Source organism: Miniopterus schreibersii (assembly GCF_964146895.1).
Source record: "Miniopterus schreibersii genome assembly, chromosome: 19".
Taxonomy (NCBI): Eukaryota; Metazoa; Chordata; class Mammalia; order Chiroptera; family Miniopteridae; genus Miniopterus; species Miniopterus schreibersii.
In genome coordinates this window covers 37,183,246-37,244,193 of record NC_138119.1, presented here as the reverse complement: position 1 = coordinate 37,244,193, position 60,948 = coordinate 37,183,246, and the positions used below count along the sequence as shown (strand labels likewise).

Here is a 60,948-nt window from a genome sequence, read left to right as displayed (position 1 = left end):
AGTTCCCTGGGGTACTTATCACTTCTTTTGCTAACGGCGGTTTTAAGATGCATTCTCTTAATTAGGATGCTGTGGAATTTTTCAGATCTCTTCAGATCTGTAAAAACTTACGTTACGCTCAGCGCCACAGCGGTTACTGATTCCCCCGTCGCAGGGCTGAAAGCAGTCCAGGCAGCGTGGGGCGTGTGATGATTTTTCTGCTGGGGTCACTGAATGTCCGATCATGATTAGACATAGTGTTAAATATGAGTTCTTGACAACAAATGGAGGTGCAAATGCTTTATTTAAGTTTAAAACATTACAACCCAGTTCACTTTGTATGTTTGACACTGAGAAAACAACCCTGGGCAAGAGAGAGACATTTCGGTTTCGATGCCACAGACAAGGCGCAAAAACGAACGGGCAGGTGACTCGTGGGAAGCACTTTCCTCAGCCCTCTGTCTGTTTCTCTTTCCTCCCGCAGGCAGTTCTTGGGGGGGGGGGGGGTGTCAGTACCTTCACCCATACGCGGCCTTTCCTCAGAGCACTGTGAGAGAGGCTCGTCTCTGTCCTTCCCAGAGCAGTAGGTCGAGCCCACCAACACACTCGAACCATAGAGAAGTAACCGCTTCACTGCCCCCTCTGTAGCTGGCCCTCTTCATTCCAGCGAAGCTCCCCAAATGCAGGGAGATGGCAGGCAGTTCACTCCGAAGCAGGCCACCCCAAGCCCACAATTCTATCTGTATTTGTACTTTGGCTCAGAAACTGCTCCTCAAGAAGTCTAGAATCTGAGGCATTTTATCAAGGCCTTTCCCCCCACAGCCCTGGGCGAGGCTGATCCTGTCACATCAGCAGTCACAGCGCTCGGTAGGATGCCTGGGTCCACAGCTTCACTCCACCTGCAACATGTCATGGGCCTCGAGTTCAGGACTCCTCTCTCCATGTTCCACTGTGCAGAGGGTCAGCCAGACCCAGTCCCTCTGGAACTGCAGGAACTGGACAGAACCCTAGACAGACAGTCGTTAGGCCTGGCTCTAGGTTTTTAAGTCATTTGATTACAGGCAAATTGCTTAGCCTCTTGGAACCTCCGTTTTATGTTCTTGGAACCTGCCTCTCACAGATCCAGCAAACAGGGCACGTGGAAGTGGTCTGTACTCAGTAACACACCACTGAAAATCATATGAATATCAGAATTAACCTTCATATCACCCCCCGGGCAGCGTGAAAACTCAGGCTGCTGCTGATAGCTGCTCAGGAGTGTCCTTGCTCCATTCGGAGGTTCAAAGGCCCTGACTTGGAGCTTCAGTGATCAGCTTCCAGGAGGTAGGAGGTAGGATCCTGGCAGGAAAAACTAGGCACTTGAAGTCGCTGGACCCCATGTTGGTGAAATTGGATCCCCACATCCTATAAATCACTTTCAAACTCCTGTAAGATGCTGGCAGCGTTGAAACCGGAGTTGGAAGGATGTGCAGGCATGCTCTGTTCGCGCCCACCCTGCGTGGGATCTGCGGGTGGAAGTGGGTGTTGACCAGGCAGGCTTATCATCTGAATACTTCAGAACGTCACTTATTTCTGCCATTTCCCCAATGGTCTCTTTTCTTCCTGTTCACGATCTTCAAGTTTTACTCAGAATGACATCGAGGGAATGAGCAAATTACCTGTAATTCTTGTTGTGAGATCTGAGATTGTCACAACAGATCACTGTTCTGGGGTTGGAAATGCGTAGAAGGAGGCCTGGGGAGTGCTCCGAGCTTTCCTTTCTCTCTGCTCAGTTCTGCCCCAGACCCTGTGTTACAGCCAGACTCTTAGCCCCAAGGGAGTAAGAGACCCCTCACCAGGACATTTGAGGAAAAAGTCTCCAAGCCCAAGGAAGCTTCAGGACCAATGGTTTGGGACACACCAGGGCCACCATCTAGCATAGCATTTCCCAAATGTATCTGATCACAGGAGTCTCCTGAAATGCATGTTCAAGTGCAAATTCTAGCTCTGGACCCCCCTTCCCCCATCGATCTCCAAGGCACGGCCCACAATGCATCAGTCATTTGTATAGTCAGGCAATTTTGGGAAACACGGATCCAGCAGAAAAGACCTATAGGCTCGGAGTCTAGAGACCTAAGTACATGTGACTTCACTAAGGGTAGCAACGGTTACTCCTCTGCAGGTAAAGAAAAGGCCGGATTGCAACAATATCTGTGACTCTAGCCTCTAGCAAAGGCTGCCTGCGGTCTGATCAGACGACCTGTACAAAGCCTTTGAGGCTGTTTAGTGGTATTGACAGCGAGGCAAGTTTTTCAGCATGGAGTGCCTCAGGCTTGAGTGGCAGCCCTCCCTCCCCATCCCCCTGTGCCAGGTGCAGAGGGAGGCTCTGGAGAAGGGAGACGAGGGCCCGTCATCTCTGTGAGACCTTCTCAGTGTCTGAGGGTGGCCAGCAACGCTGGAGGCTGCAGATCAGAGCCCCAGAGCAGCAGAGTTCCCTGAGATGGTGCTTGGGTGGGACAGCTGACATGCACAGCCAGCTCCATGACAAACGTCCCCAGCTTCCTAATGAGTCTATGCATGACCCAGAAAATCAGTTCATCGACCAGGGGACACCTCCTGCCACCTGCATCCACAGCCCCTCCTTCAGCACTGTGACTCACTGTGACTCACGCCTCATCCCACGGCCCCCCCCCCCATCCCAGTTCACCTTTCTTAACATTGGCTTTCAGATCACTGAGCGTATCTTTGAGATGGATGGACAAACACACACAACACTAAATATCAAAATATACCCATTTAAATAAAAAAAAACTTTAATTCTCTGGGTCCGTCATTTATCCATAGCAATATTTCACGATATGCATAAAATCTCCCAATTCTTTCTCGGGCATGTCCTATTCCCTCAGGTCCCAGAAGACAAAGACCACGTCTCACACCAGACTTACGTTGGCCCCAGTGCAACCTGGGGAGGAAGCCAGCATGGGAGGCCCTCCCTATGAGGACACAACTCAGGAGAGAAGAAACGAGGGGCGTGTCCCGAGAAGTGGGGTGCTGATGGCCGCCTCTGCCTTCCCTCGTCCAGCCAGCCTCATCTCCTGTCAACATGCCCAGAAACAGCTGTTTTCTCTCTCGACTGAGGGGTTGAAATCTCAGTGACCTAGGTCACTCCACAAAGGACAGCCTGGTTCCACCCCCAGGTTATTTCATGAGCCTGTTACTGTCTTTGTATTTTTTATTGTCTGTACTTTTGTCGTCTTTGGAATTGCAGGTTTCCAATTTTAATCGTTCTTTCCCACTACTTTCCTCCACCTCCACCCAAATCAGACATGCCCGGCTCAGAAGCAGTGCTGAGGTCTCTGTGGCTGGTGTAGGGGCTCTTTTGTGGCACAAAGCCTGGTACAGGGCACAGGATGAAGGGAGAACTCCTGCAGCCACCCAGTGTTCTCCAAAATTGCCTGAGTTGAAGCCCAAAGCTGTTGACTAAGAAAGGACGTATTTATCATCTTTTCCATCTCAACCGGGGCCTAAATGGACAGGCTAGACCTAGGTTTTCAGAGGCCAAGGACACCAGCACGTCTGAGACTCAGCACCAGTTATGGCTCGTGTCTTTCAGCCCTTGGAAGTGCCAGCACTGAGCTGAACTGTCCTCCTGGTTCCTCTCAGACAGGCCAGAGCCACCACGGAGTCCTTGGTAGGCCAGTTCTCCTCCACCGGCCCTCATCCACTGACCCTCACCCAGCCACTTCACCTCATTGCACATGTACGACTATTTTGGAAATACTGTGAAACAAATGGGTACCAGTGGAATGGTACTCTGAGAATAAGGTCTAGCTCCAGTCACGTGGCCCTGGAGAAGCGCAAGGAGATGCTGAAGAAGGAACTGTCTTCGGAGGTTGTCCAGGGATCCACAGATAGAGGATGGACCAGTGTGGGAGGCGGGGACAGTGAGGCCAAGCACCCTCCAGGGATTGGACCCAACCATGAGTCCCGCCGTAACAGCGTGGAGTGAAAAGCTTTGACGAAAGTCTGTCAAAGAAAGTGGAGACTATGAGACACCTAAAGTCAGGGATTCAGGGCTGAACAGTGAAGCAATAAGAAAACGTTTTTCCTGGAAGAGAAATGACAATTTAAAGAGTGCACCAACGCCTCATGCCTTGAGTAAGAATCAGCAATGCAGGCTGAGCTCAGCTGGGTGGTTCTTCTGTTGGTCTTGGCTGGGCTCCCCCATGTGTCTGCTCAGCTGAGAGCTGACATGCTGTCAGAGAGGGTGACCGGGGAACTGGGAACTGGGCCCTTTCCTCCCATCATGCAGCGGGACAGCCCGGCTCGCTCACCTGGTGGTAACTGCAAGGTTCCCAAGAGCAGCAAGAGAGGACAGTCCCATGCACAAGGATTTTTGTCTCTGCTTGTGTCGCATTTGTTATTGGGCCACCAACCAAATCAAATCATCTGGCCAATGCCAGATTCAAGGGGTAGAGAAACAGACTTCACTTCTGGGTGAGAAGGAAAGAGTGGCCATATTTTGCAATTTACACAAATTACAAAATCCAGAAAAAAATCTAACTTTGGGAGGCAAAGCCCATCACTTAGGCAGTGGTGGCGATGGGAAGTTCTCCTCTGGAAAGCAGCATCGCTCATCTCCCACAGCACCCGGAGTGGCCGCCGGTGGGGCCAAGATGCACGGTCATGTCTTCAGGGTCCTGGAATAGCAGTGCTTCTGGGACAGAAACTACGCATGGTGAATGCCGTACAAAACCCGGGAAGATCACGTGGTGCTCATGGGGGAAATGGCCCACGTTCCAAATAGAATGAGAACATTCATTCTTTCCTGTTAACTGCATTCGTGCATCTCTCCTTTCCCTCCCTCTTCTTTCTCTCTTTTTAAAATATATCTTTATTGACTTCAGAGAGAAAGGGAGAGAGAAACGTCAACGATGAGAAAGTTGTCACTGATCGGCTGCCTCCTGCATGCCCCTGACCGGTGATGGAGCCTGCAACCCAGGCATGTGCCCTGACCGGGAATCGAACCGTGATCTCCTGGATCCTAGGTCGATGCGCAACCGCTGAGCCACCCCCGGCGGGGCCCTCTTCTCTTTCATGTGTGTACTCGAAGCATTCATCCAAGGGCACCTGATGACAACCTAATCGGATCGGAACGGGGAGGGAGACGGCTGTGTGTGGCCCCAGCCTGTGGCACGTCAGGGGCGGGAAGACAGAGCCCTCATGGTCCAGACTCAGCTGTGCGCAGCAGAAAGAGAAAAAGCAGCTTATGTTCTCGGAAGGGACAAAGAAATACCACTCGGACAGCTTCTCACACAGGTATATCCTCTCTTCCGCACTGTCCCGGCCACTCAAGAGCTGCCATTCAGATCAGCAAATTGAAGCCATTTCTGTGACTGTCCAGCAGGTCACTGTCACCGAGCTCACTAGAGGCTTCTGACTTTAGTGTAACAACAGTCACTGACTAGTGACTAGGAGGTGATGGGAATAAAGGTCTATTTAGCCTGGAGCTATCTTCCGCTGCCAGCAGAAGGCCTAATAGCAGTAATACATTCTTCCCTCAGCGCAGAAATGCAGGCTGCAGGCAGAGCCTTTCCGGAGATTAGCAGTCCCGAGCTCACTCCGTCAGACTTGGAAGAGAATCCTGCTTCGGCTGAGGAGACGGGGCGAGAAGCTGCAGGTGTGGGGATGTTCTCACACGCAGACATTTCCATGATGTTTCCCACACGAGTCAGATGGGCCCTGAGGTTTGGAATGCGCCTCGCTCAGGCTGCCCCCATCCCTTGCCAAAGCAAAGATCAGCAAACCTTCCAAGGTGGTGGCCGGAGAAGGTCCTGGGCCTACTGGCTCCTGGATTTGTCTTGTCCCCATCGTCCACTTCAGATTTCTCGCCGTCCAGAGAGATGTCCCCAACAAACATCAAACCACCAGGGACATCCTGGTTGGAAAGTCATTCTGGAGAAGGGCAGAGAGAACCCAACGTGAGACCACACACTGGACAGACCCCACCCGCACCCCAGCACAACAGGTGGGTCTGTGGGCAGAGCCCACAGCCTGGCCCTCGCTCCCTGAAGCCGCCCGCCGCCAGCTGCTCTGCACCCCTCCTCCGGCCACCGCCGCCCGGCCGCGGCCCTGCAGCCTCACCGGCTTCTTGGGGGGCTCCTTCTTCCGCCGCTTCTCCGGGGCGCCCGGGGCGGGCAGGTCGCGGCCGCGGTGGGACGGCGCGCGGCTCAGCTCGCGCTCGCTGTAGGGCGGCAGCGCGTCGTCGGGCGCGTCCCCCTCGCCGCCCGGGGCCGCGCGCGCCCGGCAGGCGGCCTGCGGCGACCAGGCGTAGTAGGCGGCCCCGCGGCGCGCGGGCGTCTCCAGGCTGCCCCCGCGGCCCGGGCGCTCGCAGGCGGCCGGCAGGCTCACCAGCCGGGGCAGCGGGCTGTCCTCGGGCGCCCAGGCGCGCTCGGCGTCGGGCGGCTCGCGCCCGCGGCTCCTGGCCGCGAAGAACCGCTCGGGCGAGTAGCCCTCGGGGGGCCCGTCCCCGAAGAGGCCCCCGCGCGCCCGCGGCTCCGCGCGCTCGAAGCGGCCCCCGGCCCGCGCGTCCAGGCTGCCGTCGGGCCGGCGGGAGCGCGCGCCGTAGGAGTCGGCGAAGGCGGCCAGCTCGTCCATGGACACGGCCGGCACCCCGGGGGCGAAGCTCTTCCGCGACAGCATCTCGGACTTGGAGCGCTGCTGGCTGCGGGACGGGGACAGGGTCAGGTGGCCGGGAACGTGAAGGGCCAGGTCGGCTGGGTCTGCAGACCTGGTCCGTGGCCTGCGCCTCGCCTCCCGGCGGGCCTCCCACGGTGAAGGGGAGGCACCCGCGCCGTCTCGGGTCAGCGCGAAGCCTCACAGTGGAGAGGAGTTGATGAAAACGCTGTGGTCCACAGGGCGGGGCCTCCTGGGCATTACGTGACAGCCACCTGTCTCTGCTCACCCCCTCAAGCCCCCTTGGGCGCTGTGGATCCTTGGTGATAACAGACAGGCCCTGTCCTGCCTCAAACTGACCACCAAGTTTCCTCTTGGGCACAGGCCAGAGGGACCCCTGCACTGGTACGTGGGAGAGAAGGGCACCCTCTGCTGTCCTTCAAGGCAGAGGAGGCGGGTGAGGAAGGTGCTCTTCAGCGGGAAGCAGCCACACAACACTGGCCACAATCTCGGCCTCCCACGCGCGCGGCTGTGTGGCCCTGGGTGAGTCCCCCAGCCTCCCTGGAGCTTTCAGTGTCCCCAAGTTAAAATGGGGACATTAACAGTACCTGCCTTGTAGAGTGAGACAATCAAATGCAACCGTGTAGCGTGTCTGGCATTTCACCTTTCACGTAACAAATGATCAAAAAAGATGGGGCTGGTCAGTGGGGTTTTCTAGAGGCCGTAGGGTCAAGTGGAGAAGGGCAGGGAAGTGTGGACAGATGGGGGTCTAGAGTACCACGTGAGGCCCGCAGTGACTTCTACAGTGTCCTCGCTTAGTAAGTGTGGGAAGGGGTGTTCTCACTGAAAGAGAACGTGGCAGGGTAACCTAGGACGGCGCACAGCGGTGCGACCTGGTAAAACAGCCTGGGATCCACCCTGCCTGCCGCGCCTGCCCCGCGAGCCCGGCCCCAGAGCCGCCCTCCCTGCCCGTTCACCTGAGCCTGAAGCTGTCGCGGTCCTCCCTGTTATACTCCACGGCGGAGGGCCCCCGGCTTGCCCCGCTGCCGCCTCCCATGACACCTGACCAGTAGTCGGCATTGCTCTCCAAGTCCCGGGACACAGGGAACTGCTTGCTTCGCATCTGATGGTAAGACTGGCGGAAACTGCCATCGTCCTCGTGTAGGGAGCTGAGTTCTGAGATGGTGTTGTTATCTGCAGGGACAAAACGAGGCACGACAGAGCTTTCTACCTGCTGGACAGGACGGGAACTCTGGTAAGAGCGAGACCAGGAGCCTCTGGGAACTCCCAGCCCAGGGCCTCAGCCCCGTTCTGTCCAGGGTGGGTGGAGACCTGAACTAGCGGTGTCTGTGCTCTCAGCTCAGCAGGCGCTGGCTCCAGCTCGAAGCTCACTTGCCTACAGAGTGGGAGGCTCCCTCCGTGCTCTGTTCTTGGCCTCGGAAAACAATCATTATTGCTCCACCTAAGGCAGGCTTCCCAGAGCTTGGGCTCTCGCAGCTGTCTCCTCCTAGGACGGCATCATCTTGTTCAGATGTTTGTCTTCTTGCATGATTCTGTGATGATCCAGGCACATCAAGCCAAAAGGGGGAAAGTAAAAGCCCCAGATCACAGTATCTTCCCTGCTGTTGGCTGAGTCCCGAGACGGGGCCTTCAGGGCCAGTGCCACCCCAGGCTGCAGAAGCACCCATGCCAGCCACCTGCAGCTGGGCCCATCCACAGAGCTAGGCATCCACAGGGCCAAGGGGACATGCACATCTTGTGTCTGACCATCTACTCCCTGCTGGAAGCTCATCCAGGAACCTGGAGTATCCTCTCCAAATGGCTCCAAGTCCATTTCCAGGGCTGAGGTAGACCTCTTCCCCCTCAACCTTACCCCGCCCCCCCCAAAGAGTGTTCCTGGTGTATGTGGCCATGGTGGCCTGGACGGCTGTTTGGAGGTGTGGGAAGGAAGGGGACTGGCTGCACTATGGCCTGGGGCCTCAACTTGTGTCTAGCCCCAGCCCCACATTGTGAAAAGGGGGAGGGGACTGGTCACAGCTTTCCCATTTCCTAAGGTGCCTAGGGAGCTATTTGCAACAGCACTTGTGAAAAGTACCAGAATTGCAGTCTGGAAAGAAAAAAAACAAAAAACACACCTATTTATTTATAGAACTTTGAAATGGATTGAATTTCATTTTACTTTAAAAAAAAAAAAGTCTAGTGAATCTATTTGTAATGTAATTTAAGCCATTTGTTTTCTAAAATTCTTTGGTTAGAACTTCAAAAATATTATCAAAATCAACATTTACAACATGTAAGATCACTGCTGAGCACAAGGTAAACCAAGACAGGATGTGGAGGCACAAGGTGGGCCTGGGGGTCCCTCTGCGTCTTTTCCTCTGTGTCCCCAACAGTCCTCACAGGAGCTGAGAACTGCTGCTGGCTCCCACTCAGGCAGGGGAAGGAGGTCCTCCCCCAGGGCACGAACATGCCTCTTCTCCATCTCTCCAGGACACAGGGCCATCCAGGAACGCCATGCAGTTTGGTCATCAGTTGGTTCTGGTCATCAGCTGGTTTTGAATCATAACCTAATTTTAAACCTTTCTTCTAAGGAGAGTGGAGTAGTTAATGTGTATTTTCAAGGAAAATAACCCAGATACTCTTGATGAATAAAATCCAGAACCTTTCCTTTCTCGTGAGCCCAGTGAAGTCATCTCCCGGGAAGCATACAGAAGAGAACCTTAAAATGCACCAAGTGTGAGGACTGTCAGTAGTCACGTGTGACTATTAAAAAATCACATTGTTGGCTCAGAGCTGTCCTCAGACTTCAGGGAACAATGGAGGTTTCTTGTATCTCCAGGTAGTGAGGCTATTTCCCCAGTCACCTGGTGGGTTGTCCAGGTTGCATGTTCTAATTTCTGTCCCACTGAACAGTGACCCTCCTCCACTGGGCAGGTACCTAATACTGTAACTCGAGGACAGGACAGGCAAACGCTTTCTGTAAAGGGCCACACAGTAAATACTTTAGGATTTGCAAGCCATACTGTCACAACTATTCAGCTCTGCCATTGCAGCATGAACGGAGTCCTAGACAATATACGTGAATTGGCGTGGCTGTGCTCTAATAAAATTTACTTACCAAAACAGGAGGCGGGACATGGGTGCCCTGGGAGCTGTAGTTTGCTGACCCCTGCACTGGGATTTCAGACTAAAAGCATCCCAAGGGCAACTCCCCATTATAAGGGGCAAGGTCAGCAAGGGTCATATGGCTGGTGGACCCTGAACACCCAATGCTTGTGTAATGGATCCCTCCCTGTTGCAACCTGGAACCATGAGGTCCACTCTGTGAGATCTTCAAGACGGTGCCACTTCCCTGATCCACCCCAGGGTTACTTTGCTCTCAGGAATAGAGCCACTCCAAGCCCGGGGAACTATATTCCTGCCTCATCTCTCTGTGCCTTTATCGTAACGTCAACTGGCAGGTTCCAGGGGATTGGGTTCCGGCCCTGGCATCGGCGCCAAGTCCCAGCACTGGTGACTTCCTTCCACCTCCCTTCCCTCCTCTGTAAAACGAGGGAGGGAGATTCAGCAACCTCAGTCTCTTCCAGCCCCAACACCCTGAAGTCCTATGAGCTAGAAGGCTGTGCTCTCTGAGCAGCACATGCCATGGCAGCCACAGAGCCACCTAGTCTGCTCACAAGTTCTCCTCCCACAGGATGGGAGTCAGGGGTGCTGGGTTCTAGTCTGATTCTGTCACTTCAACCCTCGGGCTTCTGTGTCCGTATCTTTACACTGCAAGGTGGATCCAGGCCATCTCCAGGGTCCCCTTGGGCACTAATATTCCATGACCTTGTGAGCTGCCAGACCCTGAGGACCATTTTCATCCAGGTAGCCAGGAGACACCACCTAAACCAGTTTAACTTTTCTCCGAGCTGTGAGATTCACAGGGCTCTCCCGTAGGCCCCTTCTTGATCACGAACAGTCTCCCTGTCCCCTTCCAGGGATCCATGACAACACGGTTACAACTAGCTCGTCAAGTGCGGTGACATCTGCATCCCTGACATTCCAATCTGGAGCCGGTCTGTTTATAGCCCAGGCGGTGGGAGGACCCGCGACAACTGCAGCTCAGATGGGATGAATTTAGCACCTCGGGCCGGGAGGAACCTGTCGTCCTTCGACTGCACAAAGCTCCCGTGGGCTGCGTTCAGGGTGGCCCCAACAGTCCCATCACGCCCCTCGCTGGTTCCAGGATGAGGGGGGTTCAAGGACAGGAGTGTGGTGCCCTCGCTGGCCCGCCTGCCGGCGCCGCCTCTCCCCACGGCTGCTCGTTTGAAGCCCACCCCAGAGAGTCGGCTGTGTCAGTGGCAAAGTCTCCAAGGGCCAGGGATGAGTGAAGTCGAGGGCCCTGCCCCCTACAGACTCAGTAATTAAAAAGTTCCTTGACAAGCCGGGCAGCCTCCGGGCTTGCCTATCAGTCTCTGCTGCGGGCATCTCAGAGGAACGGAGGCCTCTTTTTTACCAAATGCAGTTGGCACAGTTCCTTTGCACTCACAGGGCCCCCACACAGCCAGTGCCCAGCTGGACCTATCATGTTGGAATAACTGCAACCTAAGCTTCCACATGTGAGTCATCCAGAATATACTTTAAAGGAGGCACTGGGGAAAGGCTGTTTTAGTAAGACATTTCCAACCCCAGGAATGCTGGCCCCAGCAACACTGACTGCCCCACGGACACACCCAACACAAACCCCACAGGACCCGTGCGCTCTGTTCACGCCAGGAGCCCGTGTCCCTCCCTCCTGCATACTTGAAACTGCTTGCTTCAGGGTGGTGTTACCAGCACCCCTGCTAGTGCTGACCCTGAAGGTCAAAAGCTGCCAAGTTCAGTGACCACCCCAGGGCCCCTTTAGCTGTGAATTCCTGCACAAGGCACAGATCACACAAAACACGGGCTCACAGCGGCCTCTCAGCCTTCGGGCTGGATCGAACTGGGCCAGCTCCTTCTCGACGTAGTACAGGACCTTCATGGAGTCCCGCTCCTTGTCCGCTTGGATCCGGTAACCTTTGCGAACTGTTGAGAAAAAGACAAGGTGAGCTGAAAACCAGGAGGCCAGGCCGCCGTGTCTTACCAGCAGCTCTCTCTGAACCTGCTCGGACCAGTCATCTGTATGTAAACGCCTGAGGTCCTTTCTCACAAGGTGCCCCGGGGCGGGGGACCAGCAGGTCAATGACAGAACCCTATTACCGGGCATTTCCAGTCACTGTTACCCTTCCTGTCTCCCCACCTCCGATAGCTCCCCTTGGGGCTCATCTTCTCAAAGCTCAGGACTCTGTTACTTAAATACTCACCCTAGGAACAGACCACTTTCTAGATTGAGGACACAGACCGCTCTAAGTCTGAGGCTCACACCTTCCCTTGGTGGGGGTACCTGTGACTTTAAAACGGACACCTCAACATGAGGGACCTTGACAAGGGGGCCTGGCCGCCTCAGGTTGCCTGGGGGACGGTGCAAATCCCATAGCTGGGTGGTGCGTCGAGCTGATACGAGATTACAGGCTACATGCACATCAGTCCGACAGAGGATGCACAGGACATGGTGACCATTGTCATGTTTCCTTTATGGACAGGGAACACTGTAGACATGAGCAATCCAACCTGCTGCTGGCTGTGTGGTTACAAGCAGGTATTAGTTTCAGGGCTTAATGACAGACAGAATTAAAGCAGCAGCAGACACTCCTGTCCCTCACATTCCTATCACTCGTATTGTCAGGGCCAAAGGCTGCTGGCGGCCCGCCGCATCCCTTCAGCATCAGTCTAGCCCAGGGCCAGCCCCGGGGAGGTCTAATCGTCACAGAGGACAGAGCAAGGGCAAAAGAAAGGAACAAAGGAGGGGGGAACAGCACTCATGGCAACAGACACGACGGGCAGAGCATGCGCCGGGCGCTCGCCAAGCCCCTGGCATGGCCATCGCTCCTCACGGCGGCCGAAGGAGGTGGTTCTCAGCCACAGCGGATGGTGGAGAAAACTGGCTCAGAGGGCTTCCCAGCTCGCTCGGATCCCCGGCAGCGCCAGGGCAGGGACCGTGCCGTGTGACTGGTCCACCCCAACTGGCCATCTTGCCTGTCCTGGCGTCTAGGATCACAGCAGGAAGGAGACGGGACAGGAAAGAGCCCAGAGTAGGCAGTGCCCGCGGGTGGCGAGGGCACTGTGCTCTGGGGCACGGTCCTGTCTTTCAGCCCCTCAGGACTAGACCATGAGACGGAAGCAGGTGGCCCACCTCCAGCATCCCGGTCCCGCAGCGAGGCGGGCGCATAAAGCAGCCACGCCAGCACGTGCCTCCGGCTCTCTGGCCGTGTTCCCTGGCCGTGCGCGTGGGAGACTAAAGTGTACTATTCCGCAGCCCCAGGCACAGCCCTGGCCCTGCGGAGGCCACACGCCCCTGGCAGGGGGGCTGGCGCCATGTGAGAGTGTGCTGGGCAGTCCTCGCTCACCTCCAATGTGGCGTTAAAAAAGCAACGAACCCCAGCACAGGCTACTTAGCGGCTCCTTCTCCTGGAGGTTAGATCCATCATCTTTTCGCAGAAGCAATTATTAGCGGAAAGATTTTACGTATCAGGCTGCACAGGCTCCCGTCTCTGCAGAGGCGTTTGCAGAGTAGTACAGACAGTTCAATTAAAACGCAATTATCCCACCAGGCTGCTCTGTCTGTTCTGAGGCAGTTACATCTGATGGGGAGACACAGGGCCGGGAGGTGGGGAGCTGGGCCCTGTGGACATCCACTGGTTTATCGAGGGACCTCAAATAAACGGTGACCTCTCTGGGACTCAGTTTCCATGTCTGCAGAAGGCAACTAATACTTCCCACCCTTTAAATAATCTCTTAAAGAAGAGAAGATATAGCCTGGCCGGGTGTGGCTCAGCGGTTGAGCGTTGACCTAGGATCCAGGCGATCGGGGTTCGATTCCCGGTCAGGGCACATGCCCAGTTGTGGGCTTGATCAGTGACTCTCTCATCATTGATGTTTCTGTCTCTCTCTTTCCCTCTCCTTTCCTATCTCTGAAATCAATAAAGGTATATTTAAAAAAAAAAAAAAGATATAAAAGACCAAAATCTGAGGAACCGGGCAAGTTCTCTAGTTATTAGGGGCAGCTCAAATGTCATCACTTCTAAAAGACTCTGATTCTCGTTGCTAGAGAAGTTCTAGCTCTTCTCTGTCGCACTCCTAACTTACAAATGATTTAGTTTGAACTTTCATCACAGCCCTTCATATATTCTAGTGTGTTTCAAGTTATTTGTAGAAGTGGGTAATCTTCCCAAAGATTCTGGAGGGACAGGAATCCTTATCACTCTGCGTAAAAAACACACAACCCTAACACATAGTAGGCACTTAATAAGTGTTTGTTGAGCTCAATAGCTGCCAGCTTGGGATGGAGTGGGGTTCATGGTTTCTTTAGAAGTATTTTCAGTAGAATTTCCCTCTCTAGACTGTCAATCTCCTGAGGACAGGACCAGTTCTCTGTTTATCTCTCATCCCCAGCACCTAGCACAGTGCCTGGCACACTGCAGACATTCAGAACATGTGTGTTTGAATGAATGAGTGAATGAATGAATGAATGGGAAGGAAATCAGGAACAGAAGCTATATTACAAGGGATTACAGATTAAGGCAGGAAAGGCCATGCAGGTGGTTTGCTGGAGAATTTTGACCAGGAAGGAGAAGGCTTGAATGGTAGCTTGAGGGAGCAGCAAGGTTTAGGTAAGTTTTTATTATTATTGATGATTTCCTAAGTAAAGAAAATAAGAATGTTTGTAGGCACTAGGGAAGGGAACTACTCTACCTGTGGCTGTGGCTTTATCTGGGTGTTCTTAATTCGCGAAGCACCGTTATGGTCAACCTTCAGTAATAAATCCTGAGATGGGGGTGTTGTTCTGTGGAACAATGTCTATGTGCTGCCCCTGGCACGAGAGACGGCTACCACCCAGAGAAACAGCTGGAAGCCTCTCCCTTAGCTGCAACTTGGGCTGGAGCTCAGATTGTTTTGTGTCATTATGACGCAGATTTGATACGTATGCCAGGTTCTCAGGTCCCTGAAACGTTACACTAGCCATTCCCAGCTCCAACGAAGCCGCAGTTTTGCCTTTCGATCCTGGCTGTGTAAAGACTCCCTGCACTGGATACTTTCAGCTTTGACCTCCCAGTCCCACAGGCCCAGGACTTCAGAAATCTAAATCCCTCTCATTTGTCAAAAAGGACAGAGGCAAAGTATTGATCTTGAGACTTTAGAGGCATCATGCATTTGGTCCCAGTAGCTGAAAAGCTAGGCAATTCTCCCTCGAGAGGTGCTGGGTTTTTTCATCGCATGCTCTCAATTCCATCGCATGGGCACTGTAACCGATTCTCTCATGCCGGTCGGAGCTGGCCGTGTCCCCAACATGCTCAGGAGAATAAAGCACCGCAAGGCCTTTCCTGACCATCTAAGCGGGTGGGACCTTTCTCTGAGGCGGCACGAGAGAACAGCCTATCCAATGCTGCAGTAGTTCCATTTATTAGGCCCCCAGCCACTCTGCTAGACCACATGTACCTTGAGGGGAAATTTATAAGCATGTATGAAAATTTTCTTTTAATCTGAAAAATAAATAGAATGGTATCTGGTTGATTTTTGTCTGTACTTTGTCTGAAGATCAGAGAACTCTGATAGGTGGTGATATTTTAATAAGAAAGGTCCTAGACCAAAGTCCAGCATTTTTTTGGAAAATGACTTTTTTTCTCCATGATGTTTCAGTTTAGGGTGGATGGATGATTTTTCTCTTTTCAAGTTCAGACCGCTCCACGTCCTTTGGTTGGTGTGGCTTCCTACGTCAGCTTCTCTAATTTATTAGCCTTGCCGACTTTGCTTTCACCAGAGAGGAAATATTAGGATGTTCATTTTCATGCCACACTCTAATTTTTAAAAATTCTTATTTGAGCTAATACTTTTGACTCCATTAAGGCTCAACTATTTTTCAGTTAATTTCCCCATTGCAGCCAAATGAAACTTATCGAACTTGCACATGACGTCCCTAAGGCAGGTACCCATGGCTATAGCCTTCTCTGAGTCCTGGCACAGCAAGCTAAGCGAGGCTGTTTGTGGGTGACGGAACAGCTGCCAGGTTCCACCCCCGGGGGACAGCAGCGCAGCTGTGGGGGAAGTGATGCTAGAATTTGCATGCTCCCTGTATGCATACAGTAGGCATATATATAGACACATCCTTATTAGTTTTCAAAATGACATTTCCAAACCCTACCTGCCTACTCAGTTCTTTTGTGAGAAGGCTGAGTGAGGGCCAGGGGGATGTGATGAATGGGTCAGAGCCAGGAAGAGTGGATGCGGAAAGCGCCGGAGATTATTCCATTCATCCAGGCGGGAGGTGGCGGCACTGGAGGCGGGGAGTGAGGGAGGGGCGAGAGGAGGGTGAGGTCCCCGCTTCTGGTTGGGGCTGGTGGGTGGGCAGTGGTGCCAGCCACTGAAATAAGAAGGGGCGAGTTGAAGCTGACAAACAGCAGATTAATTCCGCTTTCGGGGGGGGGGGGCTGAGTTTGAAATGCAGGGTAGAGACTGCGAGGCGGGTGGACGTGGGGGACCGAGGGTCAGAGGAGAGGGCAGAGTCGTCGGCATACACAATGGCCAGAGCCTGGGAGCAGGTACGACTTCCCAGGGAGGGGACACGGTCAAAACAGGGGCACCAACCTCTGGGCGCGCAGAGGAGCAGGTGGCGCAAGAGGCAGGAGATACCAGAGCGCAGCGCAGCGCGGGGAGGCAGGGCAAAGGGCCGCGGCGGGTGGGGGACTCGAGGGGCAGGCTGAGGGTCCGTGGGCGCAGCGAGGAGGCGAGCCCGGCACGCGCCCGTCTGCAGCCACGGCGGGAGCAGACGCGGTCTGGGGAGCTGACGCGAGCCCACGTGAACCGTGCAAGTCTTGCAGGGCGTTTGGCGGTGGAGAGGGAAGGGAGGTGGGGACGTACCCGCAGCGGCCTAGAGGGTTTTGCAGATTATCGTGTTCTGAAGGCTGACAGGAAAGAGTCCCTAAAGGAAGGCTGGAGATGTGGGGTGGGAACGGGGTACAGTGGGGATATCCAAGAAAGAGAGAGCTCAGAGGGTGGATCCGGAGCCTGGGAAGTGGTGGGCGTCTTCCAGTGTGAGAGGTCCCAGCCAGCCTCGACGACGAACGGGAGCGGGAACCGCTGCCTCTCAGCCCCCCACTCGGTAACCCACTGGCTGTACTATGCACAGCTCGTCCAAGATGCCTTTCCAGCCACCCAGGGTTCCAAAGAGAGTTGTGTACAAATGGAATCTGAAAAATTACTGTTGCTAGGTGACTACCCCAAAATTGAGGTAGCATATAAATATAGGCTAAATGTGCAGCATTTCTTCACGTTTCTAACATGCTTTAGAGAATAATCCACATGGAACGTTGGCGCCATCAGTCATTCTGGCCATGGGACCATGAGGACAGAGGTGTGCTCGGCGGGATGAGCACACGGGCTGCCTGGGGTTGACACTGGTTGTGTGACGGCCCCTTTTCCTTGCTAACAGAGCCCTGATTTTGTTCATTTCCAAGGTCAATAGGTGTTTTGGCCTAAAGATGAGTCTCGACTAGTCCACGCCAATCTGGTTTAGGAAGGGACACGGGGCACAATTCTTGAGAATAAGACTGTGAGACGTCTGCGAGAAGGAGGGGGGCTTCTGGCCAAGTCCCCTCACTCCTGAGAAAAGCAGCATATGGAAGAAGCGTATGTTTCCTGCCTCTGGATGCATGCAGTCCCTGCACTGTGGCAGGCGCTGCGGGAGAACCAGGGAGTGCTCGGGAGGAGCGCGCAAGAATGGGGTCCTTTAGTGATCTCCCCCGAACTGCTCCATTAGCCAACCCCAGGGCCACCTCACCCTGGGTTTCTTGCTGTGTGAAATAATACATTTTCCTATTTCCAGGCCTCTTCCAGTTACATTCGTTAGTAAGGCAGGATGGGCCAAAATGACAGAAGTGCAACAAAGAGGAGCTGGGAAAACACTGGAAACAGGAGAGAGGAAGGACCTGCCATTCTAGAAATATGAATAATTTCATCCTGAGGCTCCTGAACTGCAGTGTGGGGGGAGAGGGAGGGTTCTGGTGGGAAGGCGGGAGAGAGACTGGAGAAAAGCTCCATGAATGGCTAACCCTGGTCCTGGCCCTGGCCCTGGCCCTGGCCCTGGCCCATTCCATCCCCAGGACCCAGCTGCACTCTCTCCCCCATTCCCTGTGTGTCCTTGATCGTTGACTTCTACTTCTCAGTCTGTGACTCATTTCCGGTCTCAGCAGGATTCTATGGATAATTCCAGGGAAAGGAAAAGCAGATACGATGACTCACTGGGGACCCGCTCCCTCCACGGTCAGTCAGCACTGATGGCTCACTAAGTGGGCGAGGTCCTCAGCCCACTTCCCCCTGAAGGCGGCCAGATGCTTCCAGGGCAGAAGTGTCTGCTCTCCCCTCCCTAGTGGCTCATCCACGTCTCGTCTTGGGATTTATAAATCACCCCCCAAGTCTCCTGCACACACAGCTCCAACCCTACCGCTCCGTAACCCTGGTCTGACGCCTCCAGGAAAGCACCACCTCAACACCCCCTGCCTTCCACCCGGCCCAGCCTGTACCGCAGTTCATCACCTAAGTGCAGCTGATCTCCTCTAGGTAGGTCTCCTCGCCAAGAGTCCACTTCTGTCCGTGGTATGCACCACTGGACACCGAGGTGCCTCTTGAATGTTCCCTCGTTCCCTCAAGTCTGATCATTTCCTCTCTCCAAGCATCTAACTGCCCACTCTTTTCAGCTCCCATCGTCTCCATCCAGATGCTCCATGTCCCCCCGAACAACTTCAGTCACATCTCAGCCCCGGGGGTCTGACTCCACTCTCCCACACCTACCATTTGCCCTGAGAGCATGTCACCTCTCCGCTCAGGAGTCTGCCTGTCATGACTCTCATCAAGCCCCAGCTCTCCTGGGGGGAGGGGTTCAAGGCTCCACAATATTAGGGAGTCAGACCAGTAAGCTGGACACCATCAAACACACACAGCATGTTCTCCCAGCTCTGGCTTCCACCCTCCTGCCTCCTGAGGGTGCACAGTGACACCCCCCCTCCCCGCTCTGCTCTCCCAATCCTCTTATTCCTCCAGGCCCAGCTCAGGGCTCACCTCTTCTGAAGACTTGGCAGCCACTCCAGCTCTCTCTGCTTTACTCTCCCAGTCCCACACTCTTTAGCATCTAATTGCCTTCATAAAGGTCCATCCTTCTGCCCCGGCTGGACCATACTGCCTGGGCACACCCATGTCCTACACTTCTTGGTGCTCCTCACAGTACCAGCTAGCCCTGAGCACTAGGTAGGGATGAGAAAACTATTTCCTGACCTCTGGAGTGGAGATAACCATCTTCCAAAGAAGCATCCCCGAGCTAACGGTTATCATCAGCTAGTAGCCAGTGTGGAAGCCGGGGGGGGGGGGGCGCGGGGCAGGGCAGTCTGGAACCACATTTACCACTGCGGCTTCCTCCAGTGGAGTCGCTTGGAGCCAGGGGAGGTGGGTGCGGCTTGTCCATCAGCATGCCCGATGAGGGGGCGCCTCTCAGGGGGACAGAGGGGATGGAGTAGGGGCCAGGGACACAGGACACAGAGGGAGGGTACCCGGCCTTGGCTGCTTTCCCTGCTTCATACACTGTGGAGGGAGAGGAAGAGTGAGAGATTATATGGCCCCACCCTCCACAGCCCTCGCGCCACATGTCCCCGAGGATGCGCTTCAGGGAGCTCCTGGGTGTGTGCCTGTGTACGCGCGTGTGCCTCTGTGTGTGCCCATGTGCGCCCGTACGTGTGCTTATCACATGTATGCATGCTGTGTGTGCCTGTGCATGTGTGCCCATGTGTGCACCTATGTGTGTGCACCCATGTGTGCCTGTGTGTGCACCTGAGTGTGTGCCCATGTGTGCCTGTGCATGTGCTTATCGTGTGCATGCATGCTGTGTGCCCATGCGTTCCTGTGTGTGTGCACCTATGTGTGTGTGCCCATGTGTGCCTGTGTGTGCACCTATGCATGTGCGCCCATGTGTGCCTGTGCATGCGCTTATCGTGTGCATGCATGCTGTGTGTGTGCATGTGTGCCCATGTGTGCATGTGTGTGTGGTTATGTGTGTGTGTGCCCATGTGTGCCTGTGCATGTGCTTATCGTGTGCATGCATGCTGTGCGTGTGCATGTGTGCCCATGTGGGCATGTGTGTGTGGTTATGTGTGTGTGTACACACAGCTTGCGCACCTGTGTTCTCCTACGCCTAAATTACTGCACCGGAACCACTCTCCCCACTCCCTTAGACTCCTCCAGCTCCGTCAGAAGACGACATCATGAATTACAGTGTTTAGTACCTGGCAACTGAGTAATTAAGTGGCGCTGGGAGCTGTCACACAGCCTATCCAGTGACAGCAGCAGCCCACCCTTAACAACACAGTCTGTAGGCGGCCCAGCCACAGGGCTGCCCAGGGCTGCTTCCAGGGGCGCCTGGGATGCTTCTAGAGGCAAAGCAAGCAATGGGCTCGCACGTGGCCCTGCGCGTGAGCCCAGAAGCAGGGCAGGTAACCTGGCCTCTCCGGGAAAGTGCTTTATTCCTGAGGGTCCTAAACATACTCGCTGTGTCTCTCTCCTTCGAGATGTGGTTTATGGAGGGGTTCCAAACTTAATGCCTCCCTGGGCTTGGCCAGGAAGGCGAACCTGTCAGTCCTCACGGGAGAACCAGTTCCTCTAGAGCCCTTCTGTGGCGGGAGTCAATAAGCCCAGGCTGTGGTCCGCACACTCCGCTACCCAGAGGAGCTCTCGCGGCCAGAGGCCTGCCCGGGTCTGAATGCCGGGAGAGGACAGGAGCCTCGCCCACGCCCTCACCCTCCTGAACCGGCCCTTCCTGTCATCGAGCGCCGACGAGGACTCCAAATGCCGGGACAGGTGCGGACAAGCAGCATGGAGGGCGGATGGAGGCGAGATGGCAAACAAGGAGGGTGAGCTCTGGACGCAGGGCCCGGGGGGTCTGCCATGAGCAACATCTGGGCGGAAGGAAAGGAGGCAGAGAAGGACCTGGGGCACAGGCCGTCCGCGGGGTCACAGACAACTCTCCAGCTGCCCACTGGGCCCTCTACTCACAGGCCCGAGGGCAGCAGCAGGAGTCCGGGCAGCAGGGGCAGCGGACGTAGCAGCAGCAGCTGTGTGGGCAGCACTGGCACCAGCAGATGCCCACCAGGACGAAGAACAGGAAGGCTCCCAGGATCACCAGGCCGACAAACACCCACTCTGGAAGACGCGCAGAGAAGCCTGCGTCAGGGCCCTCCTCCGTGTCCCCCGGCGGGGAGCGGGAGCAGGCGGGACCCGGCGCCTTGCAACTGAGCCCAGGCCCCCAAACTCGGCAGGAGCTGGGACAGCGAGAAGAGCAGACGCCCCCGGGGCTGGGGCGCTGAGGACAGGACGGTCACCAGGGTCCCACCGAGTGCCAGGACCAGCACAAGCCGCGGGGCGGAGTTTCAGCGCCGCCCTGGGGAACAGGCTTCCCATGTTGGTTGTGGTGTCAGGACAAGCGTGGGGCAAGAGCAGAAAGACTCACGCCTGGGGCAGGGGATTTGGTTTGCTGAGCTATCAAGGGGTGGGTTCTGTGATTACGTATCTTGGGGAGTCAAGTTAGTCTTGCTGCTAAAAGTGTAAGTCCTGAGAAAAACTTCTCCATGTCCGCCTGGTCTGAATCAGAACATGTTATATGGTCTGGGTCCACAGGTATTAATCCATTTCCCTGCCCATTGCCCCGGAACACCTTTCCTGAACCCAGCACAGGGCTTCTACCTGTCCAACAAACCATGACTAGAGAGGAGACAGAGCCTCAGATACAGCAGACACTGTCCCCCCCTCTCACTTCTGAGACTTGCTATAGGGCCCAGCTTCCCACTGGAGGCCTGGGAGACAGGGGGGAGCTGTGATTTCCCTTAAAAGCTAAAAGATTAAAGTAATTCATTTTGATTGAAGGTCATCTACCAAAAACCCCTTTACAGTGAACTTTAAGTATGCTTTTCCCCTTAAATTTTGGTTATTAAATATTCCTTCGGTTAAATGGACATTCAGGTGGAACTTGAAAATATGGCATGTTCATCATGTAAAAGCCTTTGTGATGATGGTAAAGGTATTTGACCTTTGCTTAGAACATAACTTCCTCAGAGAGACAACTTGCTTCCTGAACGGCCCTCCTCGCTCATCCACCGGAAATACGTTCAAATGAACCATTTCGGAGAAGAGATGAGAAGCGCTGTGGCCAGTGTGGTCTGGAGGGCATCCCTGCTGAGGACGGGAGACGGCCGAGGGCTTTGGCCTGGGCTCTAGGAATAACATCACATCACGTGCCGAGACAGCCATGACCCTGGGGACTCGGTGAGGTGCGTGGCGTGACGGTGGCTACAGTGAGGGTCAGGCGGTCCAGGAGAAAAGGCTGCCGGGTGACCTTGCAGAACAATGTTATCCGTGAAAGGATTCTTTGCAGTCAAAGGGAGGGTAAGTCAGGCATCCAGGGCGAGATATGAAAAATACAGTAACTCTTTCTTGGAAGCGGGGCACATAACATCTAATTTGGGGAAGGGATGCAATGGAACATTGTTTCTTTCGTGTACAAGCTGACGCAATTCTGGATAAGGGGGATCACAAAGCACAGCTCTGTCCTTGGCATCATCATCAGTGAGAAGAATGTCTACTTTTGGGTTTGGTCAGCTGATGGGAAAGGGCCAGGGGAATTCACGGGTGAACAGTGAGTGAAGTTCAACTGGGGAGACTCTGGATGTTTCTTAAACCTTGACCCAAGTCAAAACCAGTGGCCAGAAATATTTAGTATCTCTCTGTTGCTCTTAACTATTAGGCAGCTCTTCAGCCTTGGGCAGAAACCCTCCAAAGCAAGACGGAAGCCTTTCCTATGTCCGAGTCTGGACACTCCCTCCCCGGGCCCGTTCCTGTCTCCGCCCGAGCCTTCCTCCTTTATGGGCCACAGGGCCGCACCAAACTGATGCTGCCTCGTCTGGGCTGCCGCAGTCAACTGAAGCTACATAAGAGGACAGGAGTGCATTTAGGACCGCTGTCCTTGACTCACGGTCCAGAACCCCAGGACTTAGGGGCCTCGGAAGGCCCTGGAGTTGAATACATAGCAGAGCAGGTGCACAGAAGTGTGCTCTTCAAGGGAGAAGGGGTGCTAGCATTCATTACGTTTGAAAAGAGTTTTGATACAGTTATAAAAGGCCAGAGTGACATGGCTGCACACTCATGAATGGGTAAACATATAACAGGGCAAAAGGAACGCAGAAAAGTCATGATCCGTCAAGGACACTTATAGCTATTTGGGTGCGGCTAGGACACGGACAAGATGGGCATGGAGATAGCCAAAGAGCCCACAAGCCTGGCACGGAAGGACTGGGTCTCCATCTCAGCCCATTTTTACTAATCATTTTTCTTTTAGCATCTAATAATAGAAGAAATACAACTTAAAGGCTCTCCCAGTGGGCTTATTAGTTCATCCCGGAAAAGACCACAGACATGTACAGACAAATATTCTAATAAATTAAAGGAGCAATTAGTGACACATGCAGAAGCCAGACAGATGGAGTGACAGCAAATTAAGCAAATAAAGAGTTAAATGACTGAGTACCTGGCATAATCTCCACAGCAAAACTGGGCAAGAGATCAGCAAGCAGCCCTGTCCTGCCTAGAAGAGGTAGAAAGGAAAGAAGGAAAGCGGTTACTCCAAAGGAACACAGCCTGGCGCCTGGCTGCGGTCAGCACCATCCCCGCACAGGGCGCTGGCCACGCTCTTTGGGGGGGGGCCTCGGTCAAGACAGTGACCTTCCCCGTCACCCTGCGGCAGCCTCTAAGTGAACGCCACACCTGCATCAGGTGGGGGCAGAAACAGAACTGTCTCCACGTGTTTACAGGAGGAAAGGTCTGCTTCAACTGCGAGAGCCCATGGAGCAGAACGCCGCACATCTTACAGCCCTCTCAGCACATTTTACTGGAAAGTCCAGCCCGTCTGTATCTGATGTTCAACCTACATTTCCACACACATCCCCGTGTCCATATAAAAACAAAAGTACATATGTGGTTTTAACTCAGAATAATCTCACTACATGATTCTGTTTATAGCCCCGAGATAGTTCAGTGATTGGAGTTTTCATAGGCAGGGGAGAGAGGCGCTGGGCTGGCTACGAACCCCTCCTCGCTCCGGCCGGCTTCGGAAATGGCCTGCACGCCGCGCGCGGTCTGGCTTCCCCGTATGGCACCCACAGCTGGCGCTGCGTGCGGCAGGTGCCTCTGCGTGGTGCGGCAGAGCCGCCTGGGGCTGGAGTGGGAACAGGTGCCCCTCGAGGCCCCGGGGCCCACGGAGCTGCGGGGGGGCGGGGTGGAGGGGGCGCGTGACCGGAGGGCGAGCGCGAGGTCAGTCCTTGGTGACTGGCCTCACGTGCAGGAAGCAGCACCCAGAGCTCGCACCATGTTCCCACATCAGAGTCACTGCCAAGGCCCCGCTGGGACTTCCGCCCCGCACCCGACATCCCGACCACATGGGGTCTGCGGACCGAGGGGCACCAGCCAACAGCTCGCCAGCTGCCTCCATTCAGACGTGGGTGCGGGGGGTCACTGGTACCCGAGTGCTACTTCACTATGCGCGACATCGTGTCCGAACAGCTCTGTCCGGGAGACACAGTGTGAGCAATGGGCCGCTTTAGCTTTTCTAGTATCACGTTAAAAGAGCTAAAAAGAGGCTCTTGTCAGGTAGCTCAGTTGGTTAAAGCGTCATCCTGACACACCAAGGTTGCGGGTTCGACCTCCAGTCAGGGCACATACAAGCAGCAACCAGTGATGCATAAATAAGTGGAAGAGCAAACATGTTTTTCTCTCTCTCAAAAAGTAATGAAAAATTTAAAAAGAATGAAATTAATTATTTTTTCACTTATACCAATATAGCAAAAATGTGAACACTTCGGAGGCTCAGCAGATCCCCTCAACACTACAGGGGTGTTTCAGGGACGTGAATTTGGTTCATTTGGAAAACAGCCCTCCCTGCTGAAGTCTGTAGAGGTGGGGTAGAGGAAAATCACCCACGCGTGTGGTTTATATTTTGACTCAAAAAGTCACAGCTGTCCTCCTCTCTCGGGCTCCCCACAGAACAGCAGCTCTGAGGGAGCGCGTCCAGGCAGCCGGGGAGGGTGCCACACCGATCACACTGTCAGGGAGGCGGGGAAGAGGGATCTTGGCTCACTTTGCTTCTCCTTGGATTTCCTCAACTCTGCAAGGCCAGTGTGGTAACTGTCCTGGTCATGTCTCCTGCGTAATGGTCCCACATCTGAAAAGTTCACCGGGACCAGAGTACATTTCAAGGGATAGGAAGCATGGAGTGGGTGCCCTAGTCCAGCTCTGGTTTGCTTTTGGGCAAAAAGAGCTTCCTTCTATCTGTATTTCATCTTGTGCAGCTGATGTGTTCAGAATGGCCTGCTGCTTGCAAGGCCTCTTGGAGGGACATGTGAGAGCCACACGAGGTACTGGAAAGGCATCCTCAGGGAGAGTCCTCAGGCCAGTCTTCAGCCTAAGCCTTCATGAGAGAGTAGGAGGTGCCTCTATGGCTCCCATGTGCTCCAGTCCAGTTTTCTAGGACGGGAGGCCAGGCTGGGGCTTGGGACCATGGTCTGAGCACATGGTTAAGAGCATGCACTGTTCTCATCTGGAGTAGCCTCTGTACAAATATCTCTTGGAAACTCAACAAGGCAATAGACAGCTGGCTAAGGATTTGGGAACTCGGGATCTTGGACATCTCTTAAAGACATAATTAATATTAATTACTAGCCAGTAGCCAATGATCAAGAAATCAGTATACAGTGTTGTCAGCAAGCCAGTTACCTGAGACTTACTTTTTTTAAAAATTGGAACAATCATCACTTCTAAATATATCTTCTTGTATCTAGTAAAATGAGAAGCTTTTCTTGCATTTACTCTCTTTCTCAAGACTACCACTGTTTTAAACATCTCTAGACATGTCATTAATTGCATTCATAATGGAAATACTATTGGTGATATAAGCTGCAAGTGTGTATGCTCTCACGGGAATCGGCTACGTGATAACTATGAACTGTAAAAAGCCCAGACATTCATGGTGCACACGCGTCATACAGAGCATGCCCTATGGAGAAGCAGTGGACGGGGAGCCGGTGCCCAGGCAGCTCTGCCACGGGCTCCTTGGCGATGGCTACGGGCAAATCACTTCCTCCTCCTCGGTCTCAGTTTTCTCATTAGTCAGGGAAGTGGTCTGTAAGTAGAAGACCATGGCTGGTTTGTCTGGGACAGTCCCGGTTTATGCCTACTGTCCTGGGGTGATTGTTCACAGCACCCCTTTTTACTCTCAAAGTGCCCCGGTCCGGACAGTTCACTGTAGGTCGCCCTGTCTATACCATTCCTAGTTCTCAAATCTGATACTCAGTGAACGGAGCTGTAAAAGCAACTACCTGCCTATAGGGACCGGCAGGGAATGCAAGTTTAAGTGAAGCTGGGCGAATTTGGGGGTGTAGCAAACAGCATATTATGTGTCCAGTGGGGCTGCTACTACCCACATCTGGCCAGTTGTTATCCCAGAAAAATGTGCCTTTGTGTTTGCAGGTCTTCCTGTTTCTCAAGATTAGCCAGACCTCAGATTTTTTATGTGAAATATCCTGATGTTTGAATGTTGGCAGCTGACTCATAGAATGTTAAAGACCAGATGAGCCACACACAGTATGGCTGGCCGTCTACAGCCCAGAGATCACACGCACAACCACCACGGGTATGTGCGCACAGATATACTTATGGGCACATGAAACACAAAAGCCGAGTTCTCCATAGGCTCTTGGGTGACCTTGGTGTGGTCTGATCTTGCTTTTCTACACAGAACATTAGTGAATGTAAGCTCTGGGCACCTAGGTTCAAATCTGAAAGCATCACACACCAAACTGTTAGCTCTTCCTACTTCTGGGGAGCTGGGGGGGGGGGCCACTGGGGAAGAACACTGAAGGGCCTTTCATTTTTTAGATTTTTTTACATTTATAATTGAGAAAACTAAAGTAAGGACAGATGCTGTCAGAAACACAGACGGAGCTCCACAGAGCCTGTTGCTCCAACAGGAAGACGGACGTCAGCCTCTCGTTCCCCTCAAGGCCACAGCCGACATCCGGTGCTTCCGAGGAGGGGACGGCTTCCCACAGTGCACGCCATGGCCTGGGTGATAACCTCTCGCAGCCAGAGGGCAGCGTGAAAGGTCTTTCGAGTTCAGGAGAGTCAGAGTTGGGGACGGTGGACAGAACCACGCCATCATGTCAACAGTCGAGAGCGCTAGGCCCTGGCTTATATTCTATTGGATTAAGGGAATTTTGAAAAGTAGGTTTATGCTGGGATCCTATATTCCTGAAAAGCACCCTGCTCCCATCTTCTTGCCTAGCGATTCCTGGGAAAAGCCGCTGCCAGCTGGAAATGCTCTTTTCTCCCTAGTCTAAGCGTCACGTCCGACGATCCCGCAGATCCACACTGCGGCAGCCAACGCGCCCCTGCTTCCCGCAGCACTGTCCCAGCACGCGAGTCCCGGGCCTCCTCCAGGTTCCTCTCAGCGGCAGTTACGCGTCACCGCATGTCTGGGAAAACGATGAAGAGATGACACTGCAAATAGAAGGCCCTGCGTTCTCTTTCCAAGCACAGTTCAACCATTAGTAGAAAAGTGTCCATGGAAGCACTCAGTTTTCCCCAAACTGCAGAATCCGTTACCTTAAAGAAGTGTCCACAGGAATCAGCCAAAGGCCTCGGGCACACGGACTGTCTGCACCAGCACATGCAGGAGCACCGGTTTCACGCCAGAGCGTCACCAACCCCAGCTCCAACACTCACCCACCTGGGCTGAGTGATAAGGGCAGACACGTGCCCTGTGGGTAAAACAACTTGCATCCTGTCCCTACGTGGTTCCCTACGGCAGCTGGGGTCTGCCACAGACCCCGAATCGTCCCCCACTGAACTCTTCACCCGTGTTCCTCAGACCCAATACTTCTGGAGTGACTCCAATTCATTCATTCACCCCTCATTCATTCACTCGATCAACAAAGAAATGTCCATTGTGCCAGGTGGAGACGCAGAGGGGAACAGGACGTGGTCCCTGCACTTGCGAGGCTCACGGTCTAGCCGCGCAGCTCGTCGGACGGCAGGAGTGTGAGAACTCAGCATGGGCCATCCGCTTCTGTGCCGCAGGACTAAAGGTAGCCAAGGATGTCCCTGCTGCCACGTGCAAAGGTTTCATCAGCCTCTCCTTCATTTTTGACGCCGGGATCCGCCTAGTCTGAGGGCCTCTCCCCAGAGGCGTGGCGTTACTGCTGCACACGTCACAACCAACCCTGCCCTGGTGACATTTCCCTGAGATTCAAACGCTCCTTCCATGGTAGGCCAGGCGTCTCGGGGCAGGACTCACGTCCCTTCTTCCTTAAGGTAACAGCTCGCCACTCCACACTGCCCTGCTCTGCTCCCACTCTCACCCTCACCCACAGCCTCCCAGCCCTGATGTGGGCCCCGAGAGCCCTGTGAGGACGCTGCGCTGGGAGGTGTGTCCACGGGCTCGAGGACCACCGGGCACACCCGCATTCGGGCGCTCGTCTCACGGCTGCCAGGAGTCCTGCACACGAGGCAGAAACCCAGGGCAGGGTCTGCGGTCTGTGCTTGGTGTCCCCAGCAGCCCTGCAAGAAGAGACGCCTCACCCCCAGGGCCTTGAAGTGTTTCCAGCAGCAAATTCCCACTGTGCCGTGTGCTGGCTTCTGCTTCGATCCTCGTGACGGTGCCTCTTCCCATCCCAGGTGGAAGAGGGCTCCTCATAAGCACAGGAAGGGACCATCCATTCATCCGGCACTCCACGTGCTGGGGAGGGGTGAGCACCCCTGGCTCGGCGCTCGCTGCCAAGAGCATCCTCAAGGCACTGAAACATCCCAAAATGCCATCTTACCATCTAGGGGGACTGAAGTGCCACCCCACCCCACAAGTTGTAAGCGGCCAGGCAGGGGGATTTTTAAGGCAGCCTTTATAGAGAAACAATGTGCTTACAAACTTTAGCCAAAAAGATTATTTTTTGTCTCTACTCTCAAAACTTAAACCCAAGCCCTGATTATTAGTCCAAGCCTTCAGAATGAAAGGGTAACCATGTGTCCTCTGTCCTCACAAGGTCGCCACTGCTGACAGCGTGGTTATGTCCATTCACCTCGTTGAATTAACCTGGAGTCCTCCTGGGCTTTGCCGATACACTATTCAGATACCCGCTGGTTCAGGATGACCTGGGATGCTTTTCTTCCCCTGCCCCTTGAGGTTCCCTCTTCTCCTGTGTGCCCTCCCCCCACTGCCAGGCTTTCCTAAGACAACCGAGATCTATTTTCAGGGATGCACTGGGCCCACCCCATTCTCTCAGCTCCTAACCCTCTAAATGTTCCTTTTCTAAGTCCTTGAGGAGAATGGATGCCCTTCTCTGGTCCTTTTAAGTGTGAACTTGTTTCTATGGCTATTTGGAATCCCAAATAGACGGGAAATTTCCCAAGGACACACACATCCCTGCTGTTATTCTGTATTCCCACGGCAACCGGGCATTCAACAGGAGTTTACGATTGCCCACCATGAAAGTGGAACTAGCCTCCCTCTTTTACATATATTTATAAACTACGTGTGCAAGCCTTTCATATGTGTGCTCTTTCTTCTGGTGTCTTTTCCATTTTAGTTCACTTTAAATCATATTGAGTAATCCTGACACTGAATTCTCTCCATCAAATGACTAGTATCAGACCATCTGCAATTAGCTGTTCATAAATGCTGTGGGCGTTCTGGCAGATTATAAGGTTGGTCCAAATCACTGACTTCTACTCACACAGAATTCCAGAATCAGACTGGATAGCTAGAAAAGATCTCCGAGGTCATCCAATCTGTAACCCACCCATGTTTTCAGGAACCGGAGGCTCAGAGAGGTTACAAATTTTACCAAAGTCACGCAGCTGATGAACCATCAAACCAAGAGTAGAACCTAGGTCTACTCACCCCATTCTGGTATTTTATTTGTTTATTTTCTTGCCAAATCCTCACTCCTCCTCAAGATTTTCTTGTCCTCAAGTTAACTGCTTCCATGTCTCCTAGTATTTGCAGTGAGCGACCCTCAGATGTGTCTGTGGCATCATCACCCTTACAGAATCAAAGTGTAATTTTTGGCTGTAGGAAATGTTAGCCATGGTTAAAAATGTCAGCACCTTTTAAAACTGCAACCAGAAAATGATTACTGAGGGCGTCATGACACAGTGTGATGTAAGGAAACGGCGTTCAGCGTGCTGCTACACACCAATAAAAATGATAAGCTGACGGCGGCGTACTCGGCCTTCGCACAGCGCTACAGTGATCCAAGCCCCTGCCCACAGAGAGAGAACTGGGGTAAATATTATCAGTAAATGCCATGCTCGAGTTGGCCTGCGGAGAGGTGCAGAGGACAGCCACATCTGCCTCCAAAATGATGTGAGGAGGGCAGGGTTAATGGACGAAGGAAACCGAGTTTCTTGGTGTGATTCCAGGTGATTTCCTGAGATGCTGGGCTCCATGCGTCAGGCTGGCACAGGCACCTTAGCTACAAAGATATCAAGAATGGCTACTTTCCTTAACCAAAGCACCGGGGGTGGGGGCAGGCAGGGAGGCACGCCCATTGCAGCCTTGGCTGGTCCAGAGTCCCGCCTCTCCTCGGGGCCAGCCCCCTCCCCGTGTGAACGCAAACCTGCACACTTGAATAGCGGCAGCTGGCTTTGGAGAAAAATGGAATGACTGTCTCCTGACCGGCTTCCAAGGGCTACCATTCTTTCTGTGCAGGGCTGAGCCGATTTCCCGGTGACACCCCCTCTCCTGCTCACAGGCCTCACACTACAGCAGCCCAATCCACCGACAACAATGAGGCTAGGCTGACCCAGCTGCACCCCCCCCCCCCCCAGCCCGTCACCACAGCAACCCGGGCTGCAGGAATGCGCACTAATTGAAGGCCAGTTTCCTCCCACCCAGATGAGCAACAAGTGAGGTGGGAGGAGGCAGGGGAGCAGGGGAGCAGGGGAGGCAGGGAGCAGGGGAGGCAGGGGGAGCACTACCCTCGGCCTGGGGGCTGGGAATCAGGGCGGGGTGAACCGGGCCTCTAAGACTCTGTTCTTTTAACAACCCAGGGCTGGGAAAGCCTAAATGGACATCCTGTACCCTGCAGAAATCTTAGCACCATTTTTCAGTAAGCAGATATTATGCAAACCACCATCTGTTGGCTGGGCCCTGTACTTGGAGATATGCACATAGTAGGTCCTCATGAATAAAGCGCCAGCTACAGCAAGGGCTCTACAGGTGCAGCTGAGCTGACACCAAGTTGCCCCCAGCTCCTCTGGAACTTCAAAAGTTCTTGTCAGTAAAGAGGAGGACCTTCAAGGTGGTCATCCCTAAAGCTGGGATGACTACCGTAACACTTTGCGTAGACATTTCCAGTTTATGTCCATTGTCCTGACATAAATTATTATTTCCATTGCTTTTCAGAGAGAGTGGGAGAGATAGACAGCGAGAAACAGCACTATGAGAGAGACACATCGATTGGTTGCCTCCCGCATGCGCCCTGACCAAGGCCGGGGATCGAGCCTGCAACCGAGGTGCGCACCCTTGGCTGGAATCCAACCTGGGGCCCTTCAGTCCATAGGCTGATGCTCTAACCACTGAGCCAAACTGGCCAGGGCTGACATAAATTATTTACAGTCTCTCCCTCTCACTCTCACAAGTCTCCTAGTTTTGACCATAAATTATAAAGTCGCCCTAGCTAGTCTTTCTGGACCATGCAGATCCTAATCTTTGGGTGCTCCCCAAAGCCCTCCAGACTTCAAGTGGCCTATGGGCTCTAATGCCTGCCTTTAGGTAGGTTCGGTAGTAAACACCCTGTAATTAGCTAAGGGCTGTCCACTGAGCCATCAACTGAGAATTGGGGGCAACCAAAACAGAGCAACCAAAAGACAGCATGCTGGGACAGAATGTCCTGAAATCCACTAGCGGGAAGGTTCCTACAGGATGAGGGTCACCACTGGCAAGGTGCTGCACAGATGTCACCGAGAAAACATGACTCTTAATAATAGGATCGCCAAGCCACAGGTGGCTCAAGGCCTCTGTTTGTGGAACGAGCTAAAGGAAAATCAGCTCCCTAGCAGGAGTCCCGGAGTGCAGAACTCCCTACAGAGGCTCCTGTAGACTAGAGATCACATGCGGGCACAGAGATGTGGGGATGGGAAGGGTGGGAGAAGGGAACTCGTACTACTGAGTTCTGATCATGTGCCATTTAATCCTCACAATAGGTCTTCCACAGAACTCACATTACTCCTCCCTCATTTTCATAGATAAGGAAACCAGGCTCATCAACACTAGCCTATCCGAGTTATGTTGGTCCATGGAGCCCAGGGGTATCTGACCCCAAAGCCATGCTCTTCACAGTGGACCTTATCCAGTACCCAGACTGACCTTTGGTCAGGAGCAGGATTTTGCAACCTGGCACTACTGACATTTTGGGCCAGATACTTTTTTGGGTGTAGGAGGCTGTCTGTCCAACAGCCTCCTTGGACTCTAGCACCCCACACCTGTGCCAACCCACAATGTTTCCAGACACTGCCAATGTCTCCTGGGGGCAAAACAGCCCCCTCCTGAGAACCAACAGCCTGGATACCTAATATCAAATATAGTTTTAATCTTTTCTTGTGTTGTTCTTTAATTGCTTCAAAAATAAGATTTTTATCTCTACCAAAAGACAGTGATTTTTATAGGGACAAAACAGTGTCATTTATTGATTTTGAATCCTCGCCATGCTAAGCACATAGTATGCGAAAGTAGTGGTTACATTTAAATCATAATTTTGATATAAACCACACTGGAAGCAAAGCTGACTGCACTCCATGGCACCTGTCAAAGAGCAGGGTGGCAGGTATGCTGTGGAGAGATCTGCAGCCCCAGGGGCCTCCTGCGAAGAGTAAGGCCTGGTCCCAGGCTTGGGAGGCACCCCAGCCCCGCCGCGCTCCGGTGACGATGGAGGCTTGTTACTGAGCCACTAGGCCGAGTCAGGCCTTGGTGATGCCTGGCTTTCTCGGCTCTTCCTTCTCCTCCATCCCTTCAACACATTTTTCTGGTTCTTCTCAAAACCAAGACCAACAGAGGCATCTAGGTAAGCTCTGGACAGAGAAGGCCGGGACGAGGACAGGGGACTGGGAGAAAAGCATGGGACTGAGGCCTAAGCGGTCTCTCCTCCTTAGTCTCCTCTCTCTCGTCCCGGGAGCCAGAAGGGTTATCTCAGCTCTCCTAGAAACCTGAAGGCGCAGGTGTCTGCTGAGGACAGAAAGTATCAACTCCGCTTTCAGTCTTTCATGTGGGGCTGCTGCTGAAGGATAGTGGAGTCTACAAATGAAAATGGGGGCTCAGCCCAAATCCAAAGGTGTTCTGCAGGCGTCACCCCCAGATTTGCAGCTAGAGTGTGGCTCTGTAATTAATGCCTTCTCTCCCTTCTGCCAGGAGTGAACTTCTTCTTTCTTCCCTCCAATTCTCTTTAACCCTCTGCCTCTGTTTGTAAATCTTCCAGAGCAGCAGCAGCAGCCACTCTGAGAGATCAAAGTTTGAGCAGGCAACAAAGACCTCCAAGGAGGCTGTTGCCATGGGAACTCTGGGAGCTGCATCCCTTTTAATTGGCAAATCTCCTTGGTTAGCAAGCGCTGGGCTTGGCTGGCAGAGAGGACAAGAAGGGGGAGGGGAGCCCTGGCAACAAGGAGCCTTCTAAACAGCCAGAACTAATGTCCTGGGGCAGGGGGCAGTGGGACTCAAGTGGAGGCGCTGACACCCAGGGTGAGTGCGGGAGCCCTTCTGCACAGCCCGAGAAACCCTTCCAGTCAAAAATCTCTCAAGCAGATGTGGTCGATAATATTGTAATAACTTAATAATGACGTATGGAGTCAGATGAGTACTAGACTCATCGGGGTGATCATTTCGTAAGTTACAGAAATGCTTAATCACTATGTTGTACACCTGAAACTCATTTTGTATGTTAGTGATCACTGAAAAACAAAAACAAAATAAATTTTAATCCCTAAAACCAGTTCTGAGATGTCCCCTCCAAGAATTCCCTGATTTCTTATGTTTTTAAATGGCTCTTAATACTAATGGGCAGAAAGGTGTATTTTAAACTGGAATAACAATTCCAGGCACAGTAACTTGAATAGCTTGACAAAAAAATTCATGCACACCTGTTCCTAGGTACCGTATGCTGTGCTCCTGGGAAAGTCACGGAGAAGGAAGGAAAGGGAAGCAGGACGGAAACCTGGCAACTCTGGGACAGGACCTTCCCGGGGAAGAACCAAGCCCAACTGAGCGCCTCCCTCCTCATGGGGACCTCGGGAGCAGGCCTCGTCCTGGCCTCCTGGGCAGCACTGCATTTGGCCAGTAAAGAAGCAAAAATCGATGAATCCACAAAACTTTGACCATGTTTGCTTTTGCCGGCCTGGCCTTCTTTTCTTCCGTTGGAAACAGTGACCCTCTGCCCACCCACAACAACAGGACTTTTGCCGAAACTGTGGAGAAAGGCTCTTTACCCGCCCAGGTGGAAGGTGTTGAAGACCCTGGCTGCCTGGGCTGCTGGAGAGCCTGCATGGGAGTGCAGCCGACACGGGCAGGGCAGGGCAGGGCAGGGCAGGGCCCAGGGCAGGGCAGGGCAGGGCAGAGAGGGGCTCTTCAGACCAGTCTGCACACGGGCACTCGCCAGGCCTGCAGCCAGGAACACCCCTGGACTTCTCGCTCCCTAAGCCGGAAAGTGCCCCCAACCAGGTGTACTCTGCCATGGAGCATTCTAGAGACACACCCACAGCTCCAGATGGCGAGATTTTAGGAGATACCTTCTTCTTTTGTACTTTTCTGTTTTATTTGAAATTTTTACAAGAAACATCATTTTTTTCCTACAAAAACAATATTAAAGCAAACAAGACAGAAGGTTTTGAGGCATACATAGCCCTAGGTGGAGTTAATTCTGCAGACTGTGGGCTTTTAAGTAAATTCCAAACCACAGATGGGGCTCCAGGAGCCGGCTGGGTCACCCCCCCAATGCATCCTGGACGGGAGGCCTGTCGGCAGCTCGCCAAGGGCTTCTATCCTCTCCCACAGCGACCACCGTTCCCAGTCATGGCTGCTTCCCTCAGGAAAGTCTCCTGAGCTTCAATGTGAATGCGCTTTGGCTCCTGGCCTCCTGGTCTATCCTGGGGCCAGAGGCAGGACCGTGCACCCGGCCTCTTCCTTCCCGGCCTCCTCCTTCCTCCTCCCCAGCCTCCTCTTCCTCCCCGGCCTCCTCCTGTCCATTTGCCGCCTGAAGGTCCCGGCGGGACGTGAGCGGGAAGGGGTCAGGCCCGCGGATTGTGCATAGAAGGGGAAGAGCAAAGCGAGCTGCTTTTAGATTTTAAAATAACAGCCTGCTTGAGCCTTCCTGACCAGCAAAGTCCTCTCCTGCCAGCTGGGGCTGCGGGGGACCTTGTCCCTGCCCAGCAGTGGCAGGGTTCCAGGTTATAAACAGCCTGTCCTTGCCAACCATCCTAGACCCACCTCTAATCTCAGGGTGGCGGGTTTCTGGACACTCCCACCTTCCAGGACGGTGCTGGTTGGGTCCTACAACCCCAAACATCTGTCTAAATATTTCTAAGGTACTTGCCAGTGTCATCGCAACGCACCCGCAACGGCACGTGCGTGTCCCACTTCAGAATGGCCTTACCTTCTGAGTCATCAGAGGTGAGAGAGGGGCTCGGTGCACTTTGTGTTTAACTAACGGTGAGTCAGCGGCGCCCCCATTTACCGGAATCGCTGGTCTGGGTGTTTCTGAACCCTCTGAAAGGAGCATCCAGAGCGATCTGTAGCTGGTTCGGATGTCTGGGGCAGGGAGGCCATGCTCAGTGGGCAGGGAGCCATCTAGACAGGAGCAACTGTGCCTCTGAGGGGAGGGCCTCGGTCACTGGTTATAGGCAGATTTACTAAGAAATAGAGGGAAACACTAAAGCCGATCTGAGACAAGTAAAGATCGTTTCCTGTGATCTCAAGCAGCAGCCATAGTTTACAGATTCTTAATACAGACAGGTCGTGTGGTCACGTGAGAAGAGATGGGGCTGGGAGTCAAAACACTTGGGTGTGGCCACGACACTGTGCACTGTTTATAATATTCAGCTCTAAGACCTGAACATTAAATTCTTCATCTGGACAATAAGGAAAATAATGCCTTACAAGGTTATAATAGGAAAGTTTGGGGAACTACAGTGATGAGTGTACACGTAGTAATGACAGCACTTTGGAGGACACATGTTGCTCTGGGGGACATCTCACATCCTGTCTCCTTTTTTGTAATATTGCCCCAGTTTACTTTGGGAAATCAATTCTCTTCCCTATCTTGAGAGACTAGCCACCAAGAGCTCCTGGTCTCCCAAGGCTAAGCAATGGGTACCTGTCCAAACTGGGCCAACTAGACTCTGTAGCCTGAGGCTGATACTTGAGTAGGAAAATGCAAGAGCAGAAACAACACACACAACTGAATTTATTTTTTCTGGCTATGGAGCCCTAAACACATTGCCCATCAATACTTGCTGTACAGACCCTGGGGCACCTCTGGCAGGGCAGGGACTGGGCTGTGTCCATCGAAGCATTCTTACTGTCTTCCTGGGCATATATACAAATAGCAGAAGTGACCCATGTCACTGCCACACCTGGCCTCTAAAAAGTCCTACATGGCCTATCCCACTCTCTCTTTCTGTGCAGCTGGGAGCAAAGGTCTCCAACACAGCAGAGCCAAACAGAGCAGCCCCGACCCCTATCCCACCACTTGGGAGGGAGTGACTGGGTGAGCCTCCTACCCACATCTATGACCAGATGAAGTAACCAACTTCCATGGTGTAAGTCACTGGGATTTGGGCGCTGCTTTTACAGAAGTTAACAGTGTTACCCTAACATAATACCATCTTTTTCAGAGACTGATTTTCCAGTCTTCCTTGCAGTTTTAATTTCCTTCCAATGAATTCCTTTCTGCTCCAGTTAGCCAGTGTCTAATTCTGTTGCTTTCAACCATAGTCCCTGATGAATCTACCACTAGTAATAATGTAAATACCCAGACGATTAGGACCAATGAGATTAAAGCATGTTCTCTCTCGAGACTGTAGATGTTTATTGTACTGATACTTTATCAGTACAAATATATGCTCAGCATTGACTAACACTTAAGAGGCACAGTTTTAGTTATGGATTCTGCCTATTTTAAAAAACATGTCCTCAAGGTTCTTTATTGTAGACACTCTGCTAGGAAGTGCAGGTGAAAAGGCAGATGAGAGTTGGTCTCGCCTATGAAGACTCATGGTCAATGCTGTTGATAAGCTTCCAGTGTTGTGGGGAAATCAAGAGAAGTACACGTGCAGTGGCCACGTTACCATTCCTGTGAAGTGAAACCGGAACATAGAGCCAATAGGTTCTGTCTTTGGCCCTCTTCACTTTATATAATCTTCCTGGGTGACTCACCTACTCTTTCATGGTTCTGACTATCACTCATGGCTCTCAAATCCATTCTCTCTCATCCTCACTTTTCCACCGAGTTCCAGACCCACATTTCTAACTGGGACACCACCTGGGTGCCCCACAGGCGTCTCATATTCAACACATCAAGAACCAAACCTCTAATTCATGCCTTCAACTCACCTTTCCTTACTAATTGGTCAACTGAAATTCCAACCAGTTTCCTGCTCCCTATTTTGTGATCACATCCAGGAGGAGCTAACGTTTCATTCAGCTCCTTCAAGCACCATCAACAGTGTGCATCTCTTCATTCTGGTGCGATCTCCCCTTTTAGCCCTGACTTCTTTGCAAAAGACCACGGTTTATTCTGCTTGGCTTCCCCATGGATGAGCATCACCCTGCATGTCCTTGGAACCAACCTGTAACTTTTATCTCCTCCACAAATTCCGGAAGGTCATTTTATCATTTATCAAGGTAGTTGCATCACTCACATTCATCTATGTTTCAATGCGAGAATTTTAGTACTGAAATAAAGCTCAGGAATAACTTACTCAAACACCCTTTCCTATGCGTAAAAGCCTGATGTAACTTATAAGAAAGCTTCCAGCCTCTTAAAGACATAGAAATCACTACTCCTGAGAAGACCGTCCATCTCTGATGTCTCCAGTTGTCAACAGTTTCTGCTCTACACTGAAATGGACTCCCCCTCCCCTGTAATGTCCATTCCTGGTTCTGGTTTATCCAGCTACACATAACAAGCTTCCAATCCCTCTTCTATGTGACTTCATTTCTGGAGACACTTCCCATGCTCCCTGTTCCAAGTTTTCTTCCACTGGACCAGATCCTCCAGCCACTCCTCATATAAAATCCAATGGCTGAGCCAGCGGCTCGTGGAGGCTGAAACTAGCAAACTGTGGACTCAGTCACCTTCCCACTGAGGTCTTCATCTCCTTGAGGCTGACCTCACAAATCAGGATGCTCTCCTGGCCTCACCTGAAAAGAACACCTAACAAACAGGCCTGCAGGATACAACAACCAAAGAATTCGAATTTTAAAAATTGTGACAATATTTTTGAAAAACTCTATAAAGGGAGTCAAGACAACAAACACTCAGAATTTTGCATTTGAAAAGTAAATATAGTCCTTCAAGGCACCCAGAACATTCTCGTAGATTTCAAACTACTTCTTTTATTTAATAATTTTCTTATTTATCCTTACCCTAGGAGGGTATTTTTCCCATTGATTTTCAGAGAGAGTGGAAGGGAGGGGCAAAGTGGGGGAGACAGAGAGAAACATTGGTGTGACGGAGACACAATGACTGGTTGCTCCCGAATGAGCCCCAACAGGGGGTGGGGGGTGGGCATCAGGCCTGCAACCTAGGTACGTGCCCTTTACCGGGTATTGAACCCAAGACCCTTCGGTGTGCAGGCCAATGCTCTAACCACTGAGCAACACCAGCCAGAGCTAACTGCTTTAAATAACTAACACAACTAGCATTGCCCTAAAAGTTTGCATGGCAAATAGATTGGGCTTTGCATGTTTCTAATTCATGTGGAACCCGGCGGAACCGTGTGAGTCTCCTGCCCACAGCCCTAGCACGTCTCTCTCACAGGCATGCTGCTCTTGCTGGGATGGGCTGGTTGGCGGCCTCCCCGGTTTTCCTTTCCCATTCACTTTAAGTAACACTGATTTCTCCTCTCCATCTTTTCGCCCATCACTGGGGACCTTCTCCACCTGAGCCTTCCTTCTCTGCCTTTTTTGTCCTGAGGATAGCATCTTTGCCCAAGTTACTCTGTATGTTTGATCCAGAGGCGTGCCCTTCAGACATACAGCACATCCTCAAAAGACAAGGTCACTGACTCTTCCTTTCCCCACATTTTCAGAACTGGGGCCAAATTATTTAATGTGGTTTTCACCTGGCCTCCTCTCCCCCACAGGCAATTACTTCCCCACCGATGACTGCACTGGCCAAATAACTGAGTCCACAATCAGCTAATTGCAGGCTCAATGAGCCGCTTGTTTCTAACCTGGCCATTAGTGATGTGTGATCAGGCAGAAATTTCTTTTTTATCCCTTCTGAGTTAGAGACACAGCAGATCCCATATCTGAGTTCCCTGGATTCTTTTACAACAGTGACAGAAGCTGTTTACCCCTTTATTTCCTTTTCAGTATCTGCCACAGTCCCCATTTCTTTCCAGATCACAGCAGGTGTGGCCATACGATACACTAGACCCAACGTACATGACTTTGAATTAAGTCAACCTTCTAATAAGGGTTGATTATTCATAATTAAAGAGTTAATTATTAACAAATAATTATTACCTTAATCCACTGTGTAAGTTATAAAACTGAAGCAGCAGAAACACTGATTTGCCAAAATCACTGTCACGGGAGAGTAAAACGAAAAGCCCTAAGTAGCCAAGTCCACTTTTCGCCTGGGCACTGAGTTTCTCTCAGAGGATAAAAATTAACCTTCAACCTCATTTGTCTTTAAACCTTAAATATCCCCCCAAACTGTTATCACGTGGTTTCTTGAAAGCTACAAAAACTAATTTCTTTTAAAAAGTGGTTTCAAGTATTTACTGTTTCTCCTACAATTCATGTAGTTTCTCTTTTTCATTCTTATCTTTTATTCTATTTTCCTTGTTCAGCCAACATTTATACAGCACAAAATACGTGCTCAATTTTCATAGGAGGAGGTTAGCTCCCACTGACACCACTCCGATCCATGAAAGAGGGGCAGTAACCTAAGGTAATGCCCCTTACGGAGAAATTACTATTAATAAGGGTTAGATATATTTGCTTTGAGAATAACTCAGACACTTCCAGGTTTCAAGAAGTTTGCCTTTAATTAAACACTGCGTATTCCCTGGAAGCCTTTTCCACTGGCACCGTTTATCATTAAACTCTCCAGTTCACAGCCATCGTTCCCGTAATTATCTTAAGTGGAGATAACAAATGGGGCAGAGATTCCTGATGTCTCAGGAGGTCCTGACTCACCAGGATTTTCTAGCTCCCCTTGGTCTCTACGCCGCTTCAGAGGCCTCTGGCGTTTTCTTCACAATTAGCTTAGCGTAGAAAAAGATAAGCAAAGCTTAGAGCCGAGAGAGATCAGGGTTAGTGGTGCAAATGGAAGGATAACAACCACCTAAGAAAGCAGAAGAAACATTCAGGGCCTTGTAAGTGGAGGGCCACAGCTTTCAGGAAACAAGACAGGAGAAATACAGCCACGCTCTTCAGGAGCATGTTCTAAAACCGGCCTGTCAGTGCCCGGAAGGCAGACTGTGCAACCTGCTGACACTCGAGGGGGCGAGAAACGAGAAGGGCAACGTCGCAAGCCGTCTGAGAACGGTGCTGACGGTCTCCACTTACCCAACACCAGCAGCTCCACCGAGTCCTCATTTTTGCCCTCCAGGTCATCGGGGGTGGTGATAATACAGTAATAGAGTCCGCTGTCTCCCCACATGAGTTTTCCAATTTGGAGATCTGCATCTGTTATCACAAAAAGAACCCAGTCCTAAACTGGCCTCTGAAAGAACAGTGAACACTGCGGGGTGGGAGGGGGCCTTGGGTGTGTCCGCAGTCTGGGTTTACCAGGTGGTTGACAAGATGTTTCCCTTACCCAAAACAAACCTACAAAACACAAAACTTAGCATCCCTGAGGTGAGAGACTTAAGAGGCCCAGCAGAATCAGTCTTGTTCCAGGCCCAGTCCAGGAACAGAAGGCCACTGGCAACCATGCAGGCTGGCAGGGACCTGGAGAGCCAGGTACATTCTAGAATTGCCTGGACTCCTGCAAGGGAGCTGGCTTCACAGCAGTTCTTCAAATTTCAAATAATCCAATAGGTCATATTAAGATTCTTAGGACTTTTTCTTGCCCAAAGCTTTAGGGAGCAGGAGAAAGGGTGGAATCGAGACAAAACCACCTGGGGTGGGGGCCATGGCACCACCTGGCTCAGGAACCCACCTGTGCACACCTCTTCTCCCTGGGAGGAGTCTGCTTTCTGAGTTTGGGAAGGGGTCCAACCTGCTGTCAGGTGTAAGGTATCTGACCAAGGAGGTCCTTTCACCAGAACCTACTTCATTTCAGCTCTGACAACAAGCCCCTCAGACTGGAGGTCAGGCTCAGGAAAGGCAGTTTCCCAAGCCCAGTGCTGCCTTCTGTAGACACTACACCTACCCCCTTTCTCCCCACTCCATCCCATTAAAGCAGTTCCCTAGGCCTCCTGATGCTCCCACGTCCCATAAAATCAGCCTTGAGGGGACGAAGGGCTGAGAGGCAGCATCCCCCTGTGTCTGGGAAGAATGGAACTAAGGTCCCTCCCACTGCCTGGCCTCAAAGCAAAGGCACCATTACCATGGACGATCGTGACCTCTCTTCCCCTGTAGAAATCTCCCAGGGTGACAGTCGAGCCCTGTTTGGAAGCGACCACTCGGACAGTCCTCCTGCTGTCCAGGCAGTCCAAGTAGGGGTCCCATTCCAGGTTTCTCTTGCTGAGAGGCTGGGCCCGGGGGGAGGACATGCCCAAGGACTCCCCCATGCGATCCTGGCAGTAGGACTTGAACTTCCACTGCACGACAGCGGGCTGGCGGGAGGACGTGGAGAAGTGGCAGCGGAGCAGCGTGGGCTGGAAGAGCATGGCCACCTTCTTCTTGTCGGGCACTGTGACCTGGAGACCATGCGCCAGGCCTGCAACACAGGAGGAGCGTGTCCAAACGGCACCCGTATCCTGGACGTCCGCACGCCACGTGGTCACGCCTTCCTGCCTCAGCTCCCTCACCTGTCCCTCCCGCTTTCTCCATCCCACTAACTGGCTGCCTTGTCCAGAAACCTGCCATCGCTCCCAATATCCAACCAGTCACTAAGTCAAGTCAGTGCGATCTCTTAACATCGTTACTGTGTGTTCCCTCCCTAACTCACTTCTTAAATGCCCTTCTCAGGGTTTTTTTGTTGTTTTTTTTAAAAAACAATATCTTTATTGATTTCAGAGAAAGGAAGGGAGAGGGGGAGAGAGAAAGAAACATCAATGATGAGAGAGTCATTGATCGGCTGCTTCCTGCACGTCCCCTGCTGGGGATTGAGCCTGCAACCCGGGCATGTGCCCTGACCGGGAATCGAACCTCGATCTCCTGGATCCTAGGTCGATGCTCAACCGCTGGGCCACGCCGGCCGGGGACCCTCCTCACTTCTTGCAAGACTATTGCAATAGTCTTGTCTGGTCCACTGCCTACAGCTGCTCACAGGCAGGACCTTCTCTTTAGTTCAGGTGATCTTTCTAAATCTATTACAGTTCTCTGTAAAGCCCTTCCCTCCTCCTCCATGGCCTTCAAAGTCCTTGGCAAGGCATTTAAGGATCTCCATCATCTAGTCCCTCTCACCTTCTCAGCCTCACTTCCCACAACATATCTGAGCTCCAATCCCGGGAATACCTGTTCCCCAGGTGCGATTTCACACCTGCAGCGCCTGGCATGTGCTGCTCCTGGTTTCTGGAATGCTTCTGCCTCACTCCTTTCTCTGGGAAACTTCCTTCCACTTTTCAAAACCCAGTTCAAAGGCTTGTGGAAAAGCCGCCTCTGACCGGTCATTCGGCGCATTGGCCACTTCCTCCCGGTACCCATCAGACTTGTCGGGCAAGGGATGCGTCTCACCCTGCTGTCCGGGCCTGTGAAGCCCACAGGGCTCAACACATATTTGATAAATAAGGACAGTGAAGTCAGGAAGTGTGACTTCGGGAGGAAGTGACTTCCCTTCCAGCCGGTGACCAAGCAAGGGGGACAGAGATGAAGGGAAATGGAGGCTTTGAGAGAAACGGAGAATCTCAGATCAGAAGCAGGAGACTAAGTATAAAAGCTCCGAGGGATAACCCAAAGCGGGGAGGGGGGAGAAAGCAGGTGAGAAGTTTAAGGGGAAAAGATGCAGCCTGAGGTTTCGTGGGTGTCCAAGGAGGGAAATTTCAGTGAGTGAAAGACCACGGGAGCATTTGAGAGGCAGGGACTTCTATGAACTACATGGAAAGATCTAGAAATTCCAAGCAAAGAGGACCCCACTTCCTCAGGGGAATGGTAGGAAAATTAAGAGTTTCTAGCTGAGCAGATACAGAATTATGATGAGAAGCAGAAAAGAGGAAAATGGATAGAAAGAGGGTCAGAAATAAGGCCAGGAGCCTGCCACTCAGCTTCAGATCACGCGGGGCAGTTTCACCCGAGAATTACAGGTGGGCCTGAGCCACGTGGGAAAGGCCTAGTTTCACGCACAGGAGCCTCCTGTCCCTTCTCGCTGCCACTGCCACAGCTCCACCGCACCCTGCTGAGCGACGTCTTCATAGCAGCACCTCTGCCAAGGGAAGACGCGCATCCGGACCCGCGTCTCTGACTCCCAGGTCAGGGCCTGTCCTCAGCGAGAGCACGGGGAGAACCCGGGTTCCAGTTCTGGGAGGACACGGGCACCTGCTCTCCAAGGAACTGGGAACGAACCCAACAGTACTTGAGACTCAGGAAATCTTAAAGCGCCCTCCACCTACCAAGCGCTCAGCAGCCACCTATGGGCTGGATCAGCACGTGAGTGACTTCATGTGGGAATGTCGGGCCTCTGCAGGGGAAACCGGCTGAATGGGCCGTGAATGGCGTGGGAGAGCAAAACGGCCCCTCACGCAACCCCCACCGGTAAAGCGAGCCTCATAATTCTTACTCACTGGGTTAACCATGGTCGCCTCACAGGTCCCCTGTGGCCAGCGGACTCCAGAGCAGAGCCCTGGGACTACAACCCATTCAGGTGCAAACAGTTCCCATCCCGAGGCTCACGGGAGAGCCCCCTCCCTCCCACTGCTGCCCTGCCCCGTGTGGACGCGGCTAACGCCACCCCCCCGACTCACAGCTGGACTAGGAAAAGAAATTCTTCCCAGTTCCTCCTCCAATTCACACTGCATGTGATTCTTCTTCCAACCCTAGTCACCTCCCAATTTTCCAGGTAACAAGAATGGGACAGAGAGGTGAAGTGACTTCAGTTAGCAGTGGCTAAGGCTGAGTGACCGATGACAGGCACGGTTCCCAGCACAGTGCCGTGTACTCGACCTCACCGCCTGGCTTCCGCTACCTCTTCAGGCGAACCTGGGCAATCACACGTCCCAGCCTTTCTCCGATATAAAACTAGCAAAGGAGGCAGGTGCAGCCTCGGCGCGTCAGGGCTGCTTTTTCAGAGTTAAGTATGGCATTTTGCTCGTCACATGATGACTAAGAATAACCTCCTTCCCAGCTCGGTTCTCTGGATGAGAGGTCAGCCACTTGACCAAGCCATTGGACTCCTTCAATTATTAATAGAGGTTACTCAGCTTCTTCCATGTCATGGACATAAACTGCTCCAGAGGAGGGAATCCGTTCTCAGAATCATCTGCCTCAGGACAGTGTGATAACTGAAGGCCTGGACTGTAGAGTCCGTCCTAAACTAGAATCCGAGCTCTACCCATTCCCAGCTTCACGACCTAAGGCGAATTACTCACCTCTGATGAGTTTCCGTTTGCTCACTGATAGAAGCAGAATAATAGTAACTACCCCGTGGAGTTTCCGAGGCTGAAATGAGATTTTATCCTGAGTACTTAGGATTATGTGGTATACTGTAAGCACTCAATACATGCTGTGCTGCTTGCTGTCAAGGTCAGTCTTGACTTCTGGGCAGCCCTGCAACTAGAACTGGGTGAGCACCGGTATCAGGGTGAGACACTGAGCTTCGACAGGCGGGATGGCCAGCACTGAAGGAATGTAGACTAGGAGGCCAGGAGCTCAGCAGCAACACTGCCTGTGGGTGCCCAGCGCCGCACAGCCACACATGCACCCCTGGGAGTCAGAAACGGAGGGGGACCCTGCATGTGTGCACACAGGCACAGGGGCAGGTGTGGGTCTAGTGTGTGCCTTGGGACTCTAAGCTAAGGATGGATCTGGACAGCTGGAGAGGATGGGACTAGGAACTCCAAGGAAACACCAGCTTATTGGATCTTTGAGGGATGTATGTGAAGAGTTAGAGTGAACTGAAAATGCCAGCCCCTGCTTTTGCTCTGTGAGCTTCAAACTGTAGGATGAGTGCCACCAAACCCCACGCCTGCCTGGCCAGGTCTGTTAGGAACCCAATTCCCACTGGAGGGTGGGCCTAACCTGGATCCCAGGTGAGGCTTGGGTTCCCTCCACCCTCAGAGCAGCATCTCTTTCCTGTGTTTATCTTTTACTTGGCCTGTTTCCACCCAATCGGTCATCCACTTGCCCACTGGGACCAAAACCTTGCTCTGAGCTCCAGCCAGCTCGCCTGTCCTGAGGCTTGGGGATTGCTCCCTCTACCCTTCATGCGTGACTGACCCAAATCTGAACCTGTGATACCGTTGCCCACCCAACTCCGAAAAACCCCTCTCAGGGGACCCTACTCCTACCCCCAGACCAGGGCCCTCGGAGACAGGTGCTCAGGGGGTGAGGACTGAGACTGACAGCCCAAGGACAAGGCGATCTGGCCTGTGGCCAGCTTAGGCCTGAGCTTGGCCCTACCTCTTACACGTTCTTTGATTTTCTATTTCACCACTTGTCAGATGCCAACAGCCTGGTACTAGTTATGCTGGAGTGTCTACGGGCTAAGCAGCCCGTCTCTGAACACCAGGTAAATCACTGAAGCCTCTTCATAGCATTTAGTCACCTGGGCACGCACGCTAAAAGCACTCTCCATGGTTCCGACTACCAGCTGTGTCCCAGGCCCTCAGCTCCCTTAAGCCTCATCTGCATGTTTAACAGATACCCCAAGTTAAACGTGTCTGAACCTCACTTATCTCCTCTCTTGCAGCCTCTTGCTGGTTCTTCCGCAGTCCCAGCTCTCTGCCCGTCCACCCCCAACCTGCTGCCTCCGAGAGAAAGCATAACTTCGATCATTTCCTCTCTGGCCCTGACCACGCTCTGCTGGTCACTAAGTCTGAACTCTTAAATTCGACCTTTCTGTATTCCCACTGTCAATCCCTTAAATCAGACCTCTATCCCTGCTACGAGGTAACCATTAAAAAACGCTTCCTATGTGTCAGAAACTGTGTTAAGTACTATCTGTGCAGTATCGTAGTAAATTCTCTCAAAAATCCTATAAAGCAGGTATTACTATTATTATACCTATTTTATAGATGAAGAAAGTGATTTTTAGAGAATGTAAATATCTTCCCAGCACCTTAGCATTAGCCACTGGCAGGGGGCTGTGAACCCAGGCTGACTGGCTCCGAAGCTCCTAAGCATCACCTTCCACAAGAACTCACTACAGCCTTGGCTTTACAGCAGCCTCTCCCATGCCACCCTGCATCCAACCTAATACACTCTCCATATTCCTTCTATCAAGAGCATTTTTAAAGACATCTCTAGTTATCTGTTCCCTGCTTTAAGGTCTCCGTTCATTCCCCATTCCTTCAGGATAAAACCCAAATGCCTGGACATGGCACATAAGGTCTTCACCATCTGGCTCCAAGCACGCACAAGACATACGAAAATGTTTCTCACTCTTTAACTATAAATACGTTATTCCCTCCACCTGGGGAAACATTGGGTGTGTAACTGAAGGAGTTCCTGGGAGCAGATGGAGAGAAGCGTGGAGCGTGGGTCGTGCGAGCACACGAGCACGTGTGGACACGTGTGAAGGCTCTGAGTCCAGGCACCGTGACCCTGTAAGGGACTCTGCACTGAAGTCTTATGAAGAAATTTACAGAGGTGCAGAAAGAACCTGTTTCATCCCACAAGCTAAAGCCCATACACTGGAAAACTGGAGAGAGACAACTAGGGAAGACAGATCACTAAGTGAAGCGAGGTGGGGGCCATACTGTCTAGAACACACTGTAGCGTTAGGACTCCCGACAGACGCAGCAGCAGATGGTACAGTGAAGGCTACAGGTGGTTTTCTACCTTCACAAAGGAGGGAATCATCATTCTTAGACCACCGGCCCACTCTCCTTTCACCTGCAGGAAAACTGCCCTTGACCAACTAATTCAAATGCAATCAAAAACATATTTTTAAAACCCTATGTTCTCGGAAGACAGGTTTAAAAGACCAGATCTTGATCTTGAGAAATTCAATATAAACTTGGCTTCTAACTCTAAGGTCCCCGAGGACAGGGAGCAGGGTTTGGTTGACTAGTACCCCAGTACACAGCACAGCCCTGCAATGTAGCTGAAACTCACAGTGTGGGATGCGTCAGTGAATGTGTGCACCAGTGAGGGGTGAGTCCGAAGGGCCTTTCTTAGTAGGTGGTCCCCAGTGCAGAGAATGGATTCTGGCCAGTATCTAGGAAAGCTGCCTAGAAGGAAAGGAGTGAGTGACAGCTCTGAGCAGCAGCCCCCGGTAGTCACCCCAGGTACCTAGCCACCAGGCCAGGGAAGATCAGCTCCAAGTGCAGACAGTGCCTCCCTGGATGGCAAAATAAGGCCCTGGCCCAATTCTCCTGTACAGAAAAAGGATTCTATACATCAGAACTGTGTTCTTCAGAGATTAACAAAAGCAGTGTCTGAAGCAAGGCTGTTCTTATTTTAGCGCTTTCATTTTGTTCAAAGCAAGTTCCTTTTCCCCGCGAGTAGTAAGCTATTCCTGGCAGCATCTCTGTGAGGCAGATCTATGAGCCCAGTCCCACTGTGGAGAGCCACAGCTTGCTGGGGAAGGGCCTGGGAAATCAGCACTGTTAGAGAAGGGCATCTTTAGAAACTGTGTCTACAGCTCACCCACTCCGAACTCCCCCAGTCCCTGAAGTGGGACCTGACCTTAGAATTGCCCATTCCCCAGCACGTCTCGGCCTTCAGACAGCGAAGGTTTTCCTCCATTCGCTATGACCCCACAAACCTTCCTTTTCCTGCCTCCAAGTTTGATCTTCTTTAAGAAATTCATCTTCCGTCTTCACATTTGTCACATGTCCCAATTTCCTAAGACATTGTTTTAGGGGCAATTGATGGGCAGGTTTTCTAAGTGTAAGAGGATTAAGGTGTGTCCAAGCATTTGCTCGAGGTCTAGTCACTAGTCCAGGCAAGGAGAGAAAGCTTGTCCCTCCCTTAGTAGCATTGTGCAGGGTAGGAGCAAAGGGGATGCTGACCTATAGGCTCAAGATTTAAAGGCGAACAAAATGCAGCTTGAGTCGCCCTCCCAAAAGAGGAATCATTCATCTCCTGGTCTACATGGGTTAAAAAAATAAAATAAAAAAGGGTTGACAAAGAATAGTATACATTCCCTTGGTGTTTGCCGAATATCCAAGCCTGGTTCTCCAGCTGTCCCATTGGTTCTGTAAGTTCATCAACTGTCCAGAATCAGTTTCTCTTGTTTGCTACCCTGATACCTGATTGTTTGATCCATTTCAGGGTGAAGGTGACCAAATGTACCATGTTGAGATTTAGGAAACTATGACAGCCTTCTTGTACATCTTCTCCCCAAGAGTCCCCAAAGGCTGCAATCTCTCCCCTTTTCCACAGGGCTATGGCAAACGCCAGTGCTGCCCTTGCCACGTAGGCTTGGCTCACGACCTACTCATAATTTGCTGCCAACACTCTGGTACTTTGCACACAGAGCGTGCCATTCCTTAAGCATGTGTTCCTTGTGTCCAATGGAGCCATGCTGTCCCATTCTCGGTCACCGCTGTGCAGATGAGAGGCAGGAGCCTGTCTCCTTCCTGTCTGATTTGCCTCACCTCCAGAGATCTGAAGTGAGCTCATGTCTGGCTGGCTTATCTGCTGTTCCAATGGGACCAAAGCCGTGCTAAAGAGGTCAGCCTTGACCCTGCAGGACAGAGCTACTTTGGAAACTGTTCTGATTCATTAGGGTGGGTCAGCTTTCTAGGGTGGACCAGCCACTTGCACAGAGAAAACTCCTGGAAGAAAGTTCTTGTCGACCTTTATCAACTTCCCCGTGTTTCCGGTCTCACTCTCTCTCCTGAGCTCCAGACCCCACTACACAGCTTCCTTTTATTCTCCATCTGGGTGTTACACAAGCACCTCAAACGCACCGCTCTATAGGTGGAGATGCTAACTGTCCTCTTCTGTTAGTAACAGAGCTTCCCTGGTTTAATCTGGCCAGCCAAGGACTAGCCTCTCTTGCAGCTAACTGTGGCCACATGACTCGGTAAGGATAAAGGTATGTGAGGAGACAGGTATGTGTGCGACTTCTGGGCCCCCTCTCTAAGGATGAGCTGCTTGCCTGGCCCTCTGTGTCACTTGCTCCTGCTGGCTGGGAAATGCTCTCGGGAGCCATGTGTTTGGAATGGTAGACTCCCGCACACTGGGTCTGGACTGTTATAGGAGAGAGAAGGGAATTATTTTGCGTAAGTTACTGTCTTTTAGGGTCTCTTTGTAACAGTAGTGTAAACTGCACTTTAATATAACGCAAACCCTGAAGTTTGACCCCCTTACGTTCCTCCCTCTGTACTCATTCCCTTGGGGTTCCTAAGAAGTAGGAGGGCCTGCTATGTGCCAAAGGTGGTGCTAGGAGTTTCACATAATTTCACTTTAATTATCACAATAACCCTATAAGGTAAGTTACTGTCCCATTTTTTGTTTGTTTGTTTGTTTTGTTAATCTTCACCCAAGGATATTTTTTCCATTGATTTTTTAGAGGGAGTGGAAGAGAGGGGCTGTGGGGGAGAGGGAAGGGGAGAGAAAGAGAGATGTGAGAGAGACACATCAATTGGTTGCCTCCCACAATCACCCCAACCAGGGCTGGGGATCGAAACTCCAACCCAGGTACATGCCCTTGATCAGGAATCAAACCTGAGACCCTCTGGTGCTCTGGGAGATGCTCTAACCACTGAGCAACGCTGCCAGGGTGTGTCCCATTTTAAAGCCAAAGAAATGAAGGTAAAATATTAAGCTAGTACTCAAAGGTCAGTTGGAGCCTAATCCCTGGCCCCACTGCCTCTGAGTCAGCCTCCCGACGAGCCAAGGGCATGAAGGGTGAGGGGCAGGGTCCCAGCGAACACGGGCCCTGCTCCTGACGGAGCACCATTGCGCGCAGGCTCCCACGCTGCCGGACAGCAGTGAGGCATCCTGTTCTGAGTTCTTCCTTGGCTCCTGGCCGATGAAGAGCCCTAGCCATCCAAAACGTCTTCTTTTCTTTTCAAAGAGCCAGAAACTATCTTGAAGACCAAGATCTCAAGTATACAGATGCCACAGCTACATCCTGTGCGGCTCCTGGATGCGCAGCACCAGCCCCTGGTCCCCGATGGGCTCTGACGTGCAGCGGCACTCGGGCCACGGGCCATCGCCACGGGTCATCTCCTGGGCTCTCCCGCGCCTCATCCACTCCTTCCTGTAGCTCCCAGGAGCTAACTCGAAATGCTAACTGCTGTTCTTTCTCAGTTCCTGGCAGTATTTCCCTGGGTTCTGTGAACTCTGAGCCCCACTACCCAAGGCGCCATAAGAGACACCAGGTCTGCCTGAAAAAATGTTTCCTTTGGATTCAGGCACTTGAAAAACAAGCCACATTAGGTCAGTGACACTATTTCATTCTTCTCATCAGTAAGATACTATGGCTGTAGGCAGTCCCCTCGGAGCCTTGGTCTTCTCCAGCATGGGGACATGGGATCAGCCACGCTCTCTCAGAAGGGTCAGAAGGGAGAATGTGTACGAAAGCCGCTAAACACACCGAAAAGCACTGGGGCAAGAACCGCCACCCCGGGCCTCCTTGACCGTCCTGACTGGGGAAAGACGCCTAGGAGCTACCGTAGCTGGAAGGACTGAAGGGGTGAGCGAGCCCAGGAGGGAAATACGGGGCACTGCTCGCCAGAGTAGAATTCCTCCTGCCCGGTCCAAAGCTTCCCCGTTACCAGTCCTGAAGGTGACCACGTTTAACTGTTCCAAGTGGGCCCTGTCCTGTCCGGCAAGCGCTGGGTGCTACACCACTTGTTCCTCTGAGCATCCTAATAAGAGCTCTCCCTTCCCAGGGCTGTTTCTCACACCAATCATTCCTGGTCAGGGAAAGGCTGCAGGAAAGTGAGCTCTGAAGGCTCTTCGCAGGGTGAATTATAAAACGAAGACTGAACCTCTCTGGCTCTTCAGTTCCGATTTCTAACTCACCAAAATTGGAGAACAGTTCAGAACCACAGACTCATAGGCTGAAGGTGACCTTAGAGGTCATCTCATTCAACAGATCCTAAGACCCAGATCTACAGATGGTCTATCTGCAGAGGAGATGGGCGAAGGCCCACTCCTCGGCTCCAAGGCCAGGTTTCCTTCCACCAATCAAGTCCTAATGCTAATACAACAAACACTGTATGGAGCATGATGTACATGCACCAGGATGCTCAGAGTACTCACAGAGGTCTGCATAAGACAACTGTCGACTGACACGGGGTCTGTGCAGTAAGGCCAGCCTGCGGATCGTGCGCCTGAGAACTAAGTAAGGGGTAGTGGGGATACTGGAGGAAGCCCCCTCTCCTGGTCTGGAGAGAAGCGTCCGGCTGGGGGAGGGTGGGGAGTGGGGAGAGCTGTGAGGCAGTGTGGAAAGAAGATGCTCTGGGGTAAATAAGGTCTCTTCCAGGGGTCAGGAGAACAGAGGGGGAGGGAAATGGAAAGGCACGCAGGACAGGACAGGAGACCATGAAACTGAGGTGTCAGCAGTCTCAAAATGACGCCTCCTTTTCCAGGGCTCCTAACATTTTTTGTTGTTGTAAATCCTCACCCAAGGGTATTTTTTCCATGGATTTTTAGAGGGAGGGAGGGAAGCATTGATGTGAGAGAGACACAATGATTGATCAATTGGTTGCCTTCCGCACATCCCCTGACTGGGGCCAGGGAATGAACCTGCAACCCTTGACTAGGAATCAAACCCAAGACCCTTCGGTGGGCAAGCTGACGCTCTAACTACTGAGCAATACCAGCCAGGGCCAGCTCATTTCAACTCTCCATACCCAAGCCTGTCTTCTTCACATTGTCACCAGGCATCTACCTGAATGCAAACCAGAGCAGGTAACAACTTGGATATCTCCCTTCCCACTGCAGGCTGGTCAGAAGCCCAGGGAGGCCCCCACAACACTCAGTGCAGTTCCCCATTACTGCTTTTGCACAGGCTGCTCCATGATTGTTCAGTTTTATCACTAGCGTGTCTGCCACGATCACTGTGAGCTCCTTGAAGGCAGGGACTGTGTCTTTGTCTATTAACCCTACACAGTGCCTGGACATGCAGGAACTCAGGAGCTGACCGTGCATGAATAAATGTCTCACCTGGGCCATCACCTCTTCTGGGGCCATCTCAGAGCCACTCCATCTGACCCCAGGTTTGAGCTGGACATGCCTCCCCCATGCTCTGTCGCACCTGTGTGGCTCTCTGGCTCTCATGACAAGACCTTTCCCTCCATATCCAAATTATCTGAAGACTCACCGAGTTGACTGACAACTCTGTGAGGGCAAGGACTGTCTATCTCTTCACCCTCACACCCATCACAATACTTAAACACCCTGGGAATTTAACACACACTTGTAGAATGTATGAACGAATGAAGGAAGGAACCCAAAGGGGCACCAAGAGAAATGCTACTAGGGTAAGCAGTCTTCATCGCAGAAACCCAAGACTCTCCAGAGTGTGTCCCCCCATACCCCACACCCCCCCCTCCAGTGTCACACAGCTCCAGCCTTCCTCACAGCCCCGCTGCTAGGAGAGGACCACACGACACACCATCCACATTTGGGAACAAAGATAGGGCGAAGCCTCCTCCCATCTTCCTGCTCTGTGGCACCTGTTGCTGCACCAGCAGCTGGTGAGCATTTTGTTTTGTTCAAAACAACAACAGAACACAATCTATGACAGGAAGCGACATTCCAACGACAATAAGAAAACTTCAGGCTCAATCTACAGCAGCCGTAAACCCAGAACATTAGCTGAGAGAGATGTGGAAGGAGCTGCTGGGGCCCCAAGAAAACACTGAAGTGTTGATTAGAAATTGCTCAGCCTGCGTTAAAAGAGAGAAGGGGGAGGGAGAAAAAGAGAGGGGAGAAAGGGGGGAGAGGAGAGTGAACGTGTTTTTTCCTGGCGCTCTGACTCATTTTTAATCTGTCCTTTCCCTCCTCCCTCCCTCCCGCCACCCCTCCAGAGAACTCGTGGGGGCTGCACTAACCGGCCTGCCTCCTCCCACGGCCTCCGTGAGGGGCGAGTCTGCGTCCTTGTCCTCCCTGAGCTCCTCGCTCCCCTCCCCCTCCCCCGCCGCCACTGTCGCCTCCACTCTGCCCAGGGTGACCGCAGCTGGTTGGGGCCCGGGGAAGCAGAGCTGGGATGGGGAGCCAGCAGGTGCGGTGGGACCCCGGCGCCAGCCTCACCTGCGGAGCACGGAAGCCCGGCCATCTGACAGCTGACGCCCGCTCGCTAACCTGTTGCCTGCTCCCGGGCGGGCAGCCTCTCGGGCGCGGGGAAGGCGGCGGGGAAGGAACAGACAAAACCAAACCCCTCCAGCGGAAACCTCAGAGGGCGGCTCAGGAGAGAGCCAGCAGCCCTGGCTCCGGGTCTGAGAGCACTGGGCTCTCGTCTCTGCTCCATCAGATATCTGCCCGCTTGTCCTGCGGGCCTCCATTGCTATAAAGTCCGAAGGCTGAACTGATGGCTGGGTCCCTGCCAGCGACACGATTCCACTGCAACAGAAGCCGCCAGCCATCCAGCCAGGGCTAAATGTTTCCCTTCTGCTCCCACTCCCTGCAAGTCCCTAGAGCGCCTCTGACTCAGGGACCCCTCCCCAGATGCCTGGCTGACTTCAGGGAGGGTGTGATACAGGCTCCAGGCCAAAGTTCCCGGGAACAAGATAACAGAGAAGAGGCAAACTGAGGACGTGAGAGTCAGTGGGGGGAAGGGGCAGGCCCTGGGAGGCCAGGGGAGGGGGAGGCAGGATCAGCCAAACCCTGAAATTACGGATGATTCATATTTGAACAGTGTGGGAGGGAGACAGTCAGAGCAGCCAGAAGAGGCTAACTCAGTGCAGGGTGCCCCCCAAACCCAACAGAGCGCAGGAGCCAGTCAGGGCCCTTCATTTGGAACAGAAAAAGCCAAGGCAGCCAGAAACCTTCTTCTGAAGCTCAGGGAACCGGGTCTGCCTTTCCTAAGTGTATTTACCCTCTTTCACTGACTTGCTCGGATGTGCTAAATGTGTTCCCCTTTGCCACCGACTTGATTTTCCCAAGCTTCTGATTGGTGCCCCCAGAGGGGACAAGACTTCATTTTGGGGTGATATTTTGCGTTTTCTCTCCTGCCCTTCACTGCCCTCATCCTGTCCTCACAACCTTTCTGATCCCTTGTTCTTTTCCTCCATCACTCCGTCTCCAAGGTCATTGTCTCAGACCCACCCAAACTACCCAAGCCTTCTGAACACCCTGCCCCAAGCAGGGCTACTTTGTGTCTCTCGGGGCTGGCCACCCTGCCTGGCCACCCGGTCCCGAAACACACAGAATCATGGAGGGGGGTGGGGGCACCATGTCAGGAACAAGGGCCTTTGACAACCCCAGGGGGGTGGGAGAAAGTTCAGGAAAAGGAAGGGAAACCCGGAGGGCCCACCTGGAGGAGGTGGCGCGCTGGGAGAAGCCCTACCTTCTGAGCATCTGGGGGTTATCTTTACTGGGAGGATGAGACCTGTTTACTGGGGAGAGGAAGGGTCCTCTCTAACTGTGGCATCACTCCCCATGGGTGCAAGTAAGAGGCAGCAGGGCCCTAAACCCCACAACCAGCGGAGCCTCCCGCCACCTCCCTCCTCACGGTCCTGCCTGAGTGCCCCTGGGTGCCAGCTTCTCCAGGGAAGGAATTAAGGAGACACTCTCCACCCCCACCCCACCCCCAGAAAACCAGCTTCCTTAATTAATCAGTTTCCCCGAGCTTCCGTTTTGTCCAGCCAGGCTTTCCCCAGCCTTGCAAACTAAGGAAGAGCCCTTGTCGGGAGGGAAATGCAGGTTCCCAAGAACAATCTCGCGCCTCCGGGTCAGCCGTCTGCCTCCCGCCGTCTCCTCGTTTTCCCGGCTCCGCACCACCCCGCCGGCCCCCCATCACCCTAAGGCTCGGCCCGTCCGGGTCACCGCCAGCCTGCTCCGCAGCTTTACGCGCCGTGGGGGGAGGGGACCCCCGCGAGCATATGCGTGGAGTTCCCGGTCGGTGGGAAATGCCCCTTACCTGTCAGCCACAGGAGAGCGATCCACGCCAGCGAGACCCTGTCCATCTTCCCCAACTTCCCATCCACGCGAACGAGCACGCAAAGTGGGAGCGGCACGGACGGAGCAGGGGCGGCGGCGGGCGCGAGCGGTGGCCGCGGCCCCGGGCGCCGCCCGGGGGGCCGCGCGGATGGGCCCAGGCGCGCCGCCGCCGGGCTCCCGCACCCGCTCGGCTCCCGCTCGGGCTCCCGCACCCGCTCGGCTCCGGCTCCGGCTCCCGCACGCCAGGCTTTCGGCGGCGATTCCCCGCCCCGCAGCGCCACCCGCCAACGGCGAGGCGGGCGCCAAAGTTTCTGGGTCACGTGCCGGCCCCGGGGCCAGCGCCGAGTCGCCAAGTGCCCCGGGGGCGCGGGGGCCGGGGGAGGGCGCGGGGGAGGGCGCCGGGGGCCAGGCGCTCGGGGAGGGCGCGCCGTCCGCGCGGAGCGGAGCCAGAACCGGCTGCGGACCCAGCGGGGGCGCTCTGCGTGCGCTCGGCTCTGGCCAACCTGGGCTGCGGGAGAGGGACCGGAGGCGGGTCAGGGACCCGCCTGGACTAGAGTAACTTATCGGCAAGTCCCCTAGGCAAGGGGGTTTTCTTGGCTGGACCCTGCCCCTCCGTCTGGGAACCAAGGTGCTCCGCTGAATTGGAAAAGGCGGACGGGCATCCCGTGTCCTAACTTCCCGTTAAAGCAAGGCTAGGGCACGCAGCTCTTTAACAGGAAACGTGTAAAACCAGAATGAAACGTGTTGGCTTCCAGTGGTCCAGCATTTACCGCTTCCCAGCCTTTCGGCTACGATCGAGCGCGTGCGCCCCACACCTTACAGTGCGCAGGCACATTCCCACGGCCACTGCCGGGCACAGGGGTCACACGGCCACTGCCGGGCACAGGGGTCACACGGCCACTGACGGGCACAGGGGTCACACGGCGCATTTAGGGTACAGGGGTCACACGGCCACTGCCGGGCACAGGGGTCACACGGCCACTGCCGGGCACAGGGGTCACACGGCCACTGCCGGGCACAGGGGTCGGAGTCCAGCGTGTAGGAACGGAGCCTGCGTGTGGAGAGACAACTCAGAGATGTATGCCCCCAAACCTAGCTAATCATCTAGGAGCTAAGAAGCAGGGCTGCAAAGATGACTGAGAGACTTGCTGCCCTAAAACAGGGCAGACACCACCGTGGAGATAGAAAGTGCCCTGGGAACTTAAGAATGACGGTGTAGCCCTGACGCGTGCGGGCCAGAGGTTAGAGCGCCCTCCCCCTGCACCAAAGGGTCGCGGGTTCGATTCCGGTCAAGGGCAGGTAGCTGGGTTGCGGGTTCCATCCCTGGCCCTGGCTGGGGTGCGTGGGAGAGGCAACCAATGGATGTGTCTCTCTCTCCGTCTCTCTCCTCCCTTCCTCCCACTCTATCTAAAAGCAATGGGGAAAAAATATCCTCTGGTGAGGACTGAAAAAAAAAAAAGAATGACCGTGTAGGTGAAATAGGGATGAGATGTGAACATCAGGTGCAGGCGAGAATCAACTCTGGACAGTGGTCTTATATGGCCACCTGACCTCTGAATGCCCTTATTTTTGAGGAATACCAACTAGGGAAGCCAAAAAGTCTAGAGCCATCCCTGACCACTGTAGTGGGTACAGGTCAAGGCCCTGTATGGCCACGGACCCTCTCTCTCTGAGTTTTTTGAGTCCTGGAGCAAGTGGTGCAAGAGGCAGAGCCGGCAGAGAATTGGTTTTGCCCCTGAGGGGGCAGTGGCGTCCAGGGCTCAGGGTCAGCAGTGGGGAGGTCAGGCCATGGTCTTGGTTGTGAGCCTCTCTGGGTTCCAGCCCACTTTGTGCATCAGGCTCTTCAGCCTCCCAGCACTCTGCAAGCTCCCAACAGCCTCTCATCAATTCCCTCTTCACTTGTTTTGGCCAGAGATGATTTCTGATGCTTGCAGTTAAGAACCCTAATACTGGGTGTGAGAGACATTTGGAGGACGATTTCCTTCCAGCTACAAAAAATTAAATAAAAGAAAATAAAGAAAACTGAAAGAGTTTATCTGACACTTGTGAGTTTCCTATGAGGTTCTAGACATAGTCCTAGATGCTTCACCAGCATTCTTATTTCATCCTAATGAGAAAACTCGGGCCCAGAGAATTTAATTCACTTCCCTAAGATCAGGTCGCTAGGAAGGCAAGAGTTAGGATTTGAACTGAGGTTTTTAAACTCCAAAGCATATGCCCTTTGCATCATAAAAGGCACATTCAGACCAGAGGGTTGATATGAGGATGTGTTGGTATTGTTCTCTGCCATTTCCTGTGTGTGTGCACACACGGGCAGGGCTGCACAATAGATTTTGAACAGTATTTAGGATCTAAGCATACATAACAATGGTATTTTAATCAAAACTTGGTCATAAGAGCTGAAAAGTGGGAAACAGACTGAGCCAAGGGGAACTGGCTGTGCAGGGAAGTGGGCAGTGATGCCCACAGAAATGAGCTGTGACAGTGTGCTTGGAGTGTGCGCCTATGTGTGTCAGTAGGAGTCAGGGGACTGGAGAAGAGCCTGTGCCAGAGTGAGGCCCAGGACATGGGACCTTGTCCACCATCAGGGTTTTGCTTTCTGCAAAGTACCCTGCATGTTTTTCTTCTAGCCGGGAGGTACGCTTGGTCTAGCCTGCCACCTCCAGAGTGGGCGGTCCCCAAGGAGAGGCTAAGCTGGACCAAGTCACAGTGTGTGTCTGTCCATGACACACGTTGTTGCCAAGGTGGCGGAGGGTTAAGAGGAGCTTTAAGATTACACCTGATGATTCGGAACATGAAGCCTAAGGAGTGCAGGTAGGAGGAGGGGGGCAGGGGTATTATTTTGCTGCATTGGTGGCGATGGCAGGGTGACACCAGAATCAGGGTGCTCTTCCAAGTGTGGTTTTTGAACTTTTAGCATCAAAATCACATCAGTGGTTGCCCAAAATGCAGATCCCCAGGCTCTGCTAGAAACTATGAGATCAGGAGCTCTGGCTGTGCCCCTGGAAATGGACATTTTACTTGCCTCCCTCAAGTGCTTCTGAAGCACACTGATGAGGGAGAAGCACAACGTCTGTGTTTGCCTGGGAAGCTGTTCGCGAATGAGCCTCAGAGTCAGATCCACTTGTCCATTTATCCGGGAATGTAGAACCGGACCTCCAGGTAGAGATTAATGTTCATGGCCAAGGGAGGGTCTGATCCCCAGCCCTTCAGACTCTGTGCTGCAACCAGAGGCACATAGGTGAGAGCACAGGCCTGAGTGGACCAGAGCAGGACCCAGGAAGCCCCCGTGTGACAGTGGGTGTGTGGACTCACAGACTTCTCCAGCAAAGCGGCATTTTAGAACAGAATTAGGACACGGAGAAAAGAGAAGTGAACCACCACAAGGAGACCTGCTGGTAGCTGGTAGCAACCACATGGTTATAAATATAAAGCAGCTGAACCCTCCCCAAACATGACTTCACTGCAGGCACCCAGGCGTGCAGGCTCAGAATCCTGTTCACCCTCGGTGATCTTAAAGCACACAGATAACTCGCGTTTCCTCTCCTCTCTGACCTTGACTTCCAGGAGTCTATGTGGTGTGACTTCAACACAGATACCATGTTTCTCCTCACTTCTTTTTGTACCATTAAAAAAAGGTTCATCCAGGCCCTGGCTGGGTAGCTCAGTTGGTTAGACTGGTCCTGATCCGCCGAGGTTTCGGGTTAGATCCCAGAAAGGGCGCACACAAGCAGCAGCCAATGAAACACGAGCAAGTGAAGCAACAGACTGAAGTCTCTCTCTCCCTTCCTCTCTCCAAAAATCAATTTTAAAAAGTTTATAGATATATAATTTACATATTAATCTATTCACCCCTGTAAAGTGTACAATTCAATGGTTCTAAGTATATTCAGAGTTTCTGTACCATTTTATTTTTCATTTTCATTTTATTTTTTAATCCTCACACGAGGATATTTTTTCTGCTGCTTTTGAGAGACTGGAAGGGAGAGAGAGAAAAAACACACACACAGATGTGAGAGACACACATTGATTGGTTGCCTCCTGCATGCACACCAACCAGGGCCAGGAATCGAGCCTGCAACTGAGGTACATGCCCTTGGCTGGAATCGAACCTGGGACCCTTCAGTCCAGGCGCTGATGCTCTAAAGACTGAGCAAAACTGGCCAGGGCTTTTTATTTTTTTTAAGGTTCTCATCTAAGTTTTTTTCATCTTTCCTTCCCTTGTGCTACCTGTTACGTTTGTTATCCTCAAACATCCCCCCCTCCTCAAAACTACCTTCAGTGAATTATAAGTTTTAAGAAAATCTAAATGAAAGCAAGGAACTAAACAACAACAGAAATACCGAGACTCTGGGCTCCCTGTACTGGAAACTGGAAACATTTTCAACCTGGAAGGCTTTTCCTGTGGAGGAATAAGTGGCTTCATTAAGAAAATGGCTTCCCTGCCAGGCGTGGCTCAGTGGTTGAGTATCACCTAGGACCCAGGAGATCCCAATTTGATTCCCGGGCAGGGCACATGCCCTGGTTTTGGGCTCGATCCCCAGCAGGGGGTGTGCAGGAGCCAGCCGATCAATGACTCTCATCACTGATGTTCCTATCTCTCCCTCTCTCTCTCCCTCCCTCTCTCTCTCTCTCTCCCGTCCTCTCTCGGAAATCAATAAAGATATATATATTTTTAAAAATGCCTTAAAGGAAGGAAATGTGAATGGAAAGTATAGGATGCCAAAACATTTTAAAAGCTGTTCTGCCAAGAACAGTGGTAAGTGCATAGTAACTAAGAGACCGGGAGAACCTGCTGAAAATTCCACGTTCTCGAAGCAGACTTAATCCAAGCACCTGCTGTCTCGGGCTTCAGATGGAACCGCAGTGGCACTGGGTGCTGAATTAGGTGATATCAGCTTGCCCCACCCTAAGGCCAGACCCCAGTCATGGGCTACCACCCCCTTTGTGAACTCTCTGATCGTGCTGTCCCCACAGTGGTGCAGCCGAGGAGAATGGCAGAAAAAGAGCATAACATTGTAGAGGAACAAAAAACTTTATTTAGAGCACAGTTTCAATGATGGGAAATGCATTTCAAAGGAACAATGGAGCCCTGGCCGGTGTGGCTCTGTGGTTAGAGCATCGGCCCTCGCACCGAGGGGTTGCAGGTGCGATTCCCGGTCGAGGGCACGTACCTGGGTTGCAGGTTTGATCCCCAGCTCTGATCAGGGTGCATGCGGGCGGCAACCAATTGATGTGTCTCTCTCACATCAATGTCTTTCTTTCTCTCCCCCCTCCCTCCCTCCCTCCTTCCCACACTCTCTCTAAAAAGCAATGGAAAAATATTCTCAGGTGAGGATTTACAACAACAAAAAGTGACAATAGAAACAACAGAAGAGGGAACGGTTACCACCGGGTAGGACTGTCGTTCATTTGTTTTCTTCTTTATAATTGTCTACCGGCGCTGATATTTCTACTATGTAGGGAAAGGTGCTGGACAGAAGCTGTGTCACGATGTACTCAGCCTCTGGGACACCCCTGGAGGAAGGAGAGAGGGTGACGAGTGTTTTGTCAGTCCTGGATCTTTAACCAGA

General features: G+C 52.7%; 1 protein-coding gene across 1 annotated transcript; it reads right to left on the bottom strand.

The window, feature by feature from the left end:
- Positions 1-271: 271 nt before the first annotated feature.
- Positions 272-55,452, bottom strand: ILDR2 (immunoglobulin like domain containing receptor 2). The gene is made up of 10 exons (XM_081120704.1): positions 55,356-55,452; positions 41,601-41,933; positions 40,616-40,735; positions 23,312-23,368; positions 20,788-20,934; positions 19,147-19,323; positions 11,569-11,682; positions 7,611-7,827; positions 6,103-6,682; positions 272-5,913 (listed from the first exon to the last, which is right to left on the bottom strand). Exons 1-10 carry the CDS (start codon positions 55,399-55,401, stop codon positions 5,878-5,880), a joined length of 1,827 nt encoding a protein of 608 aa, XP_080976830.1. The 5' UTR covers positions 55,402-55,452; the 3' UTR covers positions 272-5,877.
- Positions 55,453-60,948: the final 5,496 nt, after the last annotated feature.

Excerpts from the sequence above, each read along its gene's own strand:
- ILDR2 (XM_081120704.1), bottom strand. The coding sequence starts at position 55,401 with ATGGACAGGGTCTCGCTGGCGTGGATCGCTCTCCTGTGGCTGACAG. Across the intron at positions 40,736-41,600 it reads AGAGGTCACGATCGTCCATG|ATGCAGATCTCCAAATTGGA; the intron begins GTAATGGTGCCT and ends TTGTGATAACAG. Across the intron at positions 19,324-20,787 it reads CTGCTGCTGCCCTCGGGCCT|TGTATGAAGCAGGGAAAGCA; the intron begins GTGAGTAGAGGG and ends CTCCCTCCACAG.